This window comes from Dipodomys spectabilis, unplaced genomic scaffold, assembly GCF_019054845.1.
Source record: "Dipodomys spectabilis isolate Male_0828 unplaced genomic scaffold, ASM1905484v1 ptg000483l, whole genome shotgun sequence".
Lineage (NCBI taxonomy): Eukaryota > Metazoa > Chordata > Mammalia > Rodentia > Heteromyidae > Dipodomys > Dipodomys spectabilis.
In genome coordinates, this window is record NW_024871160.1 from 2,722,913 (window position 1) to 2,795,001 (window position 72,089).

The window sequence follows — 72,089 nt, forward strand, 5'->3', positions numbered from 1 at the left end:
TATATTATACCTGACCAGGAAATCAATTATTCAAACAGTTTTTTTTTTTTATCAAAAATGCCTATAACGAAATAAAGAGGTAAATCCAAATTATGTATATTTGAAGACAATATTTGCTTAGTCCTCTTCTCACATTCTTCATTCCTTTCTTGAGAATAATACACATTGTAAAGGAATGCCTAACATGTTTTAGAGAAATAGGTTGACTTTAGTCGAATGAGTTGCTCTATGCTGCATTTTGGTTTACTTTATATCCAGAAGAGCTAAATTCTTACCTTATGATTTTCCTTAGACTTTATACTCAGGTTTAACATCTGATGGGTGACAGAGAAAGGTATAAACATTTTTTAAAAGTGGCTAAATTTAGGGTGAGGAATCTAGGTAGAACTTTACTCATGCAGATAGATCTCATCAGTCATGAGACAACGATATCAAAATGTTAACCTATGCTTCCTGAAATCATGCCTATGAGATTTTGTGTATTATAAACAGTGGTTATTAGAATTTGTTTTGTAAACAACATCATCTCATGGGTTAGGAACTGAAGTGAGATATTATACACAGAACAAAATTTAAGGAGGTATCCAAAATTAGTTACCAAGATATAAATCATTTAACACAATGTTTTAAAAATGCAAGACAAAAGAAATAATTTATGAAAAAAAACCAACATTTAAAATAAATACAGAATCAGTATGACTGATTTTTCTTTTTATCCCAGTTACAATACGGATTGCCTGATAACTTTTCTAGTTATATGTTTAGTTAGGTCTTGATATTTAGTTGGAGAATTTATGTCCTTTCATATATTCATTTGTCAGAACAAAGAGGAAATGAATTCCATGCCAGAGTCAACATCCATAATAATGTTAGAGTGTATTCTATTAAATTGCCAACGTTTCAAATCAGCTCGAGTAACTTGGGTCTTCTTTGGATCTAACTAATTTGGTATACAGTTTGTTCAGTACTAGATTTTGACCACCATTTATTAAAATATTATTTTTCAGAAACTACTACTATTCTCTCTTTTCATGAGATTTTTAATTTAATTTATAAAACGTACTGATGTTTTCCTTTAGATAACCCACATTCAGTCTTCTAAAAACAGTATAATTTGGAGTATTTTTAAATTATGTACACCCGTGTACACTGCTCAGATTCTATTATTTGCACATTTTGTTCTTGTTAATTCAGTAGTGTTTAGTTCTCCTTATGGATATTTTGGAATAACTAATTGCATTTCTGAATTTTTAAGAATATTATGATTTTTGTGATTTAATACTGTAGCATTTTTTCTTTTAAATATATGCAGATCTTACTTTACATACAGTTACAGTTGTTTTAAACAATTTGATCCATTCAAGGGATTTTCTATATTAGGTTGATCCAGATGAATTTAATTACAAATTAACACAACTTTATTTCTGAGAGACATTTATACTTATAGCTCTACTTAAATTAACATGTTTGAAGGTTTTGTAGTTTAAAAAAGTAAGCTGTGCACAACATGGTTTTGTTCCTGGGGAAGATCCAATTTGTTGGTTGTTTGTCCAACTGTGATGACTTCAACGTATGTGTGCTTTTTATTTCAGTTGTTTTGTGCCTATATTTTGTTTCATATAACAGAAAATACAAAAAGAATCAGTGATTTAGAACTTTGCCAAATAGAATTCTAAGAGAGACACTTGAAATTTCCCAGACAACTGGGAAAAGGGACGTCTTCTTAATGGAGGAGTTAGCAGAATAACAGAGACATTGTTTGATGAGATTTGAATTCTGCCACTTCCTGCCTCAATATTTCCAATGGTATGACTTCAACGTATTTAGTGGAAAGAAAATAATTTTGTCTGTATGAATTCACAATTTTTGGTTTAATTAGGCCACACTACACATTCATATTTGATTTTACCTATAAAGTCTTTTCTCCTTAGTTTAAAACCACAGATGTGAATTTATAATGTAAAATAGCACCTAGAATTTATATGAAATGGTCCAAACTATTTAGAATGTAATAATTATAGTGTGTGAGATAGTATGTAATAATTGATTTTGGGGAAAGTCAATTACAGTGGATTTTTGGGAAATACTGAGTAATAGAATTATATTTGATTCTATAAAAAATTCACGGTTACATCTAAAAATAACTCAGTTATAAGTTAATTCTGAAAAAATAAGATTGTTTACAGGAAAAAGCTAGAAGATTCAATAAGCTTACTTTTAAAAAATTGGCTTGGATTTTGGTAGCTCATGCCTGTAATCCTCACTACTCAGGAGTCTGAGATCTGAGAATAGTGGTTGCAAGCCAGCCTGGGCAGAAAAGTCTGTGAGACTCTTATCTCCAATAAACAACCTTAAAACCAGAAATGTCACTGTGGCTCAAGTGGTACAGTGGTAGCTTTGAGCTGAAGAGCTGAGGGACAGTGCCCAGGCCCAGAGATCAAGGCCCACAACCAACAAAAAATAGTTGACATGGAGTTTTACTATATTATATCATGATTTTTTATGCATGGTTGTTCAGTGAAATTATCATTGGTTTTTATATTTTGTGTTGGCATAAAATGAACCTACTATTGTCTTAAATTAATAAAAAAAATTGTATTCAATGACTGCATAAATTTTTTGTGTAAACTTTAAAACCAAGTTGCCTTTTTGAAATAAAATATTTATATCACCCCCCAAAAAAGTGGAACAAAATAAAATATATGCCAGAAACTTACTTTGTAAATCTTCATGGACTAATAGCCTGTCAGTTTGTTTTAACTTTTAATCAAAAATTAAAGTAATACTGGGTAATATGAACCCATTTAAATTTCTTCATCCTTGTCATTTAAGATTCACTTTAAAAAGAACTTCAACAGGTGTTTTTTCCTTACTTTTCCAAAGAGATGATCATTTCATCATTATAGTGTATAGCACAGTTTACCCAGAAAGCATTTCTTAAGGAAAAAGATTTTTTCCCATTCTTTGGTTTGCTTCAGTCTATATTTAAACTGCCTACAACAACTTACCCACCCTTTTGTCTGTCTTTTCATTTCAAACATTTCAAAAGTTTTCCTTCCTTGGTGTGTCAGCCAGCAAAGTTTTACAAAACAGCATGCTTTCATTCATTGTGCTTTCCAAAATATATCTCACAAATGCCTAACAATGAAACACAGTCTTAAACATACGTGGACTTTTCCACTTTTAGTGGAAAAATCACTTTCCATACCCCTTAGAACCAGCTGTTTACAGGCATTAATTGCTTTGTCAGTTCCATGCTTTAGAACAGCTGCATTTGACAATGGGGTACTTGCTAATTTGCTTAACACATCTGGTTTGTTTTCAGGAAGGACTGTGTTCATGGAAGATGGTAATAGGTGAGTTTCGCAATTATGTATTTTAATAGAGCTCTGAGTTGTGGATATAGAACATCCATTTCAGTGACTAAATATTTAAATTAAATCCCATAAAGTATATTCCTTCAATTTTCTAGGTAAAGTGTTCTACAATCTAGGTATATTAAGAAATATTATATGTTGTTTCCTTGGTGACAACGTAATTGGAGGACTTAAAATTTTATATACCCTGGCCATCTTAAATGAGGTAGATTTACTTGGGTTGGCATGCAAAACTTTTGGTAAGTAAGGTAAGTGCTCTACCACTGAGCCACCTTCCCAGCCCTTCAGGCATGCAAAACTTTTGGGACAGCATTAATGTTTGAATCTTGGATAGGATTTGATTGGGAATTGTGGCAGACTTTCATGGTATAAGAAGAAAAACGAAAGGCCATACTAATGTTTTTTTGGGGGGGTCCAGTTGTGGGGTCTGAACTCTGGGCCTGGGTGTTGTCGCTCACCTATTCAGCTCAAGATCAGCGCTCTACCAGTTGAGCCACAGCGCCTCTTATGGCTTTTTTCTTTTTGTTTATGTGGTGTTGAGGAATCGAACGAAGGGCCTCATGCATGCAAGGCAAGAGCTCCTTGCTCCTAAGCCACCTTCCCAATCCCACTAATACTTTTCTCTGCTACATTGTTATATTAGTTTATTCAAACACACAAATACACACATACAAACATACAGATACACACATTTGTAGTGTAAAGACCCACTCCGTCTGCAAGGAAATATTTTAATAGGAATTCCATAAAATATTTAGTATGCTGAGTTCTGATTAGAATTTACAGAAGTATCTACTTGCTTCTTACCCTGGACAAGTCATTATCATTTGTGAAGGTGTTGCCAATTGAATTTAGAATGCCCCAGAAAGATCTACGTGTTAAAGACAAATGACTTTCTATTTCCTCCCAGACTGTGGAGAATATCTGAATAGTTCTGGAGATTAAGTTCTTCAGCGTGAAAGCTATGAGAACATAGACTCTCAACTACTTTCTTATTTTATCTTTTAATCAGTCTAGGTCAAAAACTTTTCTCTTTGACATACTCCCCACTTTGCCATTGTCTTGTCACAGGCTGCCAAAGCAATAAAACCAACTGAACATACACTGAAACCTTCAAACTTGTAAAACTGAATAAGCATTTCTGTTTGATAAATTGACAACATCACTTATTATGATAGGTTATAAAGCTAACACGGAAGTCTAGTCTTTATAACAATGTAGAGTATATTAAATTATGCTTCATTATAAAATATCTAACTCCATGTTTTATTTTATATTTTTGTTTCTGTTGATCCCAGGGCCTGGATGGTGTTTTTGTGCTCTAAGTCAATGCTCGACATACAATCTGAACCGGAACTCCTAGCCTCTTAACTAGCTAAGATTACATCCTTGAGCCACCAGTGGCTACCCATGTTGCATATTTTGTGTAATTCAAATTTTCAGCATTGTATAGATGCTCCTACTACAACATAAAAAAAAAAAACTTAACCTATTTTTCACTGTATTTGATGTTGGTATAATTTGTGGAGGGTAAGGGAAAAACCAAATTGTTTAAATAGGGATAAGGTGCACCCAGTGCAAAAATGAGATGTAAAAGATGTGATGTAGAAAAACGAAATGTACAACTTTTGCTCAAGATGGGAGAGAGGGTCGGGAAGGGGAGATGGAAAGAGATGATAAAGGGATAGAAAGGAGGAGGTAACAATGCTTGATAAGAAATGTACTCATTACATTGTGCCTGTAATTGTAATGCCTCTGTATGGTATTTTCACAAAAAAAACTTAAAACATAATAAGGATATTTGTAAAGTATATAATGAAGGAAGAATTTTCATCCTTTGCAAAATCTATGCTAAACTATGTATATTTTACTGTATCTTTCCTGCAACCAGTTTGATATAGTTTAATACCTGTCACGCAGTTTCTCTATATTCTGCTGGAGATTTAATTTTTCAAGTATGTATGTATATGTATATTTATATGTATATATCTATCTGTATATATCCCAATGTAGATCATCAAACTTGAAACTTTGCATTTTTTGCTGTTCAGCAGTTAACCTGGTCAGCTCAATCTGTGACAATATCTGTGCTCATTCTGATCATTCCTTTATTTACCACACCATCAGCCTTTTAAAATCAGCCTTATTTCCAGAGATGATTACCAATAAGTCCAACCAGTATACACCCAGAGGATTTTAATAAAACAAGCTTTAAGGAAGGAAGATAACATGAAGTGACAACTAAAAAAATTTCTACGGAGACCTGACATCTTTCAAATTTCTGCCTTCCTCCTGATACTTAAGCAAGCATTGACTAACACTATAAATAATACTGCAATTATAACTTAAAGATCAGTGTTTTTGCAACCTGAAGGCTTCTTTCCATGATTTTTGACATAAACTTTCATGAGACTTTTTTGATTGTGATGGGATTCCATCCAAAACAAAGCCAATTATATCAAGAAAGCCAAAGAGGGAGAAAATTAAGGTTAGCTATATATGTTAAGCACAAATATAGGCAATATCAAGATATTTTGTAATTGTATACTTTTACTGGATAAAGTGGCTCAAATCTATAATATTACCTACTTGGAAAACAGAGTTTAGATAATTCTAGTTCCAAGCAAAATGTTTTATGCTTGTGTTAGGAGGACCTCAGTCCAAGCAGGCCCAGGCATAGTGATACTACCTCAAAATAAGCACTCAAATTATAATCTGCAGGTATGGTAGTAGTAGAATGCTGTTTCACAAGTATAGGTTTTGAGTTCAATCCTTGAGTAGCGCTGGGAATTTAAATGTGGCATGTCTGAGGTCAAGACCTCATACTTTTCTTATAAGCTCTAATAAAACCTTTACCTCTTTTGCTATTTTTAAAAGTATAACCATAACTTACATGCCCCAAACAAATAATTTCTTATTAGAGATTTTCTTCTATCTGTTAAGTAATATGTTATGTCCCACTGAAATCAGACTAACGATAAAAAACCCATTGTCTTAAAAAGTGACAGCATATGGAAACATAATCTCAAAGGTAGCATTTAAGTTGAAGTCTACTCCAAGAGAAACAGAATACCTTGAATATGCCAAGTAAAGAGGAATCAGAAGCCAACTCTAATCTTGGAGTTCTAAATCCACCAACTCAGAGACAATGTATTTACAATGTTAATGCTACCCAATCTGTGGTAGTTTATTATTGCAATTCCTAGCAAACATGTGGAAGCTATAAGACACGAAAAGTCATTGACTCTTCGGATCCAAGACTCATCTCTATAATCCTAGTGATTAAGAAGTACGAGACTTGGGGGATAATGGTTTTCAGGCTGGAAGGAAAGTTCATCAGGTTCTATCTCCAATTAACTACAAAAATTTCTAGGCTGGGACATGGTTCAAATAGTAGACTGACTACTGTTAGCAAAAAAAAACAAAACTGAGAGCATGATGTATGTTCAAGCCCCAAACTGGCAGAAAGAAAGAGTCCTTAGAAGAATACTATGAGAAGCAGAATTATAAATAGGAAAGCAGAAACAAAACAAATAAACTTATTGATATAGACAAAGCTTCTCAATGTGAAATATGGCACAAACTGTCATATTTAGGGTTTTCCTTCCTATACAGTAAAAATAAATGGCATTTTTACTTGACGAAACTAAAATATAAAACTGTATGCAATAAATAATCACATTTCTTTTATGTTTCCATAATTTAACTTGTTTTCCTAAATATTTCTCGAATAGTGTAGCTTTTGAAAATCAATAAATGTTGCATTTTCATATATGATTACATATCCTTCCAAGTGTTGTCGACAATTGATCAACAATGAAATGATTGCCATTGACATCTTTCTCAAGATATTTATACTTTAAGCTGAACTTCCACAAAACTCATACCCAAAATATAACTTTTAGTTTCTTCATGCAAACATAGGAACATAAACATATGTCTCAAAAGGTTAATTGTTTTTACCTGCTGTCATTAATGAAGTATAACTAATAGAATTAAGTATATACCCTGAGGGAAATAAGATACGATCTTCTAAATACAGACTTGCAGGCACACACACAATCACACACACACATATATAGTTACCACTCTGACTCAGGTTAGATTCCGGACATTGAGTGTCAGCAGTGATCTAATAGTCAAATTTTCCTGCCAGACATAAAATACATTCATAATTCCACAAGACAAAACACCAGATCACTCAAAATAATGAGAATATTTAACAGAACCAACCAGCACTTGAGCCATCTACTCCCTGATTTCATTCATGATGATGCATTTTTCATATCATAATTAAAAATATTTTTGTCTCTGATTAGCAGAAAATCATGCTATCATATAATAGAAATTGTAGGTAAAATTACTTGTAATCTTTAATGTATCTTATCAGAGACTTCTGTTTCCTTCTTGCAGAGTTTTTCTGGCATTTTGCCCTAATGTATATAATTAAATTACAAAGGACATGCCATATACCTTAATTCATTTTTCCTAAAGGTTATGCTATGGAGTTGAATCTGATTTGTTTGATTATTCTAAATTAAATATTCTCAACAATTTGAATTATTGCTTATGTTACTCCTAATCCATTTGAAATATCAAATAGAACTGGAAATTCCCCTCGGCAATGATTTGTGAATGTCATTAATGGTTGTGGAGGGATGAAGGATTTGGATTATCTAGATTGCATTAAAAATGGCACTGTTATTCAAAGGGCTGATCATTTAGGCAGGTTTTAAAGTGTGGTCTTCTTATTTCATCTAAGAAGATAACAATATGCTTTTCATCACATTCTTGCCTGCAGTAGAATTATTTCCTTTGTACAGTTGATGTCCAGCTGCGACTTTAGTGAAACCAACAAACAACTGCATAGGTGTATTAGCTGCTCTAGATTTTGAAATTTTCTTCCTGTAGCCCTTGTGATTTGAGCCCAGATTCATGGGATAGTCACATAATCCACAATAACAAAGCACCACAAAGACCATGTGCAAAATGAGGTTGAATTTTTCTTTGTTGTTTCCTTTTTTATTGTCTTTTAAGGAGCTATGGGTGTTTATTTCTCATTATCTTTGATGTGACTTAAATAAATTTTCCAGATTTTTCAAATAAAATAAAGATATATAAAAGAGACCTATTTAGTTAAATACAGCTAACCATTTACGTGATTTTTTAAATTCTAATGCTGTTCTCATTTATCTTCAAATATCGTTGAGATGAGCCTAGCATATGTGTAAATTGACATGTATAAATCACACAGAATTCTGGAATCTTTAAACTGTGATTTCTATATAACTTCATTTAGAAAAGAAAATTTTCACTTGCTTCATGTCTTAAGTAATCTACTTAAAACAAGTTTTATTAATTTTATTAATAGATGTCATAATCTATGGTACTGATGCATTGCATAAGTATTTGATTCCTTATGTCCACTGAATTAACATTACATTTATTTTATTTTTTTACACATGAAATGATGACATTCTTGAGGATAAAACAGCCTCTTTTTCATTTTGGTTGCCATAAAGGAATTATTAGACATTTGGAACATTTAAATCTGAACTTTCAAATTTTACTAGGACTTGAATTGTGTTACAACTTTAATATTAAAATAAAAAGCATCATTAAATAGAAAGCAAAATTATGTTATCAAACATTAATCCCTGAATTGACTTCATGATAAAAAACAATTAGATTTATATGACAAGATATACATACTCAAATGAAATATGAGATACGGAAAGAGAAAACTTCTTTTTTGTTTTGTGTTTGTTGTTGTTTATAGTTTGTGATAATTCTGTCTTTTTTACCATATGCCTGGTATATTCATTGTATGTCTTCAGGAAGGTGAGGGGTGGGCACAAATCTTTAGGGAAAAGAGTGAAAAATTGCAGCAGTGGAGTTCATTGAGCATTGATGAAAGTGAAATATTTAACACATGGGTGGCGACAGGAGGGTGGGACTGGGAACAAGTGAGGGCCCTGAAGACATTTCACAAAAGGAAATGTACCCATTACCTAACCCTTGTAATTGTAGTCCATCTATAAATCACCTTAATAAGAACAATAGAATAAATTTCTGTTAAAAAGGGAAACAAAGTGTTTCTTAGGATCCTAGAAGTTTGTTTGGTTCACTGGTTTTAGCTGGTTGAGTCTACCTCTGAAAACAGCTACATTGAGATTCATTGGGCGAATTTTTGAGCTACTAGTAGATAAAAGTCAATTATGATTGTATGCTTTTTGAGACTGATTCATTTATTTCTTTAATCTAATTTGTATTATTTCTGTCTACTGGTTTTTGGTTTTGTTTTTCCTGCTTTGTCAAAGACTTAGTGATGCATCATTAGTGCTGATTTAAGATTGTTCTAATTTGTTGATGTACATACTCAAAGCTATAAATATTCCTCTGAGTATTGTCTGTGCTGCTGCTGTGTCCCAGAGGAGGAAGTATTTTGTGTGGTCACTTCCACTGAATTCCATAAACGTTGGAACTTCCCTCCATATCTCTTCAGTGACTCACTAATGATTTAGCAATGTGTTATTCAGTCTCTGTGAGTTTCAGAATGTTATGTGATGCCTTTTGATGTCGAGATCCAATTTGGTTCCATCATGGTCTGACAGGATACAAAGAGCAATTTCTTTGAATTTTGAAAGATTTTCCTTGTGATCTAAGATATGATCTACTTTGGAGAATATTCCATGGGCTTCTGAGTGGAATATATATTGTGACACTGGTAGGTGAAATGCTCTGTATTTATCTGTTAGGTATAGCTTGTCAATACAGTTATTTAGCTCTAAAGATTTTTGCTAAGTTCACCTGGATGGCCTGTCCAGAGGTAAGAATGATTTGTTCAAGCAAACAACAATTAATTTGGATGTATGCATGTTTTTAGGGTAAGTAGTATTTCTCTGATGAATTTGTGAGCTCTAGGATTCAGGACATTTATATTTAGAATTGTTATATCTCTCTGATGGAGAGTTTTCTTTGTCAATATTTAATGTCCTTCTTTGTCTCTTTTTACTTTCATACCACTTTTATTTTAAAGCCAATTTTATCTAATATTAGTATAGCTACTCTAGCCTGTTTATGAGGTGCATTTTTAATTTGTAAAGATTATGTACAGAAGGGTTACAATTACATAAGTCAGATAATGAGCACATTTCCTTTTGAACAGTGTCACATCTTCACTCATGTTCTCCCAGTTTTTTTCTTTCAACCTCCCTCTCGCATAAGTTGTATAGTTCATTTACAATGTAGTGTCTATTGAGTAGCACTGCTGCATTTTAGCATTTGTCCCCCCATTTCTGTATTCCCCCTTGTCCTATCCAAACGTACATATAAAACCAAAGGTGCAGAAATTTAAAAAAAAAAAAAAAACGGCATCAGAACACTGAAGAAAAAAGCAAAATCATAAACAAACTCTCATAATCATGTCTTCGAGATCATTTTAATGAACATTATTTTATATGATAATATTCATACATCTATTGATCCTTTGTGATCCTCTCCAAAGGGCATCCTCCTTTGATCTCACTGTATTAATGTTTAGAATCCCATAAAATTTATCATGTCCAAGTGTAATGTTTTCTCTTTTACCATCCAACTGTGTTTACTTGAAGAATTAGAGGTACATTCTACTACAACAAATGAGGGAAATTAGGCAAGGTATATTTCTTTGAGTCTGTCTTTCTTCATTTAATGTAAGTTTGTTCCAAGTCTTTCCATTTCCTTATGAATGTCATAATATCATTCTTTCTGGATCAATAGAATCGCCTCATACTGAAGAGTTTCTACATGGCAACGGAAAAAGTTAGCAGGATATATAGAAAAAGAACAGAATGGAAGAAGATTTTTACTAGCTAAGCATTAGACAAGTGTTTTCATAACTAACCCATATTTAGAGATCAAAAAGTTAAACCCAACAAAAATAAACCCTCAAATAAACAAGAACCCAATTAATATATGGGATAAAGACTTAAAGATAAATTCTTAGAAGAAGAAGTTAGAATGACAAATAGACGCATCTTTCTCCATAAAAGAAATACAAATCCAAACAACACTGAGATTCATCTCACCCCTCTTACAAGGTCATTATGAACAAATGAACAATCACAGATACTGATAGGGATGTGGCCCAAAGGAAACTCTATTACATTGTTGGGGGGAATGTAATCTTGTTCAATCACTTTGGAAAACACTATGGAAATTGCTCACAGAAGTGAATAGAGAGCTACCTACCTATGATCCAGCAATTCCACTTATGGTCATTTATCCAATAGAGCAGAAACAAGGCCACACTGAAGCTACCAGCATAATCATGTTGATTATTGCATTATTTTCTGTAGCCAACATATGGAATCAGCCCAGATGCCTCTCATTTTAAAAAGAGATCAATAATTTTATTGGTCCCAATTTGCAAGTATATATGTATGTATATAAATGTATGTATACAAACATACATACATATATATTCAAACATATAAATACATACATAATGGAATTCTGTTCATCCATCAGAAAGAATAATATTGCACCATTCTAAAGGAAAAATGAAACACTTAGAAATAATTTTAAGTGAAATAAAGCAGACCCAGAGAAACTTAGTTTGCATGACTTTCCTCACTTGTGGTAGATAGGAGTGTCCATAAATGTAAAAGTAAACACACTGGATGGTGTGCAAGGAGGTACAAAGGAATTATCTGAAATGTCAGAATCCATGGAGAGTGAAAATACTATAATTCTCTTAAAAGGCTAAGTCAAAGCCCAACAAAATAAATACCAGTAAATGTGTAGTGCAAGAGAGGATAGTGGGAGGCAATGTAAGAGGGGTTGGAAATTGAAGGGGAAAAGGATAGAATACATGCAAGAATCCATTTGATACTTCCCAGAATTGAAATATACAAAGCAATGGGTAGTGTGAAATGGGGTTGAAGATGTTGAAGTGGTAACACGATTCCAGGTGCATTGTACACAGAAACTGCTTTGTTAAATGGCAAGAAATTTCATAACATATTATTGAGATACATAAGGATTGGGGTTGATTGGTAGGGGCGGATGAGAGTGTTCAAAGGAGTGACATTGATCAAGATGCACTGTATCCATACACTGTTTCAGTGAATGGCAACTCCTTTGTACAATTAAAGATAATAAAAATATTTAAAAAATTAATTATGATAGTTGAATAGAGTTGAAACTTCAATTCAATTCCCATTTAAAAATATTTTTAACGGGGGCTGGGAAGGTGGCTCAGTGGTAGAGCGCTTGCCTTGCATGCCTGAGGCCCTGGGTCTGATTCCTCAGCACCACATAAGCAAAAAGAAAAAAGCCAGAAGTGGCCCTCTGGCTCAAATGGTAGAGCACTAGCCTTGAGCTGAGGAGCTGAGGGACAGTGCCCAGTCCCAGAGTTCAGGCCCTACGACCGGACCCCCCCAAAAAATATTTTAAACCAGGAGACTTGGAGAATAAAATTAAAATAATAAAACCTTATGAATCTTTTTTATCAGAATTTGTGAAATATAAATCAAAACTTTGCTTTTTGTCAGCCATTGGGCTGTTAAAATATTTCAAAGTAAGTGGCTTAAAAACATCAGGAGTATATTATCCATACTCTAGAAGCTTAAACATTGATTTTAAAAATGGTTATTCAAAGCAATTCTTTGTCTTATAGGGTTCTACTTTGTGATTCATTATAATCTATTTGTTCATATGGCAGAGTAATTATATTGGGCTTCTTTCGCCAGGATCATTATTGCAGGGTCATCTCTGAAAGGTTGATTCTAATATCACCAGACAGGAGAATAGAATTTTAACATGTGTATCTGGAAGGAGTTACATCGTCCAAAACACTTTGCTACTTTTGCTTTAACTCAGTGTGGTGTACATTTGGATATTATTTCATAGAACATAATAACTTAAGGACAAGATTATATCAGGTAATTATGTGAATGATTCTTCTTACAATGGGAATAATTATAGTGATGGCAAAGTGAAGTATGATTGTTTAGTGGCTCTTGAATCACATCATAGGTAAACATGTTAACGTGGTGCAGCCTTTCTAAGGCCCTTCTGATATATTTGAACAATCTCCAATGACTTAATTGCTTTCAGAAATATTTGTTTGTGCCAACAAGTACAGATCTCCTTTCATTTTAATTACTGTCCACTATTAGGACTCCCACAAACACCAAAATCAGAATATGCTAATTTCTCTGATAAAATACATCATAAAATTGTTACAATTAATATAACATAAAGACTAATATTAATAGCATTATAATTACTAGTATTCACATTACATAATATTTTGATATCCCTTGGTTACCTCACTTTTTAGAATATTTATAACTAAATGTAAATTGTTTGCAAATAAGTATTTGATGATGTATGGAAAATGAGAAAAAGAATTGCATACATATTTACTACAGATGCAAACATATTCACCTGATTATTTCTGAACCTTCATTTGTTGGTTTCATTCATGCATGTGGAACATGCAGAGAAATGAAAATTGAAAACTTGCATTTACTAAAGGGTTAATTACAAGTTTATGTTGGGCTAAATAGCACATTTTATAAATTAAATTGTTTTTTCCTTCCTTCCTTCCTTCCTTCGTTTCTTCGTTCCTTCATTCCTTAATTCCTTCTTTTTTTCCTTCCTTCCTTCTTTTCTTCTTTCCTTCCTCCCTTTTGCTCTCCATCCCTACCCCTCTCTCTTTCTCTCTTCCTTCCTTTTCTTTCCTTCTTTCTTTCGTTCTTTTTCTTCCTTTCTTCCTTTCTTTCTTTTACTCAGACTATTTCTTATGGCTACAGAAAAAATTCCAACTGTTATACTCCAAGGTGCTATGTGTAATTATAAATATACTATATTCATATTAATTTTAATAACCTATGTTATATCTTAAGACAAACTGTAATAAAAACAACTTCACAAAATTTCAGGATAAATAACAAATATTACTTTCCATGATATTGTTTATTTCTTCAAACTAAAATGAGAATTTATACATAATATTGTGTGTGTGTTGTTCTAGTGATTTGAACTCCAGACCTATCCCTTGATTTTTTTTCCCATCAAGGACATTGCTCTAACATTTGAGCCACAACTCCACTTCTGGCTTTGTGTGTGTGTGTGTGTGTGTGTGTGTGTGTTGTGATGTGTGTGTGTGAGATTAATTGAGGCGCGACTCACAAAGTCTTGCCAAGTCTGGCTTTTTAAATTTATTTTTATTTTTTTTATTGTGAAAATACCGCACAGAGGGGTTATAATTACATGGGCAAGGTAATGAGTACATTTCTTAACAAGCATTGTTGCCTCCTCCTTTGTTTCCCCTTCCCGACCCTTCCCATCTACCTCCCCCCCTCGGCCCCTCACCTGGCCAAAGTTGTAAAGTTCGTTTTTCATCATAACAAGTTTTACACCTCATAGTTGCAATGGATCCACCTCTATCCTTATTTAAACCATTTGATTTTTTCCCTTCCCCTCCACAAATTATACCAACATCAAATACAATGAAAGCACTGGGGGAAGGGACATGTCTAAGACAAGCAGCAAAGGTCAGATAAGTTGATGTTAGGTGAAATGGACCCCAAAATAAGTATTCAAAAGTTTTTTTCTTGTAATTGTTTCTAACATATTTATAAGATGATTTCTTTGTTGTCAAGGCTGGCTTTGAACTCCAGCTTCCTGAGTAGTGAGGATTACAAGCTTGAGATACCCATATTCAGCACTGATACAATATATGTAAGAATAAAATAAATTTCTTATTTGAATTCCATTTAGATATTTATTTAGTTATTGAATCTGAATCTGCAGTGTGAAAAAATGTTTTCATTTTTATGAAAAAATATACACTCAAAGGTTTAAATTACAGAAACTTTGTACAAATTGAAATACTCAAATATTCAAAAGCAATGAAGGGATCGTTAATCAAATTTCTAATTTAAGCTAAAACAATAGGCTCTGTCAGGGTGAATGAATTAATTTTTCATTAAATTAAATATTATCTACTGTGGTCACAGGATTTTCTCTTCTTTTAAACCTAAACCTTTTTGACATAAAATATAGATTCATATATTTTTTGAGTATATAAAAATCTTAATTACTGTTCATTTATTTCTGAGGTTTGAGTAAGGAGACATTTCAGAGAAACACTTAATTTCATGTATTTTATGTCAACAGTCATTTTTAGAAATTGAATCATTCTCCATATGAGATAAAACAAGATACTCCAGGACTTATGCAATTATTCCTATAGACTTGAATATAACATTTTTGAATGGTATGAAATTCATATTATTCCTACTCTATAGAATAATTAAGAAATAAATGATTGTGATAGTATTCATTTTTCCTTCAACTAGAAAGAGAGAACCTAACTATAGATGACAAAACTTGAATAGAAATGTCATAAAATTATGAAAAATTAAAGTCATTATGAGTTAGATGAAATAGTCATTTTTGAAGGTCACAAAATGAAATCTCTGAAGCTTCCTTATGTGTTAAATAAAATGTATTTGCACTCAAAATATTTCTCCAGCAATGGTATAACTAAACCGCCTCCATGCCAAATAGCCTCTCTGATTAATTCAAGTAAATATTTAGGAACAGAAGTTATCACAATGTATAGAAATATCTACCCACCATTCTAGAAATTAAATCTGAAATCATAAAGAATTGAGGTTAATAATTAGCTTTCACTAAGTTGCCATAAAGAGGAGAATCCTTTCATGTGGGCATAGTTGTAGACATTTGGTCACTGAGAACTTGTGATCAAATGTGTTAAGATGAAAGTCCTTTCCTCCTCTTCCTTCTTTTTCTTCTCTGTCTCCTTCTTCTTTTCCTTCTCCCTCTCTCTCTTTCCTCCTACTCCTTCTCCCTCTCCCACTCCTATTCCTCTTCTTCTTTACTTCCTGGCTTTCATAAATACACATTTCCCAACACATATTCCTGACATGGGGTACTGTGCCACCACCAACCCAGTCAATGAGGATAAGAAACATAATCTGAAATGTGTAAAATCAGAAGTCAAGTTTAATCTTTCCCCCTTTTAAGTTAATTTTATAAAGTATTTTTTCATATTAATAGGAGACTGTCACAGCATGCTCTCATTTATTATAGGGGATAAGATTTACTGGAAAAAATCTAACCAACATCACCCTAATGAAATGATTGATTAAATTAATATTATATTAGGACAAATCTACTTTAAAATATCAGATATAGTTCAATACATGGCAAAAAAAAATCACCTCTATGATTTCGTATAAAAGACAGCAGACTACAATCTGTTCCTCAAGGAAATTGACCTATAATTGGCAGTATTGTCAATTTCATAAATGATGTAAGAAGACTATAGAACAAATTTCAACTCAAACTGCATGATATAACATTTACTTTGTCCCGTGTATACTATCTTTGTCTGGTTCCCAAAATTACTTGTATTTAATCATATTTTTAATTAACTTTAAGTAGTTGTGTGGGACTTGCTGTTTGACAAAGCAGTATATCAACAGTGTATAGTGAGGTTTTTTTTTTTTTCTTTTTCCTCTCCTGAGTTTTGAACTCTGGGTCTGGGGGCTGTTCCTGAGCTCCTTTGGATGAATGCTAGAACTCTATCACTTGAGGCACAGCAGCACTTTCTGATTTTACTGAGATTTAATTGGAGATAAGAATATCACAGATTTTCTTGGCTGGGCTGGCTTCAAACCTCAATTTTCTGCCTCCTGATTATCTAGGATTACAGCCGTGAGCCCTCAGTGCCTGGCTTAATAAAATGCATCTTTTTTTGCCTAGTCCTGGGGCTTGAATTCATGCCTTGGCAATGTCCTTGAGCTTCTTTTTCTCATGCTAGTACTCTATGACTTGTGTCATAGTGCCAATTCCTGCTTTTTTCTTTATGTAGTACTGAGAAATCAAACCCAGGGCTTCACACATGTAAGGCAAGCATCTACCACTAAGCCACATTCCATGGCCAATACAATGCATCTTGATTATACTTATCCCTCATCCTTCTTAATCCTATCTCATAGCTCAATATACATGAATTTGTAGAATATTCACTGGCTCAGAGGATATATCACAGATCATATTTTCTTGATAGTCTTATTCATCAACATACTAAAGTTGTGCATTATAGAATTCTGTGAGTATAAATTATAATTTATCACTCAGATTCACCCACTACTATTCTAAAAATTTTCCTAAGGTTAATGCAAATGCAATCTGTAATTCTTCGATAAAGTACAATGATTCTTAGAATGTTAAAGAGTTGGAGTAAGAACATCACCTTCAGTTCAGGAACATTTTATCATTACTACCCTCTCAAAATACTCAAAAATTTATTAATAGTCATTTCCTGTCATCATTTCAACCTACTCTCCTCTACAGATTCTACCTCTACAGATGTGCCAATTTTAAAAACATCATATAATTAGAAAATGTAGTCTATTTTATCCATTTCTCCCATGAAATATCACTGTTTCCAAAGTAAGTCCATGTAAATTTTTCTCATGGATAGAGCATATTGTTTTATATGCATGTGTATATTGAAATAACATCCTCAATGGGCAATCCAATGTTTTATTATATGTTATTATAAAAGGTTTCGCTATGTATATTCTTGTAGATGTGTCTCATTGGACACATATTGAAATCTATTTTGTATATAAAATTGTAATTCAAAATGCTGGATCATAGAGGCAATTCTATGTGTAATGTCTTAAAGATTTCCAGTATGTTTAAGAAACTGACTATATCATTTTAAGTGCCACGCACCAATGTATAAGGATTGCAATTGCTACATAATGGTTGTTCAGGGCTATCTTATTGGTTCTATTTCCAGTAATCTCTATATGTATGCAATGTCTAGGTATGTTATGATCTTTCCATATGTTCCTTGATTGTTGTTATATTATTATAGAGATATGTATTTGGATTTTATTCAGGATGATTAAAGTATTTCATTGGCATTAATATGCTCAATATATTTCTGATTCAAGTCTATTTAAATAAATGTATACGTGTACACACTACATGTACATATGCATATATTCATACTTATATGTGTATATATTCAAATACCTATATATGTATACATATATAAGAATATACAGATGTGCACATACATGTATATTTACATATACGTATATTATTATTTTCATTTGTCTGTATGTTATCGTTTTACTTTATTTGCCAAACATGCCCTTTATTGATTTTACTTTATTTTATTTTATGTTTAAGATGTTGCAAAGAGGAGCCAGTCGCTGGTGGCTCACGCCTGTAATCCTAGGCACTCAAGAGGCTGAGATCTGAGGATTATGGTTCAAAGCCAGCCTGTGCAGGAAAAGTCCATGAGATTCTTATCTCCAATTAACCACCAGAAAGCCGGAGGTGGTACTATGGCTCAAGTGGTAGAGCTCTAGCCTTGAGTTGAAGAGCTGAGAGACAGCACCCAGGCCCAGGGTTCAAGGCCCAGAACCACCACCATAACCAGCAACAAGAAAAAGAATACTGATTCAAAAAGCAATAGTATTAAGCAGTCTTAAAGATAGGATCAAGTCTAATATTTTAGAATTATCTTAGATACTAGCAACCTTCGAGTTCAATGAGCCATGAGCCCTCAGAATGTTGACTGAATTTTTTAGTTTATTTACACAATCATTATAAGTATGCATTTCCTCATCAATCTTTCTTTCATTTGACCACAGCATGTGTATTTATCCTTTATATCATACTTGAATACCAAAGTCTTTGGAAGATAGTTATTAATTGGTGTATATTAATTATATGAAGATATCTTATTGAAATATCTTACACTCTCACATATTGATGAAGGGCCTGATAAACCCGTTTCTGGCTTTCTCCATTCCCATTGCCCTTTATATTTCAACTGTATTCTGTGAATTTATTTGTGCTATCTTCACACATTGTCAAAATGTATTAAAGTACTATTTACTCACAGTTATTGAAATTTATACAATGCTGAATATAAAAGCAAAAATCTAAATAAATGGAGACATAATTTTTGTGGATTGGAGGATACAATTGAGAAAAAATATAAATTGACTCTTCCCCTTTTTTGGTCATTCATGGGGTTTGAAATCTGGTCCTGGTGCTGTCCTTCTGTTTTTCAGTTCAAAGTGAATGCTCTACTCATTGAGCAACTGTGCCACTTCTGGTTTTCTGGTGGTTAATTGGACATAAGAATCTTACAGACATTCCCATTCCAGCTAGATTTCAACCACAATCCTCAGATCTCAACCTTCTATGCAGCTAGGATTATAAGCATGAGCCAACAGCGTTCAGCTGCACAGTTTTATTTATGTTTATGACAATTTCTAAAAACACTCTTTGAGTCATTGACAAAGAAAAATAAACTGCAATATATTTCTGTCCATTATTGAAGCTATTAGTGTAAAATTGTTATATTTGTATAGGAAAGATTGTACATCTCAATGGGTCTGTAGGGCACAAGATTAGGTCCACACAAATATTATCAAGGAATATTTAATAATGGGTAAAACCAAACATTTGTGGAATGACGTTTTGTTTAATAAGAGGTGTTAGGAAAAGGCAGTATTAGGGAAAATTAAAAAGTGAACATTGACTTAAACATAACAATTTATTACAATGTTAACTTCAAGCAGGATTAAAACGTGGTTTATAAAACAAAAAGAAAGATGGAAATGTAAAGCAAAGGAAGATGTTTTGACAATTTTGAGATGAAGCAGTCTTAAATTTGGCAATAAAATTATTGGAAAGGAAAATGAAAGAGTTGAACTGAATAAAAGTGTAAAACAATTTCGTCTATGAAAGCTCATATACAAGTGGTGAATAGAAGTTGAGAGCAGGTGGCTCATGTATGTCAACCTAGCTACTTGGGAGGCTGTGATTTGAGTATTGCTGTTTGAAGGCAGCCCACAAAATAAACTTCCTGTAATCTTATCTCTGATTATTTAGCAAAAAAGCCAGAAATGAGGCATGACTGAAATGGTAAATTGTTAAAAAAATTGCAACAAATCTCAGGGACCCTGAGTTCAAGCCCCAGGACCAAACAAGTTTGAATCAACTTGATATAATGTAACTGTTGTAATTTTTTAACATTTAAATCAATGAATATTATACATTCCCACAGAAATATAATTGGAAACAAAAGGCATAATTGTTTTCTTAAAATAAGTAATGGAACCATGAATTTCTTTCACTTTACACTTTACATGTTTTATGTAACTTTAATTAGCAGACTTCCAGGACTAAAAGTAAATATATTAATTGTATACCACAAGAAGCAAAGTTATTATAGTTAAGAATAGGTATTTCATCCTAGCCAGAAGATGTTTTTGAGCATTCTCACTAAAAAGAAATGTTACATGTAGATGGATATGATGTAGCTTTATCATTACACAACATAAAAATGAATGGGATTATCAAACAATATTTCATAGCTATGTAAAAAATAATTGTGTAGCTAGGAGCCAGTGGCTCATGCTTATAACCCTAGCTACTAAGAAGGCTGAGAGCTGAGACTCATGGTTCAAAGCCAGCCTAGGCAGGAAAGCCCGTGAGACTCTTATTTCCAATGAGCCACCAGAAAACTGGCAGAGGCTCAAGTGGTAGAGCACTAGTCTTGAGCTGAAGAGCTGAGGGACAGTGTCCAGGCCCAGATTTCAAGCTCCACGACCAACAAAAATTAAAAAATAAACAGTTACAAATAAACAAATGTTTTGACATAAATGTTAAAAAATATATTCTAACAATTTTTAAATCCTTACTAGGTATACTAGTTTATAATATAGAGAATTGCTTTCTGGATTAGTTGTCATTGAATCAATTTTGTAAATCACACATTTGTCATTCAATTCATATTTGTATATTTCTATACTTATATAACTTAAGTATAATTAAGTGATACATGAAAGGCAATACTGTTTTAGGAATCTCCCTTGGCTTTCTATAATTAACCCTCCTACCGTAAAATCAATATGCCATCCAACATAGTCAGACGTTTCATCTCATTGGAGCAGAAAAGTATAAGACATAATCATTGTTGGAACAAGTAACATTTCACATGTATTTCACTTAGTTTAAGAACCAAAACATTCAAATCATCTTAACAATGCCAATAATAGCAAAATGTCTTCTGAGATTTTCAGTCTTTAAGGAGATCAAAATCTTTAATTATACATCTATTTTTTTCTACCTAACATCCTATATCTTAGGAAGATAGTTTTAGGTAACCCTCTGTTCCTGATTAGAAGACCAGAATAAAGGCGATAATGAAAATAGCCAAGGAAAATACTTGAAAACTTTTAAAAAAGCAATCACAGACACTCCTGTTATCATCAATTTCAATGAGAATGTACGTTAAAGTATCCTGTTAATTAGCAGTGAAGAAGGGAACAGAAAACTTTTTTGGAAGACAGCTTGACTTTGAACAATTCAATACAAGCATAATGTATTTATCTTTTTTTCTATGCAGTTGCCAAAATAATAGAGAACAACACCCAAAGGCAGGAAAACACCTAAGTCAAAGCAGTAAACTTTTGTCTATAAAATAATTTTGAGGGTCTGACTCTATCAAAGTCAGGCTTGCAAAGAGGAAAGTGTATTTGCTTTGGTGTGAACAATAAAAAATATAAAAATACTCTATTAATGTTTATCACATTTTGACTATGACTTCTCGTGTTGGAGAAGAGTAAAGGCATGAAAAAATTCAAGATTATTGGACTATTCCCCAATATCATTCTTATTTATCAGCTATAGCTATGGAAGTAGCCTTGATTACTCTTAATATCATTCTTCTTTACATTTAGAAGCATTGTTTGTTTCTGGGTTATAAGCTGCAAACACTTGAGTATTAATAAAGGGTCATTTCCTAAGAGTGGAAAGATGCTGTGTAAACAAACCTAAAATATCAAAGACTTAGAATAGTGGAAACTATATTCTAGCTATATCACAATCTGTAGATGTAGATTTTGTTTCCCATTGTTCCAGGGGAACCATTTTTGTTATCTTCTTTTTCACCATCTAGTGATCCTATACCATCCTATACCATTCCGGGATGGCTGTACATTTACTGGATTCTCTAATTGCTGTTGGAAAGTTAGGAAGGATAGAAAATTGAGTTTTTGTATCTGTTTTACATTATTTTTTTATTACTTTAGAAACTGTAACTTAAAATTACAAAAATTATCTTTATAATATTAGGAGACAGATTTCATTTCCATATGCTTAGCCTTCTACATAATTTTGGTTTATAGTGATCCCCAAACGTGAAAATAAAGATAGGAAACCTCTTATTTAAATATTATTTAGCATTTCAAGACTTCTTTATGTAAGGCCCGTAAGTATTATGCACATCATACATGTGTCCAAAGCCAGTGGCAACATTTTCTTATTCTCAAAAACTAGGAAATGTGGTGTCCCTATAGTTGCCTCAGGATAAGGCTGTAGTTGAATTAGTTTACTAATCTAAATCTGCTGTTAAACATTTCTACACGTTAGGTGGCTTGAATAACCCGTATTTATCATTTTGCAGTTCTAAAGGACAGAAATTTAAAAGAAGTCATACTAGAATAAAATCGAGCTACCTACAGAGCTAAAATATTTTTCAAATGATTCTAGTGGAAAAAGAATTTACTTGCTCTTCTGCTCTCCAGAATTTCAGAATCTGGGTTGTTTTATTTTTTTTCTTTATTTTCTAATGTAGCATCTTTACATGTCTCTGATAGTTCTAACCTCATCATGTCCTTATGAACTACACCTGAGACTTTAAAGTACCCATTTGAATATATTTAACCCATCTGATAATTCTTCATTTTTGTTTCCTTGGATTATGAAGGGTGATAATTTTACCAACTTATATACATATAATGCAAATGTACATTTGAGAGATTAGTTATTTGGGGAAGACAGATATTATGGAAAGGTATTTTGCTATGTAAAATGAGTGTGTAGCATACTTTTTACAATAAACTGTTATCTTTTCATTCATTTTGAACAACATATTTCTTCAATGAAATATAACTAAAAAAAATTAGTCCCTGAAAGCAATTAATATTGATTAAATCATTGTGATGTACTAGAAATCCTAAATGCCAGAGAGCAGCTCCTGAAGTAGTTGTGGCACTATCAATTTTTGTATATTCTGTTTACAATCTTCTCTTTTCAAGAGCATTTGATTGTTATTATTTTGAAATTATGGTTAATATTTATTTGACTGCTATTTTTAAAGAATGCATTACCCAATACAGGTTCTATTTTTCTAACTTTTTTTGGTCTATTCTATTTCGGAAAGAAACACAGCCATTTGAATTACATTAACTGCTTATTGAAGTTGAATCAGCGTGGAGAGGAAAAGAAGAAAAAATATGTCTCTGTGGGTATGTCAAGGAAAAATATATCTACAAGCTATTTATCTTAAAATCATCTATTTTTCATTATGTTTAGATTCTGATAAAAATTTAGCCTCTTAACTCACACAATGTTAATGCAGCCTTATTTCATGCCACCCAAAAGCAAATAACAAATTACTATTTATTTTTAAATTATTTTTAATTTTTTAAATTATCATTTATTTTTAAAACTATATTTTTACAAAGTGGGCTGGGATGTAGATCAGTGGCAAAGCACTTGCCTAGCAAGTGCAACGTCCTGGGTTCGATCCCCAGTACCAAAAAAGAAAAGACAAAAAAAAAAAAAGTTAGCCAAGGCAAATTGTTCACTAGCTATTTAGAGTCATGTTCAGAGTCTATGGTGAAATCCAGAAAGGGAAAAATATCATGTTTTTATTCTTCCTTGAGCCACTCTGATTTACATCATCTATTTCTGAAAGACTAAAATTCTGGCTTTGAAGCATTTTGCTTCATATCCACAATGTGTCATTCTTCCTTTATTAATAGGAGAATTTGGAGAAAAGATGAGAATCCACACTAGAAAAAGGAGAAGAGGAAAAGAGAAGGAGAAAACTAGATATTATTTTCTTCCTCATCTCAATCACAAGGTCTGGATAATGATTGTGGATAATAGATACAGTGCTCTAGAGTGTTTAATCACAACTATAGAAACAGATAATCCCACAAGTGATCACATGGAGAATGCTTATTTATTAAAAATTGTAATATCTTCCAATAGGAAATGTTATCAATTTGTTTAGTTCTTGCTTAGGATTTGTTAAATGCTGGTGTGCTATAGTCAACTATCATAAAGGTATAAAAGAATGATAAGAAACTAGCATCTTAATATCATATTCAAATATTAGCTTAGTTCTGCCTGTATTATATGTATGAGGCTGTATTTGAGTTTTGACTCAATTTCACATGCTATAATCTTCCAACATATAAGTTGAAAGAAGACTCCCTCTGGAAATATGCTATTTTTATAGCTAAGGGGGGGAAAAAACACAGATAATGAAATAGAAATCTTCCCCTATAAATAGCCTTTCACCACTTCTGGATCACTTTTGTAAGCTGAAGTAAGTCACATGACCCACCCTGACGCTGCAGAGTAGAGGTAAATCTCACCTAGAGGAAGCTGATTCAGGACATTGAGTAATATGCCAAGATATGCAACACTTGAAATAAAGAGGAAAAAAAGAGAACCATAATACAATCAATCATATTTGCCATCACATGTGTCTGCAGGAAGGATGCTATCACGTTCCTTATTTTCTAAAACTACTGATACCTTCAAATCATGTCTTTTATGTTTGGAAGTTTCAGAAATTAGAAAACATTTTGATACTGAGACAACATAAAATCTCAAAGAACGTTGGAGTAATCATTTCAATACTACTTTTTGTTCTCCAAAAAAACAAACCATTTTATAGACAATAATTTATAATTTCATGCCTAGTATCTTATTTTTCCAGAAATGGATTTTGTTAATATATGTGACTATCCACCAGAATAAATGTCTTCATTTATCTGCATCTTGTGCAAACAGCAAGTCAATTAGATGTAAGTGGGAGTTCATCAGTAGCACTTTCTTAAAATGCAAAAAATGTGGCCAGGGAGCCAATATACATATTTTTCCACCATCACCTACTACATCCTCCTTCTTCTTTCCTAGGAAACACACCCAATCAAGAAAAAGGCGTAGATATTTGGTTCTTGACCTGGAAAGTAGAAACAGAATGTTATGGATGTCGAGGATGACAGTTAATAGTGTTTTTTCTAATAATGTCACATACAACAGCCCTAAGAGTACTGCAGATCTTAACACTACTTCCTTAGTGATGTGATTGGAATGTCAGCCTTACTGGACTTAGTATTGTTTTCCACTTCCTTTTCTACCACCTGGCCTAAATTGTAATACATATTAACGGAATGAAAAAGCAATGCCATCTTAAGAAATTCCCATTGCAACAAGACATTATGTCGAAAAAAGAACTTTACAACTTTGGCCGTGGGCGGGGATTGGTGGGCAGGGATGGTAAGGGGAAACAAATTAGGAGGCCAAAATGCTTGATAAGAAATGTACTCATTACCTTGCTCATGTAATTATAACCCCTCTGTACTGTATTTTCACACAAAAAACTTATTATAAAAAACTTATATAAAAAAGAAAGTCATTTAGGGCTCTGGGAATGTGGTTTCATGGAACAGTTATTGCTTAGCATGCATGAAAGCCTGGGTTCAATTACTCAGTACCACATAAACAGAAAAAGAAACACTGGAAGTGGTGTTTTGCCTCAAGTTATAGAGTGCTAGCCTTCATCAAAAAAAAAAAAAAAAAAAGAAGCTCAGGAACAGTTCCCTGGCCTTGAGTTCAAGCCCTAGTCCTGGCAAAAGAGTCATTTAACTAGGAAAAGCAAAATAAAGAACCCATGCTTGGAATATATAATTGCTCCTTCCAAATGATACCTATCAATAGTCCTTAATTCATGTACTTTACCTATATTAGAATACTGTGCTGAACAAAAAAACGTTGTGTTAATAGGTCATGGCAATTAATACCAGGGCTGTGCTTAGATATCAGTGAAGATTAATCCTGGAAATTCAAAGATTCCAGGCTCGTGAGTGGCCACTGCTAATCACAATCAGAAGGGTAGTATAAGTGAGATTTGAAAATCTTTTTGGTAAGCTATGGCACCAAAAAGGCAGAGGTTAATAGTTTTGACAGAAGGAATAATTCCAGATGGAAGGAATAAATGATAATAATAACTAAGTTATACCATAAACTGTTCTAGAGAACCATTTTTTGTTATTGAAGAACAAGTTATCAACTAGGCTCATGCCTCATTGCCCTTAGCATTCTAATAACTTAAGATAGATCGTAATCTCTGTGTGATAAGTTGTATATCCTTCTATGCTGCTCTTTAATACCTGATCTCCTTTGCTTTCTACAAATCTGTCTTTCTCTATTTCTCTATGAACAATTTCTGATACTAAGTCCACATACGCAGACAACAGAGGATGCTAATGTAAGAGTCCCATGGCTCATCAATCATTAATGTAAGAACATGGAAAAGGAGGACATATTTATTGCTACCTCCATTTTATTGAAAAGCTGCAATGTCACATCATTTGATTCAAATTTCCATTCTTTGTCAACATAATGTCATTAAGTGCACATAAATGCAAATATGAGCTGGGTGCTGGTGACTCACATTTGTACTACTAGCTACTCAGGAGGTTGAAACCAGAGGATTGTGGTTCAAAGCCAGCCTGGTCAGGAAAATCCATGAGAAACTTATCTTCAATTACCACCAGAAATCCGGAAGTGGTGCTGTAGCTAAAGTGGTAGAGCACTCAACTTGAGCTGAAGAGCTGAGGGTCAGCGCCCAGGATCAGAGTTCAAGCCCCATGACCAACAGAAAAAGTTCCTCAAAAGGAACTACGAAGTCAATAGTAATCTTCCCAAGCAGAGAACATAATTCCAAAATAATTCAGTGCACCTACTTTTGCTGAGTTAAGTTATGGTTTCTTTGCTGAACATATTCTCTTCTTTTAAAAATGGTCAAATTATAGCTTTATAATAAACTTCATCTAACATGTCTTGGTTCAAAAGAGAAGTCCATACAGCTGATGTCACGTGGATTTATTACAATCTCAAAGCCAACAGGCAGGGGAATCTGTCAAACTCTTATCTGTAATTAAACACCAAAAAAGCCAGAAGTGGAGTTTTGGCTCAAGCAGTAGAGTACTACCTATGGTGGCAGGAGGGCAAGAAAGACAACGGTTCAGGGACAGGGTCCAGACTCTGAGTTCAATCCCCCGAACCAGCACAAACTAAACAAACAAGCAAGCAAAAAAACCCCACATATTTCTTAAAGCACTGGTTTGAAAAGTGGCTCCTTTTGCTGATCATACTCACTGGATCCTGCTTTTTTGAATCCTTATTGCTATGGTGAACTCAGTACCAGAATAAAGGAATGGATAACTGACTCTTGCAACAAGGCAATCATGTCAGGAGTGAAATATCTAGGCATAAGGTACCTTTAAAACTACATGTCTTTGTTTCTTTGCAGTAGAACACTTTTAAAACAACGTTATTTCCTTTTATCTATGTTGGCCTTCAAATGGCATATTGTTTCCTTTTGTAATACTCTCAACTAGAAATTTACAGACAAGTTTTATGTGAGTAAAGAACACACTCGAAAAAGTCAGGGACAGAGTTTCCTTCAAGTTTTGAATTTTTTTCTTGTACATTAAAACGAGAGCACAAATTAATTTGAACTTGTCATTCCTCTATGTTCAATTCCTCCCTTGGAACCAGTTTCCACTTCCAGTAACAGTTCCTTTTAATTACTTCAAGTAACAATCTATTGTACTGCTCCAGGTAAAATGAACGTTTTGTGGCTTCATTGAAATAGCACAAGTCCATCTTTGTACATGAGGTAACATGTGTTTCAGTAACAACGTAGTCATGAGAAAATACGGAATTTAAATCACTTATAAAACATTATACATGGGCTGGGAAGGTGGCTCAGTGGCAGAGCACTTGCCTTGCATGCCTAAGGCCCTGGGTTCAATTCCTCAGCACCACATAAGCAAAAAAAGAAAAAAAGCCAGAAGTGGCACTGTGGCTCAAGTGGTAGAGTGCTAGCCTTGAGCTGAAGAGCTGAGGTACAGCGCCCAGGGCCAGAGTTCAAGCCCCACGACTGGACCCCCCCCCCAAAAAAAACATTATACATGTACATATGGCCACAAAAAATGATGTTAAGTGAAATGGACACCAAGATAGGACACAACCTGATTTTTCTTTATTGTTACCTAACAGGTACTATGTGATTTTTTTTGTTTCTCTTCTATTTTCAACCTCCACCGTATAACCACTGTTTTTACTGTATTTTATGTCAGTGATCTTCATCTTGCATATACCTTTTTCTAATGTGGGGAGGGGAAGGGAAATAACAAAATGCTGAAACAAGGATACAGTATGACCCATTGTAACAATGAGTTCTACAGGACCTCAAGCTGACCAGAGACTCCAACTCTGGTTACAGACAAAAGGGAGATACAGGACTCTTCCCAACCCTCCCAAAAAAAAAAAAAAATCAAAGAACTTTTTTTTTCTTCTTCTTCTTTTCTTTTTTTTGTTTTGTTTTTTTTTTTCATTTTTTGTTACCTTATATATATATAAAAATTTTTTTGCTTTTCTAAAACTTTTATTAATCTTTAATTTTTGCCTCTTCTGAAAAAATAATTGTTTTCCATTAACTTTTTTTTCTCCTCTTATAATTTTTATTTTAGGAATACGTGAATGTGTGTTTTCCTTTCTTTTCTTGTCTTCTTTCTCTTTTTCTTTCATTCTTAATTATCTTTTTGTTTTTTGTCTAGCTCTACTGAACTTCTGATCTTTTCTTCTCACTTTCCTATCCTTTCCATCTTTTCCTCTTTGTTCTTCTTTATGTGACTTAACTCTTGTCCTGCACATCCTCAGATAAACCCGTAGTTAACCAGTAGACCCTATCCCCCATTGTGTACACACTTAATCCACAAAATTATTACTCAATTCAAAACCTCTGAGACTTAAATTCATTAATAGCAGTACTACCTCTTTATACCTATATAATATTTTAAGCATTTTTTTTAAAGTTTTTCACATCTCCTCTATGTCCCTCCCTTTCTCTCAACATATTCATATTCCTCTATAAATAGATGGTCTTTTAATCTCTAAAATAACATTAATTTTTACGTTTCTTTTTTTTTTCTGGTCTCTTTTCATTCCCCTTTCCCTTTTTTCTTTTTCTCTCTCTCTCTACTTGCATCCTACCCAACCTATTTCCTGCATTGTGATTAGGACATAGTTAACTCTCCCTGTGCCTCCCCACACCAATCTATTCCTATTTTTTACCCACATCTCTCCCTAACCCTAATAATCTCTGGTTTTCCAAATTCCTCTCTGCGGTTTGATGCCCTTTAACATATAGTTGTTTGATGTCGAATAGATGTATCTGTTGAACTAGATTGTATCTGTAGACTATTGACTGTACAAATGCAAACTTTGGTTGATGGTTGCCTTAAGATAGTGTTCTAGCACAAAACTGGTGCTATCTTCATCTCAAATGGGCAGAGTAAGCCGGAAAAACACAAGAAAAATAGCAAATTGGGGTATCTCAATTCCCAATCTTGATAATCAGGGGTTAGAACAGATAATGAATAATCCAGAGGAGAGTTCCCAAATAGCTCTACAAACACTGCTGGCAAACATGATAAATGAAAAGTTTGACAACGTACAAAGGACTCTGTATGAGCGTGATAGGGAGAGAGAGGAGGCATCCCAGAAGTTTATACAGGAATATCATAAGCGTGAGGAAGCTACTCAAAAACTGATACAGGATTTGCATGAACAACTTGAGAATACTCAAAGAGAAAGGGAGGAATGGCGTGAGCAGGCTGAGAACACTCAAAGAGATCTGCAGGAATCCCACGAACGGGAGGAAGCTAATCAAAGAGTAATACAGGAATTGAGAAACCAGGTAGAGAACACACAAAGATCACTAAAGGCATTCATGGAATCCATTAACAAAGAGCTGAAGGAAGTCAGGGAGACCACAAAGGGAATGCTGAATGGAACCCAACAGAAGGAATGGGAGCCCAAAGAAACCATAACCAATCAACTAAGTGATTTGAGGACAAACACTGAACACCAAATTAAGGAAGTAAAGAAATTCATACAAGACCTAAAACAGAGCTTCAACAAAGAACTTGAAGCCATCAAAGCTGACCAACTAGAAGGAAAAGAGATAAAAAACAAAGTAGAGAGTCTTGACAGCAGGTTAGACCATGCAGAAGATCGAATCTCAGGGATTGAAGACAGCCTAGATTATAGAGAAAGAACATACAACCATCCAAGACAAGTCCAAGAAATATGATAGTTCTATCCAACACCTGGAAGACACCATCAGAAGGCCTAATCTAAGGATAATGGGTGTAGAGGAGCACCTAGAAACAGAAGTTAATGGTCTAGGCAATTTGTTTAACAGGATCCTGGCAGAGAACTTCCCAAACATGCAAAAAGATAGGCCTGTCCAGATACAAGAAACCTTTAGAACCCCAAATAGGCCAGACCAGAATAGGACATCCCACCGCCACATTATAATCCACACAGGATCAACTCAGGACAAGGAAAAGATCCTTAAAGCTGTCAGAGAGAAAAGGGTAATCACTTATAAAGGGAAACCAATTAGAATCACCTCAGATTTCTCAGCAGAGACAATCAAAGCAAGAAGAGCCTGGAATGATGTATGCCATGCCCTAAAAACAAACAATTATCAACCAAGAATACTGTACCCAGCTAAACTCTCCTTCATAACTGAAGGCCAAATAAAAACCTTCCATACCAAAGAAAAATTGAAACAATACATCTCCACCAAATAAGCCCTACAAAAGATTCTTAAAGATGTCCTACACATAGAAAACCAACAAGACCACAATAAAGGCCATGAAACTGCACCCAAACTGAGAATCCAAGAACCATAGGAAGAACCCAGTTTTCGCAGCCCCCAAGAAGGTAGATAACATGGCAGGAACTCCCAAATACCTCTCAGTCCTATGTCATAATGTTAACGGACTGAACTCTATAATTAAGCGACATAGACTGTCTAGTTGGATTAAAAAACAAGACCCTTCTATCTGCTGCCTGCAGAAGTCACATCTTGCCCGTAAAAACAAACACATTTTCAATGTTAAAGGCTGGAACAAAATCTACCAAGCAAACGGACCGCATAAACAGGCGGGAGTTGCAATCCTAATATCAGATAAAATAGACTTCAAATTAAAATTCGTGAGAAGAGATAAAGAAGGTTGCTACATACTAATTAAAGGATCTCTCCTTCAGGAGGATATTACAATTCTAAATATCTATTCGCCAAACAATGGAGCACCCAAATTTATCAAAGAAACACTACTTTCCCTCAAATCCCATATAGATCCAAAGACATTAATTGTTGGGGATTTTAACACAGCACTCTCCCCACTAGATAGATCAACTCGGCAAAAACTCAACAGAGAAACCGCAGATCTAAACAGCTGCATAGATCAACTAGACTTAACAGACATTTACCGAACATTTCACCCAGCAGCATCGGAATACACGTTTTTCTCAGCAGCACATGGAACGTTTTCTAAAATAGACCACATTTTAGGCCACAAAGCAAACTTGTCTAAATTCAGAAACATTGAAGTTATACCTTGCATTCTCTCTGACCACAAGGGAATAAAATTAGAACTCAACACCAAAAGCCACCAAAGAAAGTCCGGTATTACATGGAGGCTGAACAACACACTGCTGAATCATGAGTGGATCATGGAAGAGATTAGAAAGGAAATTCAAATGTTCATGCTATTCAACAAAAGTGAACACACAAAATACCAGCTCCTCTGGGACACAGCAAAGGCAGTACTCAGAGGCAAGTATATAGCTCTGAGCTCCTACATCAACAAATTGGAGAGATCTGAAACTAACAATTTAATGACACATCTAAACCTCCTTGAAAAAGAGCAGCAAGATAAACCCCAATCCAGTAGACGGAAAGAAATAATCAAAATTAAATCAGAATTAAATGAATTAGAATCCAAAAAAACTATAGAAAGAATCAACAAAACAATGAGTTGGTTCTTCGAAAAAATTAACAAAATTGACAGACCCTTAGCAAATCTTATCAGAAAAAGAAGAGAACACACCCAAATTAATAAACTCAGAGATGAGAATGGAAACATCACCCCGGAAACAAGCAAGATTCAGAACATTATAAGGGAATACTTCTCAAAACTTTATGCTAATAAGTTTGAGAACTTGACAGAAATGGACCTCTTCCTAGCAAATATTGACATGCCAAAACTAAACCAAGATGAGTTAAACTATCTTAACAGGCCCATATCAAGCATTGAAATAGAAACAGCAATAAGAGACCTCCCAGCTAAGAAAAGTCCAGGACCAGATGGTTTCACAGCGGAATTTTACAAGGCCTTCAAAGCAGAGCTCACACCAATTCTCCTCCAACTCTTCAATGAAATTGAAAGAGAAAGCTCACTACCGAACACATTCTATGAAGCCATTATAACCCTCATCCCAAAACCAGGCAGGGACTCATCAAAGAAAGAGAACTATAGACGCAATTCTTTGATGAACATTGATGCAAAACTTCTCAACAAAACTTTGGCCAACCGACTTCAACAATTCATCCAAAAAATCATACACCACGATCAAACAGGATTCATTTCAGGGATGCAAAGCTGGTTCAATATACGCAAATCAATTAATATTATTCATCACATCAACAGGAGCAAGAATAAAAAACACATGGTTATCTCAATAGACGCAGAGAAAGCATTCGACAAGCTCCAACACCCCTTCCTGATGAAGGTTTTGGAAAAATTAGGAATCCATGGAACATTCCTCAATACAATAAAGGTTGTATATGACAAACCTACAGCCAGCATTATACTCAATGGTGAAAAACTAAAGCCATTTCCTCTTAACTCAGGAACAAGACAAGGATGCCCACTCTCTCCACTTCTCTTCAATCTAGTATTAGAATGCCTAGCTACAGCAATAAGACAAGATGCAGACATAAAGGGGATCCAAATAGGGAAAGAAGAAATAAAACTCTCCCTCTTTGCAGATGACATGATCTTGTATTTAAAGAATCCCATAGACTCCACTCCCAAATTACTCAAGCTGATTCAAAACTTTGGCAAAGTAGCAGGTTATAAAATTAACCCCCCAAAATCAATGGCTTTTCTGTATGCCAACAATGCGAAAAGTGTGGCTGAAATTAGGAAAGCAACTCCATTTGTAATAGCCCCACAAAAAATAAAATACCTAGGAATTAACTAAAGAAGTGAAGGACCTCTACGATGAAAACTTTAAAATCCTGAAAAAGGAAATCAACACAGAACTTAAAAAATGGCAAAGCCTCCCATGCTCCTGGATTGGAAAGATTAACATCGTGAAAATGGCAATACTTCCCAAGGCTATCTACAAATTCAACGCAATACCTATCAAAATTCCACCCTCATTCTTCAAGGAAATAGAAGAGGCAATCCAAAAATTCATATGGAACAATAAAAGACCCCGAATAGCAAAAACGCTCCTCAATGGAAAGAACACTGCTGGAGGAATATCAATACCAAATTTCAAACTCTACTATAAAGCCATAGTAATCAAAACAGCTTGGTATTGGCATAAGAACAGACCTCAGGACCAATGGAATAGAATTGAAATCCCAGAAATGAACCTACAGACCTATAGCCATCTAATCTTCGATAAGGGAGCTAAAACAATAGAATGGAAGACAGACAGCCTCTTCAGTAAATGGTGCTTGCAAAACTGGTTAACTACATGTAGAAAACTAAAGCTAGATCCTTATATATCACCCTGCACCAGAATCAACTCCAAATGGATCAAAGACCTTGAAATCAAACAGACACTCTGAAAACATTACAGGATGGAATAGGAGAAACCCTGGGTCTCCTTGGCTCAGGCCGAAATTTTCTGAATAGAGACCCGGAAACACAACAAATCAAAGAAAGGTTGGACAAATGGGATTGTATAAGGTTGCAGAGCTTCTGCAGGGCAAATAACATAGCTAGCAAGATCAATAGAAAGCCCACGGACTGGGAGAAGATCTTTATGAGCCATACAACGGACAAGGGTCTCATATCTAAAATATACTTGGAACTCAAAAAATTAAACCACCCAACAGCAAATCCTCAAAGAAACAACTGCCCAATAAGTAAGTGGGCGAAAGACTTAAAGAGAAGCTTCTCTGAAGAAGAAAGAAGGATGGCCAATAGACACATGAAGAAATGTTCAACATCCCTAGCCATAAAAGAAATGCAAATCAAAACAACATTGAGATATCACCTCACTCCAGTTAGAACAGCAAAAATCAAGAACTCTAACAACAACAGATGCTGGAGGGGATGTGGACAGAAAGGAACCTTACTTCATTGTTGGTGGGAATGTAAACTTGTTCAACCACTTTGGAAAGCAGTAGTATGGAGGTTCCTCAAAAGACTCCACATAGAGCTCCCCAATGACCCAGCAATCCCACTTTTGGGCATTTACCCAAATGATCACAAACAAGGCCACACTAAAGCTACCAGCACAATTATGTTTATTGCAGCATTATTTACCATAGCTAAGATATGGTACCAACCCAGATGCCCCTCAGTGGATGAATGGATCAAGAAGATGTGGTATATATACACAATGGAATTCTATGCCTCCATCAGAAAGAATGACATTTCCCCATTTGTTAGGAAATGGAAAGTCTTGGAAAAAATTATATTAAGTGAAGTAAGCCAGGCCCAAAGAAACATAGGTCCCATGGTTTCCCTTATTTGCAATATCTAGCATAGGTATGAGTCAAGCGGAAAAAGTCAGAGAATGTGATGTTAGGAAAACGAACCCTCAAATATGTATTTTAATGTTTCTGTTTCTTTCATGCATGTGTTTCTAATGCATTTATAAGATTATTTCTTTGTTGCTTTGTATGTCCCTCCCCCACAGTGAAACCCCCGCTTTCACTATATTTGATGTCAGTATAACATGTGGAGGAGACGGGGACAAACAAGTCGTTTAAGGATTCAGGTGGACCTGTTGCAACAATGAGAAGTACAAAATGTCATGTCAAAACCAGCTTTACAACGTTGTTGGGGGGGGGAGGGATGGTATGATTGGGTGGGGGGGAGGGGGGATGCTGGGAAGGGAGGTGAAGGGTAAACAAAGGAGGAGGCTGCAATGCTTGGTAAGAAATGTATGCATTATCCTGCCCATGTAATTGTAACCCCTCTGTACAGTACGTTCTCAAATAAAATAAAATTAAATTAAAAAAAAAAACAACAAAAGAAGAGATAACAATGCTTGATAGATTATGTACTAATTAACTTACACATATAACTCTAACCCCTCTGTACAACATTTCTACAATAAAAAAACATGAAAAATCCATTATCCTGGAGTACATTAAGTTCAAATTTCCTACGTGCTCTATAAATTAAGACCAATTTTAAGTGAGAAGAAGGTTCTCAGAAATATTTGTGTGTGTGTTGTGCATTATTTCACAAGTGTACATACGTTAACAGTAGGAGAAACAATATGAATAATAGGAGAAAAAGAAGTTCTGTGTTTAAGTATGGTTGTTCAATACAGTATAGAAGACTCTACAAATAAGACAAATTTGAAACAATAAAGCCAAGGCCAGTATGTAGATCTACGGGAGTGATATAGAGAAAACATTACTACTAAATGGAACATGAAGGATAATGCCACTCTGTTTCTTCTACTAACTCTAAATCATGGCCACTAATCATGCCAATTTGTAAAAAGTAGAATGGAAGACTAATTCTAGTTTCAAACCAAGTCAGATATAAGAGCATAGACTTAACTAGAAAAAAAAAAGCCATGTTGAGAGAGCAGGAATTATTCTAGCAATGAACTGTTGGCTAAGTTCACATATCTTTTTTTATTTCTTTCCTTTTCTTTTCTTTTTTCTTTGGTATTTGTGGGGCTTGAAGTCTGGGCCTGGGAACTCTTCCTCTACTCTTCAGCTTAAGGCTAGCAGTCTACCACTTGATCCACAGTGCCACTTCCAGTTTTCTGGTTGTTAATTGGAGATAAGTGTTTCAGAAACTTTCCTACTTGTGCGGGATTTGAACTGCAATCCTCAGATCTCAGCCTCCTGAGTAGCTAGGATTATAGGTGTGAGCCACTGTCACTCGGCTTAAGATCACATTTTTAACAGTGTACACTCAATATACGTAATGTGTGTGTTCATCTATCTTTATATGAATTCTTAAGTTAATAATCTGGGCTACACTCACAAAACTGTTTCAAGTTTAAAAGTTGATACTCCTGGAAAGATAAAATCTAAGATAAAATCTAAGGATTCTGGGAAGTTCAGTTAGCATCCAGCCTGGGAAAAAAAAGTATTTGCGACAATACCTAAACTTAACCAGCCTAAACCTGCATTGAGAGAATGACAGAAGTGATGGAATACTAGGTAAGAGCAAGACTGCTGAATAAGAGCTTGAGTTTTGGCATACATACACGCAAGCAAGCACATACAAACAGAGGCACTTATATGTGTAAACATACATATGAAACAACTCTCAGAATGTGTAGAAAAAGTTAGGAAATAATAGAAAATATGTCTTGAGTAAGACTAGAACAAGTGAAATTTTTAATATTAGAAAGTCCTCAAGTGAACTTTCCCCAAAAAAGCTTGAGAATATTACAAAGGTAGGAACCAGAGATATTAAGAAATTCAAGTAATCATTATTAAAGGGATCAGATCCATGGAGGAATGAATCAGAGAACCCTGCAGGTGCATCTGAAAATGTTCATATCCTGTGTCAAATGTTAGAACATCTTTGAAAATTGTGCATAAACAGTCAGAGCTGTCAGTCTAGTGGATAAATCATCGGAGAAGTTCAGAATTGCTAGCCTGTTTCTAGATTAAATAAACCAACAAACTATGGCAGGGAAATGTAATACAAGCCTGGAATTCTAGCACTCAGACTAAGACAGGAGATTAGAGAGTGGAATTACATAACGATACCTTTCCTGGACCAGGTAGTATAATTTTGTCTGAATAAAACAAGCCACACAACAAGAAAGGAATACACAGTTGGAAGTTTGGGCTAATTTTTTCAATATGTTTTGGTAAGTCAAGTTTCCTATTGAAATGCAGCTCATATATAATCTTCACTTGTGTTTTACATGCTCTCTTCATTACAGAACATTGCTAGATGCAAAATAGCTCATGATTCCCAATCAAAAATTTGAAAAAGTTAGCATCATTCTGTTGGATTCCAAAGAAATGATGAAGGATTACAAAAGCTTAAGCCTGGAAAAATAGCAAAGTTCATCTAATGTGGAACTTTGGAGACCTGCCTGCATTAGAATTTAGATTTGAAATAAATGTTTTTGTTTGTAATTTCATATTCTCTAGGATACTACAAAATTTTTTTCAAGTAGAAGATTTAATTTAGAAATTCACAAATGATTCTGGTATTCTATTTGCCTAGAATATTCTTTCAAGTGAGGTATAATTAGAAATTAGTTAATATAAAATTCCAATAGTTCATGTGTAAGATGATAATGTGAATAATCTACACAAAGTTGCCAACAAATGGATGCTATTAATTTATAAATTTAGAAAAATAGCAATTTTTTGAGACTTTGGTGTAACATGGTATGAAGAGAATAATTGTATGACATCTCTTTTCTTCTACCTATATATAACACAGGTATAAATTTCCTTATGTACCTCTTAATTACTCATACAATGAGGGAAAAAAGCTAGGTTTAGTGTTTGTTTTTATTTTGTTTTTGTTGTTTAGTTTATGCTAGGGCTTGTCCTCTGGGTCTGGGCACTGTCCCTGAGCCTGTTTTTGCTCAAGGCTACTGCTCTACCACTTGAACCTCAGTGCCACTTGTGTCTGGCTATTCCTTATTAGTTTTTGGAAATAAGAATCTAAGTAACCTTGCTACCTAGGTGGGTTTGAACCATAATCTTCAGATCTTAATATTCAGATATTCAGATCTCCTGAATATCTATGATAGATAAAATAATATATAATAAAATTAATATAAAATAATAATATAAATACTATTTGCAAGTGTTCTGATCTCAAGAATACAACTGGAGGGAAAATGATGCAGAAAAGTTTAGTGTAGTGTTCTTTGCACAATTGGGAGGGAATCACAGCAGAAGTGTAGTATTTTTTTTAACAATAGTGATAAGCTAGTCATGATGTGAATTCAGGCAATTTTAAGGTGAACCTTAAAAGTTGCAAACCATTGGGCTAGGATGACTTTACAGCATAAAAACTTGGGATTGATTGTCATAGAAATAATAGCTTACTCTGATGAAACAAATGTTTAGTCTTCAGGAATTAATTATTATAGATAGGTCATAGTTTTATCTTCTACCAGAATGTGGCTATTTTTTCTATTGACTTTTAAATATGTAACATCTCATTGGAAATTTCATCTATTGCAGAATTAATTAAAATGCAAACAGATACTGTTTTAAATGTCTCTGGTATGGCATGATCAGAATTTGAAAATGATTAGTTAGTAGTCATCTGAATTTTGGAGAATACATATATTCTGTCCTCTTAACAATTATTCAGTATTAAAAGTTAGGAGTTTCCGTAGAATTAAACTGTTTTGTTTTAGTATGAGATAATGGTTTTTTCAACATAAAGGCAAGTATATTGTGAAGATATTGTATACTTTGGTAACATTCAAGTTGATGACCCTCTGATAAACAAAGGGGGAATAGAATGGTACTTACTATATCAATACAGTGAAATTATATTTTATGTAAGTTATTTTTTAATTTAATTTTATTGTCAAGGTGATATATAGAAGGGGTTGCCGAAATTGTAAGATGGTGAATACATAACATGTCGAACTTTTTTCCCACTACCTCACTTTTCTCACAGTTTTCCTTCATCCCAATACCCTTCACAAGTTGTAATGTAAATTTCCATCATGTTGTCTTGTGAGCATTGGTATTACAGTGGTTTGTTCTTTGTCCTTTGTTGTGCCATGTTGTTGTTCCTCTTCCCTTCTCTAACTAAGATAAATATATATACAATGACACATGATACTGAAATCAAATACGACAGCGGACAAACCATAGGGGAAAACACAAAAAAAAAAAGAATCACAGAGTACATTAAAAACAACCACCACAAAGAAAACCTTTGTTTTCACATATAGTTCATTTTGTTCATCATCATAGTATACATAGCTACTGAGCCATTCTGCTCATCTGCTAGGACTATCCTAGATATTTCCTACTTGATTCAAATTAGGGAAACCATGGAATCATTTTCTTTGTGTCTTGTTTATTTTACTTAGTAAGATTTTTCCATTTCCATATGAATTGGAAGTATAGAATTCCACAGTGGGTATATATATATATCACATCTTGTCAATTAGTTCATCTACTGAGAGGCATATTGATTTAAAACACGATTGCATGTAAGTATGACTTAGGGTCGTTCAAAAATGACAGATGCCACCTCCCCAGATATTCTAAAATCATGATTTATATGAAGATAGGATTTCATGGTGGACCAAGTGTTGAGATATCTGGATGAGTCTAATGTATATCTTGCACTGAATTATGCAGGAAGGTATCCAATATCATATGGGTTAAAATGGTTGTGACAAAATATTCCCTTGGAAAAGATATAGGCTGCCAGAAGTATGAAGTAGTTCAGATAATTTTGAAGGATTTAGAAATGCAACTCAAGTATGTCTCTTTAAATAATAATTATTAAATTGGAATGACAAAAGATGGGAAGGGGGAAGAAAATGCCTGAGAGCAGATCATTGTCCCAAGTTAGAGTATAAAAAGGTAATCTACAACTTCCCAGTTAAAAAGAGAGTAATATATTATGTCCCACTTAATTTAGGTACATGCAATTTACTTGGATTTTTCCTACTTTAACCCTCCAAAATAAGTGAAGTCTTATAAGAAAAATTATGTTATTTCCATTGCTTCAACCTGAACACTAACTGTAATGAGCCCTCTTTTTCTCACTTTGCACTTAGAAAATAGTCCCTAAGATGATGATGATGTGGCTGATTAGAGTCAGAGTTAGGGGCATCTACTTGTACAATTATCCCAGAAGAGTTTAAAGCAGTTTTTCCCCAAGATATACAACTACATTTTCTTAAGCTGTACTTTGAACACACCCTCACACCTGAGCACATAATTTGAAATTATACTTCAGCATTTCCTTGGCACATTCTACTTTATGCCTTTCGCTTTTTTGCACATTCCTTTTGAGTTCATAGTTGCTCTATTTCCATTTCATCTGTACAAACTGCTAAGCACATTGTTCAACTACCACTTCTTGTTTGTACAAGACCAGTCTATGTATGAAAGTACTTTGTCCATATTAAGCAACAGGGTAGTACGCACTCTTTGAGGAGAAAAGTTCCACAGTGTGACCCTATGCCCACATTACAGGAAGCTCATTAGTTTACTCAGGAGAAATATAAATATATACAAAATTTGGAGCTAATTAGTAAGTATCCGAACTAACATTAGATCCTAGATGTTGTGTTAATACAAGTCACGATTGTATTATTGTTACATCTGAAACCTTCACAACTTGACAATGTGTATGAGAAAATGAAAGAAAGGCATTAAAGCAAAATGTCTTATCATTTTAGGCATTCAGTCCTACTGGTGAGGGTAAAGTCTGAACTCTTCCATTCAATAAAAGCTTGAAGTTTATAAAAGCATTCCCTACATATAAGAATTTGTGTCAGGTTGATTGACAGGGTTATTTCACCATGGAGATATCCCTAACAAGAACTAGAGTTAAATAGAGTATATGGCAGTTATGATGTGTCAATGGATATTGGGGCATTTTCTATTCTAAAAAACAATCAATTCGAGGAGTCTTCAGTCACATCAGTAATGCTGTATGCTCAACCTAATACTTGGTGTTACATGTCCTACATTTATAATGAATTGGCTGATAAGACATCCAAACCTATCTAAAGATATTTCAATATAATCCCAAACTGATGTGGATACATGGGCCACACATTGGAAATGTAGGACAAATTAGGCTTTTTTGTGCTGTAGTTCAATCTTTAAACTCCTGACTAAACAAAGTCCTTAAAAATATTCACAGAATGCCTCTAAGTAAAGTTCATGACAGTTATATATGTATAATTCTTCTAAGGTCAGGATAAATCATTTGTTCCCAACATTTAAAATCAACAGGATCTGTTGAATTTATGGATCCAGAATTTTATGGCTTCATATTCATATCCCAAAATTTTATCAATATGACTTTCACTAAAACAGTTTTCTTATTGAACTTTATGTCCTTTTACTTTTCAAATCTAAATAGCATATTTCTTTCAATATCTTCTTGCAAATTCCTTCCTTTACTTCTATAAACCTGTGCTTATTACTTTTTTATTTCCTTATTTATCTCTTTCTTCCAATCTTGTCTACAGTGGTGCCCACATTGCTCACACCTGTGTCAGAAATTTCCTTTTTTTTCCCCTTCAATAAGGCCCCCAATTTTATTATTCTTTTTCATATTCATGGTCGTAGATATTTTGATGATTTCTAAACAGACCCATCTTTGCATGAAAACTTTAGAACTATCAGATATTTTCCCCTAAATCCATCATTTCCACCTGTGGTCCTTATTACTAAGAGTAGCACTAACACATTTGCCAGCCAAACGTGTGGAAGTATATTAGATTTCTTTGTTCCCTTCTGCTCCCTCCCATTATATAAGATGAATGATCAAGATTTTCTCAGTTTCTGTCCCTCAAATGATTTCTATTTTTTCGGTGGGTCCGGTCGTGGGGCCTGAACTTTGGGCCAGGGCGCTGTCCCTCAGTTCTTCAGCTCAAGACTAGCACTCTACCACTTGAGCCACAGCACCACTTCCGGCTTTTTTCTCTGTTTATGTGTTTCTGAGAAATCAAACCCAAGGCCTCATGCATGCAAGGCAAGCGCTCTACCACTGAGCCACCTTCCAAGCCCCCACTCAAATGATTTCTATATACTAATTTTTAGGCCCCTGACACCAGCCTGTTTCTTTTACTCAACACTGTTACCTAGTCCTAAAACAACCATTTCAAAAGTATACTTTTTCCCCATAGTCTTTTCATATTGGTTCTCTCCATCACCAAATTACTCTCTTTGTAAGCACACAGAGTGAAGAGCTCAGACACAAATTCTAATATCATTATTTACTCACTACATTGACTGTTGGCCTTACATTTCTCATATACAAATGGATATAATCTACCAGAAATAATGAAGAATATATGTGTTGACTTCTAGAGCAAGAAAAAAGAAAAGTGAAGAGTCCTTATATTTTCCACCTTACCTTACAAATAAGGAAAGAGTCAAATTCAGTTTGTTGGTCTAAAGTCACAAATTGTTTCCTGCAGAAATAAAAATACATTTCACCTGCTGGCTCTAAGGTCTATGTCCTTTTAAGGTAACTACAGATACTATGTAAATAGTGGTTCTATGTAAATAGTGTCATGTTTTGTCAGATTTATTGAAGAACATTCCCTTAATATATCATTGGAAACATTGGTTATTGAATAGTATCTATATGAGAATGTTTTTGAACTAATCTCACTAAGCTGACATTTTAGTCCATCAAAATGTGGAAATCAATAATTTTATTTATAAGAAAATAAGACCACCAAGAAAAGTGTGTATACATTAGAGAGACTGCAGGAATAACATTAGGGTTTTTACTGTTGCTACCTCTTTATGTGATAGTATTTCTTGTTATGGAAACTCTCCTCTTATTATTCTTATTGTATGTAATCCAACGCTATTCATTACTATATATTCAATGTGGGAAATATAGCTTCAAAAATGTGTAAAGTTTTTCCTTTTCAATCACAATATTGTCATTATCAGGGTACACTGTGGTCATCATCATTCTCATCAAAATTATCATTAGCATCATAAGTGCTAACTATTGAAACTCTGATATGTATCTATGATTTTGCGATCATTTGTCTTTTGATTAATAATTTTAATGTTCCCACGGTGCATGCAACCATATTAAAATTTTGAACAAATAAACAAAAAAAATTAAACTGTAACAGATAGCTTGACTATGTGCTTATAACAAATTATAGAACAGATTTTTGAAGTACTGCAATTTCCTAACCAGTATGAATTAACTTCCTCTCCCCCCACCACTACACACAAATATTTAAGAGTTTGAACAGAATTATTTCAAGTAATATACTATAAATATTACTACAAAATCATGTGCAAATCTAAAATTCCCTTAAAATTAATAAATGCTACATTCTATTGAAATATTAGTTATTTTATTCTAGGAAACCTTTGGAAAAATAGACTGTATATCTTTGAAATAAAAAGGTAAAAAAATAGTAGCATAAAAAGTTTTAGAGGGAGTCTGTCTTCAGAAATATATTCGTATACATATATATATATTATGTGTAGAAAGACATACATTTTTAAAGATTATTTGTCATCAGAAATACATACATATACGGAAATTTATGTTTAGAACTATGTACATTATAGTGAAACAAAAAACTTGAAATACAATGAAAATTAAAAAAAATACATTAAACCAAGTGCCAGTGACTCACACCTATAATTCGAGCTATTCTGGGTAATGAGGTCTTAGAATTGTGTTCGAAACTAGCCCAGACAGAAAAGTACTTGTTAGATTCTTATCTCCAATTAACCACTAAAAACAGGAATTAGCTCTATGCTTCAAGTTGTAGAGTGCTGGCTTTGATCACAAAATTCCTTAGGGACAATGCCTAACCTTGCAAACAACATCAAGAACAACAACAATATATATCACATTAATTTCACAGAAGCATCTTTTTCCTGCTGTGAACATTTCTTAGAAACATGAATACATGCCCATGGAAAATGTTAGGTAAAAAGTATAGAATATTTACGTCTATGTTAAAGACATGACTATTTAGATTGTTTAAGATATTTAGGTAATGATTCGAAATTAAGAATAATGATAATATATTGGGACTGTCTTTTATTCTATTTTTTGATAGTAATAAAATGATATTTGTAATTATTCTGTAAAATTACTCTTGTGTGGTATTTGAATTATAAGTGATAAATATTTTTAAATGATTTCCATAGGAAAGGATAATTTTAATGGTATTAATTCTTTTGTAATTTCAAAACAATTAAGAAAATTATTCCAAGGCTGGTTTGCTCTAAGACTATATTTGTTTTCTTGTTTTAGTTTTCATATGTTCGTAGAAATTAAAATTCCAAAAATTCAATGGATGTTGGCATTCAGGATCATCTTCCTAGATACTAATAATGGAGTCGCTTAAGTGAAATTGTTTTATTTCATTTGCTTTTGTCACAAATAAATCAAGATGATTGTGTATTTTGTTTCTTTTCTCGTTATTGACTCTTATCCTGAGAATACTTTTTTTTTTGGGGGGGGGGGTCCGGGCGTGGGGCCTGAACTCTGGGTCTGGACACTGTCCCTCAGCTCTTCAGCTCAAGTTTAGTGCTGTACCACTTGAGCCACAGTGCCACTTCCAGCTTTTTTCTTTTTGCTTATGTGGTGCTGAGGAATCGAGCCCAGGGCCTCGAGCATGCAACGCAAGCACTCTAACACTGAGCCACCTTCCCAGCCCGTGAGAATACTTTTTTTCTAGAAAAGTAGAGAAAAGCAATTGGATTGAGCAAGTAACATATGGCTATCATAAAATGCAGATAAATAGATTTGTGTTTCCTATCATTTGCTAAAAGTTTCTTCCAGAAAAGGTTATCAATTACGTATAAGTGATGTAAAATTCCTAGATATTCCAGTTATCACATACATTTTTTGATTGTGTTATCTCTGCATAAACTCAAAAAACAGACAAAAAAACTCAAAATAAAGGGAAATCACATCTTTGTTTTAGAAGCTGTAGTTTACAAAGAATTTTTAGCCAACACCAAAAACATCTTTTTATGTGTTTTGCATTTTAAGTGAAGATTTTTTTTTTTTGAGTCCGGTCGTGGGGCCTGAACTCTGGGCCTGGGCGCTGTCCCTCAGCTATTCAGCTCAAGACTAGCGCTCTACCACTTGTGCCACAGCGCCACTTCCAGCTTTTACTTTTTGCTTATGTCGTGCTGAGGAATCGAACCCAGGGCCTCTGTCATACAAAGCAAGCGCTTTACCACTGAGCCAACTTAGCCCCAGTGTTTGAAGAATTTTTATCTATAGTTTTATTTTTTGGCTGACATGAAATTCACATGCAATATATTATCTCCTTTCATTGTATACATTTTAGTGCTTTGGAAGTGAATTGTACGATCATAGGTTTTCCAAGCCTAATTTTCACAAACTTGCATTTCTTCAAATAGAAATGCCTTAAATTTTAGAACAGATATTAAAATAGTTATAAAATTGAGTTACAGGAATTTGTCCTGCATACATCTTCTATAGGGTGTCTTTTCAAAATTTGTTTTGGGGAATTATTTCCAGGTTCTCACTCATACTGTCCAAGTGCACTGTCAATGAACTACATTCCCGATCCATACAAGTTTTTTACTTCTCTTTAATACATACATAGAAGTGTAATGGCTAGAACATATACAATTCTCTTTGACCTTTTGAAGACTTGAAAACTTGCTTGCTAAAATGATTGCAGTATTACACAAATCATTCTGCTATGCGGAGTATATCAATGTCTCCACAAATGCATTACTATATTTTGTGTCATCTTTTTATATTATGGTCATACTAGTGAGTTTTCTTTTTCTTTTTTCTTGGATACTAAAGGGGAGCTTAATTCGTATGCCCCTCCTATTGACTATTAATTTACATATGTTCTTTATAGAAATATTGTGTTCGGGAAAAATTCATACAGAATTAGAAGATATAAAAGAACTTAAGATTCATGATCATTGTAGCATTATGATTGTAGCATTAACAAATATGTGCCCTCTATCTGTTGGAAATGTTTTCACTACTTTCATAGAATTAAGAAAGGTTATCAGTTGGTATTAGTTTATTCTTGCTTTTCTTTAACCACTAATGCTTTCCATGTCAAATTTTTGGAAACCTTTACGATCCATTGTCATGAAATTTTACAGTTATGTTTTGTATGTTTTTACAACTCACATTTAGTTTGATAATCATTTTTAATTTTAATTTTTATTTTTATGAACATACTGTACAGAGGGGTTACAATTACATGGGCAAGAAAATGAGTACATTTCTTATCAAGCATTGCAGGCTCCTCCTTTGTTTACGGTTCACATCCCTTCCCAGCCTCCCCCTGCCCCCACCAAATCTTCCCACACACACACCAAAGTTGTAAAGTTCGTTTTCGACATGACAACTTGTACTTCTCATTGTTGCAATGGGTCCACCTGTATCCTTAAACGATTTGTTTCCCCCATCTCCTCCACAAATTATACCGACATCAAATATAGTGAAAGCAGGACTTATACTGTGGGGGAGGGACATACAAAGCAACAAAGAAATAATCTTATAAATGTGGTAGAAACAAATGCATGAAAGAAAAAAAACATTTAAATACATATCTAAGGGTTCATTTTCCTAACATCACATTATCTGAACTTTTCTGCTTGACTCATACATATACTAGATATTGCAAATAAGGGAAAACATGGGACCTATGTTTCTTTGGGCTTGGCTTACTTCACTTAATATAATTTTTTCCAAGCCTTTCTATTTCCTACCAAATGGGGCAATGCCATTCATTCTGATGAAGGCATAGAATTCCATTGTGTATATATACCATATTTTCTTGATCCATTCATTTACTAAGGGGCATCTGGGTTGGTACCATATCTTAGCTATGGTAAATAATGCTGCAATAAACATAGTTGTGCTGGTAGCTTTAGTGTGGGCTTGTTTGTAAACATTTGGGTAAATGCCCAAAAGTGGGATTGCTGGGTCATAGGGGAGCTCTATGTGAAGTCTTTCAGGAACTTCCATACTGCTATCCAAAGTGGTTGAACAAGTTTACACTCCCACCAAAACTGAAGTAAGGTTCCCTTCTGTCCACATCCCCTCCAGCAACTGTTGTTGTTAGAGTTCTTGATTACAGCCATTCTTACTGGGGTGAGGTGATATCTCAATGTTGTTTTGATTTGCATTTCTTTTATGGCTAGGGAGGTTGAGCATTTCTTCATGTGTCTATTGGCCATCCTTCTTTCTTCTTCAGAGAAATTTCTCTTCAAGTCTTTAGCCCACTTATTTATTGGGCAGTTGTTTCTTTGAGGATTTGTTGTTGGGGGATTTAATTATTTGAGTTCCAAGCATATTTTAGATATGAGACCCTTTTCCGTTGAATGGCTAGTGAAGATCTTCTCCCAATCCGTGGGCTTTCTGTTGATCTTGCTAGCTATGTCCTTTGCCATGCAGATGCTCTGCAACATCATGCAATCCCATTTGTCCAACCTTTTTTTGATTTGTTGTGTTTACTGGTCTCTATTAAAAAAATTTCGGCTTGAGCCAAGGAGACCTAGTGTTTCTACTATTCCATCCTGTACTGTTTTCAGAGTGTCTGCTTTGACTCCGAGGTCTTTGATCCATTTGGAGTTGATTAGGGTGCAGGGTGATATATAAGGATCTAGCTTTAGTTTTCTACAAGTAATTAACCAATTTTGCCAGCACCATTTACTAGAGAGGTTGTCTTTCTTCGATTCTATTATTTTAGCTCCCTTTTCGAAGATTAGTTGGCTATAGGTCGGTAGGTTAATTTATGGGTTTTCAATTCTATTACTTTGGTCCTGAGGTCTGTTCTTATGCCACTACCAAGCTGATTTGATTACTATGGCTTTATAGTAGAGTTTGAAATTTGGTATTTATATTCCATCAGCAGAATTCTTCCGTTGAGGAGCGTTTTTTTATTCAGGGTCATTGTTTTTCCATATGAATTTTTGGATTGCCTCTTCTATTTCCTTGAAGAATGAAGTTGGAATTTTGATAGGTATCACGTTGAATTTGTAGATAGCCTCGGGAAATATTGCCATTTTCATGATGATAATCTTTCCAATCCGGGAGCATGGGAGGCTTTGCCATTTTCTAAGTTCTGTTTTGATTTCCTTTTTTAAGATTTTAAGGTTTTCAATATAGAGGTCCTTCACTTCTTTGGTTAAGTTAATTCTTAGGTATTTTATTTTTTGAAGGGCTATTATTAATGGAGTTACTTTCCTAATTTCTGCCACACTTTTCTTATTGTTGTCATACAGAAAAGCCATTGATTTGTGGGGGTTAATTTTATACCCTGCTACTTTGCCAAAATTTTGAATCAGCTTGAGTAATTTGGGAGTGGAGTCTATGGGATTCTTTAAATACAAGATCATGTCATCTGTAAAAAGGGAGAGTTTTAGTTCTTCTTTCCCTATTTGTATCAACCTTATGTTTGCATCTTGTCTTATTGCTGTAGCTAGGCATTCTAATACTAGATTGAAGAAAAGTGGAGAGTGGACATCCTTGCCTTGTTCCGGGGTTAAGAGGAAATGGCTTTTGTTTTCCACCATTAAGTATAATGGTGGCTGTAGGTTTGTCATATACAGCCTTTATTGTATATAGGAATGTTCCATGGATTCTTAATTTTTCCAAATCGTTCATCATAAAGGGGTATTTGATCTTGTCGAATGCTTTTTCTGCATCTATTGAGATAACCATGTGGTTCTTTTTTTATTTTTATTTTATTTTATTTGTGAACATACTGTACAGAAGGGTTACAATTACATGGGCAGGATAATGAGTACATTTCTTACCAAGCATTGCAGCCTCCACCTTTGGTTTACCCTTCACATCACTTCCCAGCCTCCCCCCTCCCCCCCAATCCCAATCCTTCTCCTACCCCTCCCTTCCCTCCCGCCCCAGCACTAACATTGTAAAGCTCGTTTTGGACATGACAACTTGTACTTCTCATTGTTGCAACAGGTCCACCTGTATCCTTAAACAACTGGTTTTTCCCCATCTCCTCCACAAATTATATTGAACATCCAATATAGTGAAAGCAGGGGTTATACTGTTGGGGAGGGACATACAAAGCAACAAATAGATAATCTTACAAGTGCATTAGAAACACATGCATGAAAGAAAAAAAAACATTAAAATACATATCTAAGGGTTCATTTTCCTGACATCACATTATCTGACCTTTTCCGCTTGACTCGTACATATACTAGATATTGCAAATAAGGGAAACCATGGGACCTATGTTTCTTTGGGCCTGGCTTACTTCACTTAATAAAATTTTTTCCAAGTTTTTCCATTTCCTAACAAATGGGGCAATGTCATTCTTTCTGATGGAGGCATAGAATTCCATTGTGTATATATACCACATTTTCTTGATCCATTCATCTACTGAGGGGCATCTGGGTTGGTTCCAGATCTTAGCTATGGTAAATAATGCTGCAATAAACATTGTTGTGCTGGTAGCTTTAGTGTGGTCTTGTTTGTAAACATTTGGGTAAATGCCCAAAAGTGGGATTGCTGGGTCATAGGGGAGTTCTATGTGAAGTCTTTTGAGGAACCTCCATACTGCTTTCCAAAGTGGTTGAAGAAGTTTACATTCCCACCAACAATGAAGTAAGGTTCCCTTCTGTCCACATCCCCTCCAGCATCTGTTGTTGTTAGAGTTCTTGGTTTTTGCCGTCCTAAATGGGGTGAGGTGATATCTCAATATTGTTTTGATTTGCATTTCTTTTATGGCTAGGGATGTTGAACATTTCTTCATGTGTCTTTTGGTCATCCTTCTTTCTTCTTCAGAGAAGTTTCTCTTTAAGTCTTTCACCCACTTATTTATTGGGCAGTTGTTTCTTTGAGGATTTGTTGTTGGGGGGTTTAATTTTTTGAGTTCCAAGTATATTTTAGATATGGGACCCTTGTGCGTTGAATGGCTCGTAAAGATCTTCTCCCAATCCGTGGGCTTTCTATTGATCTTGCTAGCTATGTGATTTCCCCTGCAGAAGCTCTGCAACTATATGCAATCCCATTTGTCCAACCTTTCTTTGATTTGTTGTGTTTCCGGGTCTCTATTCAGAAAATTTCGGCCCTAGCCAAGGAGACCTAGGGTTTCTCCTATTCCATCCTGCAATGTTTTCAGAGTGTCTGCTTTGACTACAAGTTCTTTGATCCATTTGCAGTTGATTCTGGTGCAGTGTGATATATAAGGAACTAGCTTTAGTTTTCTACATGTAGTTAACCAATTTTGCCAGCACCATTTACTGAAGAGGCTATCTTTCTTCCATTCTATTGTTTTAGCTCCCTTATCAAAGATTAGATGGCTATAGGTCTGTAGGTTCATTTCTGGGTTTTCAATTCTATTCCATTGGTCCTGAGGTCTGTTCTTATGCCAATACCAAGCTGTTTTGATTACTATGGCTTTATAGTAGAGTTTGAAATTTGGTATTGATATTCCTCCAGCAGTGTTCTTTCCATTGAGGAGCGTTTTTGCTATTCGGGGTCTTTTATTGTTCCATATGAATTTTTGGATTGCCTCTTCTATTTCCTTGAAGAATGAGGGTGGAATTTTGATAGGTATTGCGATGAATTTGTAGATGGCCTTGGGAAGTCTTGCCATTTTCACGATGTTAATCTTTCCAATCCAGGAGCATGGGAGGCTTTGCCATTTTTTAAGTTCTGTGTTGATTTCCTTTTTCAAGATTTTAAAGTTTTCATCATAGAGGTCCTTCACTTCTTTAGTTAAGTTAATTCCTAGGTATTTTATTTTTTGTGGGGCTATTACAAATGGAGTTGCTTTCCTAATTTCAGCCACACTTTTCGCATTGTTGGCATACAGAAAAGCCATTGATTTTTGGGTGTTAATTTTATAACCTGCTACTTTGCCAAAGTTTTGAATCAGCTTGAGTAATTTGGGTGTGGAGTCTATGGGATTCTTTAAATACAAGATCATGTCATCTGCAAAGAGGGAGAGTTTTATTTCTTCTTTCCCTATTTGGATCCCCTTTATGTCTGCATCTTGTCTTATTGCTGTAGCTAGGCATTCTAATACTAGATTGAAGAGAAGTGGAGAGAGTGGGCATCCTTTTCTTTTTCTTGAGTTAAGAGGAAATGGCTTTAGTTTTTCACCATTGAGTATAATGCTGGCTGTAGGTTTGTCATATACAGCCTTTATTGTATTGAGGAATGTTCCATGGATTCCTAATTTTTCCAAAACCTTCATCCTGAAGGGGTGTTGGTTCTTGTCGAATGCTTTTTCTGCATCTATTGAAATAACCATGTGGTTCTTATTCTTGCTCCTGTTGATGTGGTGAATAATATTAATTGATTTGCATATATTCAACCAGCTTTGCATCCCTGAAATGAATCCTGTTTGATCGTGGTGTATGATTTTTTGGATGAATTGTTGAAATCAATTGGCCAAAATTTTGTTGAGAAGTTTTGCATCAATATTCATCAAAGAAATGGGTCTATAGTACTCTTTCTTTGATGAGTCCCTGCCTGGTTTTGGGATGAGGGTTCAGATGGCTTCATAGAATGTGTTCGGTAGTGAACATTCTCTTTCAATTTCATTGAAGAGTTGGAGGACTATTGGTGTGAGCTCTGCTTTGAAGGCCTTGTAAAATTCCGCTGTAAAACCATCTGGTTCTGGACTTTTCTTAGCTGGGAGATCTTTTATTTCTGTTTCTATTTCAATGCTTGATATGGGCCTGTTAAGATGGTTTAACTCATGCATGGCAACATTTGCTAGAAAAGGTCCATTTCTGTCAAGTTCTCAAACTTGTTAGTATAATGTTTTGAGAAGTAGTCCCTTATAATGTTCTGAATCATGGTTGTTTCTGTGTTGATGTTTCCATTCTCATCTCTGAGTTTATTAATTTCGATGTGTTCTCTTCTTTTTCTGATAAGATTTGCTAAGGGTCTGTCAATTTTGTTAATTTTTTCTAAGAACCAACTCTTTGTTTTGTTGATTCTTTCTATAGTTTTTTTGGATTCTAACTCATTTAATTCTGATTTAATTTTGATTATTTCTTTCCGTCTACTGGATTGGGGTTTATCTTGTTGCTCTTTTTCAAGGAGGTTTAGATGTGTCATTAAATTGTTGGTTTCAGATCTCTCCAATTTGTTGATGTAAGAGCTCAGAGCTATAAACTTGCCTCTGAGCACTGCCTTTGTTGTGTCCCAGAGGAGCTGGTAATTTGTGTGCTAATTTTTGTTGAATAGCATGAACATTTGATTTTCGTTTCTAATCTCTTCCATTACCCACTCGTGATTCAGGAGTGTGTTGTTCAGCCTCTATGTGTTATCGGACTTTCTTTGGTGGCTTTTGGTGTTGAGTTCTAATTTTATTCCCTTGTTGTCAGAAAGAATGCAAGGTATAACTTCAATATTTCTGAATTTGGACAAGTTTGCTTTGTGGCCTAAAATGTGGTCTATTTTAGAAAATGTTCCATGTGCTCCTGAGAAAAACGTGTATTCTGATGCTGCTGGGTGAAATATTCGGTAGATGTCTGTTAAATCTAGTTGATCTATGCAGCTGTTTAGATATACGGTTTCTCTGTTGAGTTTTTGCCGAGTTGATATATTTAGTGGGGAAAGTAGTGTTTCTTGGATAAATTTGTGTGCTCTGTTGTTTGACAAATAGATATTTAGAATTGTAATATCTTCCGGAAGGAGAGATCCCTTAATTTGTATGTAGCGACGTTCTTTATCTCTTCTCACAAATTTTAATTTGAAGTCTATTTTATCTGATATTAGAATTGCAACTCCCGCTTGTTTATGGGGGCTGTTTGCTTGGTAGATTTTGTTCCAACCTTTAACATTGAAAATGTGTTTGTTTTTACCTGCAAGATGTGACTCCTGAAGGCAGAAGATAGAAGGATCTTGTTTTTTAATCCAACTAGATAGTCTATGTCGCTTAATTGGCGAGTTAAATCCATTAATGTTAAGAGATAGGACTGAGAGGTATTTGGGAGTTCCTGCCATGTTATCCACCTTCTTGGGGGTTATGAAAATTGGGTTCTTCCTATGGAACTTGCATTCTCACTTTGGGTACAGTTAATTTGCCTTTGTTGTGGTCTTGTTGGATTTCTTTGTGTAGGACATCTTCAACAATCTTTTGTAGGGCTGGTTTGGTAGAGATGTATTGTTTCCATTTTTCTTTGCTATGGAAGGTTTTTATTTGGCCTTCAGTTATGAAGGAGAGTTTAGCTGGGTACAGTATTTTTGGTTGATAGTTGTTTGTTTTTAGGGTTTGGCATACATCATTCCAGGCTCTTCTTCCTTTGATTTTCTCTGCTAAGAAAACCTGAGGTGATTCTAATTGGTTTCCCTTTATAGGTGATTAATCTTTTCTCCTTGACAGCTTTAAGGATCTTTTCCTTGGTCTGAGTTGATCCTGTTTGGATTATAATGTGATGGTGGGATGTCCTATTCTGATGTGGTTTATTTGGAGTTCTAAAATCTTCTTGTATCTGAACAGGCCTATCTTTTTGCATGTTTGGGAAGTTCTCTGATAGGATCCTGTTAAACAAATTTCCTAGACCATTAACTTGTGTTTCGAGGTGCTCCTCTACACCCATTATCCTTATATTAGGCCTTCTGATGGTGTCTTCCAAGTGTGGGATAGATCTATCATATTTCTTGGACTTGTCTTGGATGGTTGTATATTCTTTTTCTGTAATATATAAGCTGTCTTCAATCCCCGAGATTCGATCTTCTGCATTTTCTAACCTGCTGTCAAGACTTTCTCCTTTGTTTTTTATTTCTTTTCCTTCTAATTGGTCAGCTTTGATGGCTTCAAATTCTTTGTTGAAGCTTTGTTTTAGATCTTGTATGAACTTCTTTACTTCCTTAATTTGGTGTTCAGTGGTTATTCTCAAATCACTTAATTGATTGTTTATGGTTTCCTTGGACTTCCGTTCCTTCAGTTGGGTTCCATTCAGCATTCCCTTTGTGGTCTCCCAGACTTCCTTCAGCTCTTTGTTAATGGATTCCATGAATGCCTTTAGTGATCTTTGTGTATTCCCCTCCTGCTCTCTCAATTCCTGTATTACTCTTTGCTTAGCTTCCTCCCGTTCATGCCATTCCTGTAGTTTTCTTTGAGTGTTCTCAGCCTGCTCACGCCATTCCTACATTTCTCTTTGAGTGTTCTCAAGCTGCTCATGCAAATCTTGTATCAGTTTTTGAGTAGCTTCCTCATGCTCATGATATTCTGTATAAACCTTTGGATTGCCTCCTCTCCCTATCACATTCATACAGAGTCCTTTGTAGGTTTTCAACCTTTTCCTGCATTAACCTTTTGTTTGCCTCCTCTCTCTCCCTATCACGCTCATACAGAGATCTTTGTATGTTTTCAATGTTTTCATTTATCATGTTTACCAGCATTGTTTCTAGAGCTATTTGGGAACTCTCCTCTGGATTATTCATTATCTGTTCTGTCCCCTGATTATCATGAGTGGTAGTGGAGATACCCGGACTTGCCATTTTTCTTGTGGTTTTGCAGCTTACTCTGCCCATTTGGGATGAAAATAACTCCAGTTTTGTGCTAAAACACTAGCTTAAGGTAAGCATCAACCAAAGTCTGAATTTGCACAGTCAATAGTCTGCAGATACAATCTAGTCCAACAGATACCTCTATTCAACATCAAACAACTATATATTAATTGGCTAAGAACCCCAAAGAAGAATTTGGTAAACCAGAGATTATTAGGTTTAGGGAGAGATGTGGGTAAAAAATAGGAATATAGGGTTGTGGGAAGGTACAGGGAGAGTTAACTTAACTAAGTCCTAATCTCAAAACAGGAAGTAGGTTGGATAGGATGAAAGTAGAGAAAGAAAAAACAAGAAGAGAAAAAAAAGAGACCAGAAAAAATAGAAAAATAAACATTAAAAATATGCAGTTTCGAGAACAAACTATTCAAAGAACGTGAGTATAATGAGAGAAGGGGAGGGATATAAAGGAGATGTGAAAAACTTAAAAACAAAAATACTTAAAATATTATATAGGTATACAGAGGAAGTACTGCTATTAAGGAATTTAATTTTCAGAGGTTTTGAATTGAGTAATAAATTTATGGATTAAGTGTGTACACAATGGGGAATAGGGTCTAATAGTCAACTACTGGTTTATCTCAGGATGTGCAGAACAACAATTAAGTCCCATAAAGAAGAACAAATGAGAAGAAAAGGTGAGAAGGATAAGGAAGAAAGAAAAAAAGATCAGAAATTCAGTCGAGCTAAGCAAAAAAACAAAAAGAATTTTTTTAAAAAAAAAGCAAAGAAAAGAAAGAAAAACGTACACATGCATGTATCCCTAAAATAAAGATTATAAGGGGAAAAAAAGTTACTAGAAATCAATTTTTTTCAAAAAAGGTAAAAATTAAAAATTAAAAAAAGTTTTAGAAAAGAAAATTTTTTTATAAAAGGTACAAAAAGTAGAAGAAGAAGAAGAAAAAATTCTTTGATTTTTTTGGGAGGGTTGGGAAAAATCCTGTATCTCCCTTGTGTCTGTAATCAGCCTCTGGTTGTTGTCTCTGATCAGCTTGTGGTCCTGTGGTTTGGTTGGTTTCTTAAGTCAGTTTGTTTGGACAGGCAGAAAAATGCTCTGCTTTACCCAGGATTTTGCAATCCTCCTCCCAAGTTAGTTCAATGGGAGGGGGTCTGCTTTGAGTATCACAAAAGAGGGAGATTACTTTTTCCTCAAGTTTGGAGATGCTGTGATGAAGCTATGTTCTGGGTAGAGTTGAGGCCTTTCAGCAAAGAGTAGCTTTTCCCGGTGGCTGGTTTGTGAGAAACTCACAGAGCCCAGCTTGAAGCCACTCTCAGGGTTTCTGTTTACTGATTTTCAATTGATTGTCAAGGCTGCTAAAGGGAGGGGCAGCGTCTGGCTCTGAATACCCAGTGAAGAAAGCCACTCCTAGGGCTGGCCCCCGAGCTGGGTGACTTTTCCCTGGGTAGAGCTGAGTCTGGCAGGTCACGCTGTTAAGTTCTTGTGACCTGATAAATGACTCCTTTTATTCCAAGGCCTGAGTTGGAGCTAGAAGCTCCACCGAGCTTTGTGGGTATCCAAGATGGAGATCTCTGGTACTGGGGAAGGGAGTGGTGGCCTTCCCTCCTCTGCTCCCTGAGAAGGAGTGAGGAGGTCAGGCTTCTACTCACGCTGAGTCTTGGTTCCTGGGTCGTCTCTGGTCTGCAAACTGCAGGATGAAGATGTCTGCTCCTTGTCGGTTCTTGCTGGTGTTGAGTAGAATGCGCTTGCCCGCCACGTCTCTCTGTTTCAGGTATGGCAGTAAGACTGCCGCTGCCGCTGCTGCCATCGCAGTGGCAGCTGCTGGCAAGAGCTCAGATCTGTCTCCTTGCCTGGATTTTCCCTCTCTGGCCTTACTCTTTGTCCTGTGATGGCACACTTGGTGTGATTCTCTGGCTTAGGACTGTTCACTGGAACTCAAAACTGCTCTCTATTCGAGAGCTTATTTAGCCTCCAGCTTCTCTTCCTCCATCTTCCCCGAACTCCTGATAAACATTTTTTTTCTTTTAAATTTTTGTATAAGGTTTGAGGTAGTAGTCTAAGATCATTCTTTAAAACTAGAGAGGCAATAGTGCCAAACACCCATTTAAGATTCTATTTTTATTTCTTTAAGTCATGGCATCCTTTTCAAAATCTATTTACAATAAAACTAAAAATTCATTTTTGATAATTATTTTACATTCTTATATGTGTCGGTTCTTTCACTAATAAACATGGTAACATGATTCAAATCTAGTATGAGGGCTCAAGCTCCACCATTTTACGAGATTGTTCTAACTGACCTGTATTCCTTGAGTTTGCATACAAGTTTATTGAGCAGGTGGACCAATATACTACAGATATCTAGATGTTTGATAGTCACTCATATTTTGCACCTTGTGAAAACACAAGACCCCAGATATTATATAGGGAAAAATGTCTTTAGAGAATGCTTAAAACAACTAAAATTAATTTAGGAATGAGTTAAGATTTAGATAACACTACAGCATAATAAAGTTGAATGATAACTACTTGATCTGTACTACAGAGGAGAGCGAGAGGGGATAGAATGATGGACCACCTAGGAGCCGTATGTCATTGTTATTGTGTTTCAAAAACAGAAAGACTTCAGAGAAGAGAACCAGGAAAATAATCAAAGTGTCCTTAATCAAGTTTCTTTTTAACCGACCTAATAGTGTGGACTGAGAGTCAGAGAAGATGGGAAAAATAAAGTATAAAATAAAGCATTGTATAGAGCTCTTACAATGTAAATAAATTGTAATAGGAATATGATTATTAATTTCCAAAGAAATAAAGGAAATAAACTCTAAAGGCAAAAAGAATGAAGATAGAAAAGAAGCAAAGTAAAACCTTTATCAATAACAAACCCAAGAATTTGGAAGTGAAAAAGCAGTGGAAATCTTCTAAATAACAATAAAAATTGCTAATATGGATAGAAAATGGATCACATTGTATCATATATAATTTTGAAAAAAACATACTAGGAATGAAAATTTGAGAGTCATAATTTAAAACACTATTTCCATTATAACTACACAGTATAGTTCAGTGGTAAAATCTTGACATAGCATATGTGAAATAATGGTGTGATCTCCCAAGAATTACAAAGTACACACAAAGCACACACACACGCAAACCACATAAACATGCACACACACACACACACACACACACACACACACACACACACACACACACACACACACACCACATACACACATTTGTAATATTGATATCATAATATTAAATAGAGGAAATTATCACAAATAATAAAAATAAGTTAATATATGAAATCATTATATTGCTCGTACTATTTAAACGTTTAGTAGAAATCAAATAGTCACAATATACTTGGATTCTTATAGACTAAGTAATGTGAAAATTAAGAAATAGAAGACATGAGAACCTTTGCAAATATGTTTTAAATAATAAACATTTTGAAAAATGTATCCTTTTATTTTGACAAAAGATTAATGTTACAGGTGTTTTAACCTCAAGATTTACAATATGGTAACCAGGTGCTCTACATCTCGCTACGGGTGGCTATATCTCTAAACATTTCACTCTGGATATTGTTATGATAAGGTCTCATAGTTTCTCAGGGTCTCCCGAATTACAAACCCTATTTTCGCTTCCTACCATAGGTAGAAAATGGAAGCCACAAATCACCATGACAAGCTCAAACTTTTTTTTAATTCAAGTACAAATATTTACAAAAAAGTGACCCAGAAATGAAGCCTTCCTTAATATAGTATGTGCTTCTTGAAAATACAGTAATTATTTGTTACCTGGAAAAATATGTTTAGAACTATAAGAAAATCAATTTATTTAAATTCATCAACCATATAAAAATTAAGAAAATAATTTTAAATATTCACATGTTAAATATTTTAAAAGCAACATTTATATGCCTGAATAACTTACATGTATAAAAATCATGCAAAATTAAATTAATCCTACAACTCTGAAAAAAGAATTATCCTAAGGAAACAAGAAAATAAGTAATCAAGATCAAAATTTGAAATATAGAAAATAAAATGAAGTGTACTCTTTAGTTGACTTAAATAACTGTAAGCCCTTTTTATATCAATTTTATAATAAAAATGCATGAACAAAGAAAGCAAAAATACATTTGATAAATAGCAACAGCAAAAGCATCAGTAATTGTTTGAGTATATAAAAAAAATCGATTGAGGGGATAACAATGTTCCTTCCAAAAGAAATGTACACATTACCTTATTTATGTAACTGTAACCCCTCTGTACATTACCTTTACAATAAAATTATATTGAAATTAAAAATAAAACAAATAATAGAGCAATTAAGAATTCTTAGAAGCCATTAGTTAAAAACTTTATAAAAAAACTGCCCCAAGTACCCAAGGAATATACTTTGATGATACTATTTAAGTACTTAAACTTCAACAGAAAAGCAAAATGTTTAACAACTGTTACAAATAAAGTAATAAATCAGAATACATTACTATAATAATCATTGAATGGATTTTTAGTGACAGTCAAATATGTAAGAAATGAGGTAATATGCCATTCGTTTGTACTTAATAAGTGAGAAAGAATGTTCTAGGTCTTTTAAAATATATCATAAGTTTAATGAAGAAACTAGTTTGTCACGACATATGATAAACAGATAAAGATGATATTAGAGCAAAGAATAGATTGTACTAAGTTTTGGGATGTTAATGTATGTACTTATTTTGGTTTGGGAAAATTGTGAGGATTTCAAATTGGGATATTGTTCTTGCTAGGCTGGCATTAATTCAGTGGTTAATTTTAGGATAGGGTTCCCTTTCCACAAGAATATGTACCTGATCTGTCCTTTTATCTTTCCCATCATCAATGGCATAAGAGTTGCACACCAACTTGTCTAGCTTCCTGTTTCCTGCAGTCCTTCCAACCTTAGTCTCTAGATAGTGCAGGATGGTGGAAATGATCCAGTGCACCCAACTATAGATTGAGAAGGAACTCCACTAAAATTTGTCCTAGTTTCTGTTCTCAAGCCTCCCAAGTAATTAAGAGTACAGATTGGAGCCCCTGGTGCCAAACAGTAACAGTATTTTCAAAGCAATTAGACATTTATATAACAGGCTTGTGATTATCTCAGGAAAAGAATAAAAGAGCAGTGAAGCATAGAGGACAGACAGAATTTTAGCTAGCTACACAGAGAGTGAATCAGTTTAGCTAGCTACTCGGGAGGCAGAGATCTTAAGACCACTGTTCAAAGCCAGTCCAATCATGAAAAAACATGTGATTATCTCGAAAAAAACCAGAAGTGCAGCAGTGGCTCAAGTGGTAGACCACTACCTTGGGCATAGATGCTTAGAGCAGGAATGATGAATGCATGCATGAGCACATGAACATACACGTGTGTGTACAGGCACGTGTGTGCACACACACAAATGAGTATTTCAATGCAGAGTTCTTCATTTTTTTACCTTGCTGTACTTTATTTCCCTGTATTAGTTCACAAATTAACAAAATCAGCTAAGCACCTATTTACATACAATTCATCATGTTTCTCTCGTCTACTCTCTTTTTGGCAACTTGCTCTTATTTGACCCAAAAGTAAATTATTCAAGAGATCAATTCATCCCCCTCAACTCTGTAATGTTAGATGATTGTTTAAGTTCTTCCTAGCAATGTAATTTTGTGAAATCATGCATCAAGCAGCATATTTCTTTCATGAAATGGGAAACCTCTGGAAAAAAATAAACTATAAGTTTTACTCCTCCTGGCAAGCATCTGGAAATTTATTATCTTCATATAATCCATGATATGTCTGTGTATGCCAAAAACAGCTGTGAAAATAAAAAGACCCTTCTAAGCACATAGAATTCATATACCATTAATAGGTATGAAGATTTTTTTTTATTATTCTAAAAATACCATACAGAGGAGTTACAATTACATGGGCAAAATAATGAGTACATCTCTTATCAAGCATTGTTGCCTCCTCCTTTGTTTCCCCTTCCTATCCCTTTCCATCTCACCCCTCCTGCTCCCCCCCCCTTTATGCCCTGCTTTGCGAAAATTTTAAAGTTCATTTTTCGACATAACGTCATGTACATCTCATTGTTACAGTGGGTCCAACTCTATCCCTGTTTAAACAATTTGTTTTTTCCCTTCCCCTCAACAAATTATACCAACATAAAATACAATGAAAATAGGAGTTATATTGTGGAGGAGGGATATACAAAGCAACAAAATTTCGTCTTATAAATATGTTAGAAACAATCGCATGAAAGAAAAAATATTTGAGTGCTTTTCTTGGGTTACATTTCACCTAACGTCAATGAATCTTACCTTTTCTGCTTGTCTCAGACATATACTATTTATTACCAATAAGGGAAACCATGGGGCCTATGTGTACTTGGGCCTGGCTTTCTTCACTTAATATTATTTTTTCCAAGACTTTCATATTCCTAACAATGGAGCAATGTCATTCTTTCTGATGGAGGCAAAGAATTCCATTGTGTATATATACCACAATTTCTTGATCCATTCATCTACTCAGGGGCATCTGGGTTGGTTCCAAACTTAGCTATGATAAATAATGTTGCCATAAACATAGTTGTGCTGGGAGGTTTAGTATGGTCTTCTTTGTGATCATTTGTGTAAATGCCCATAAGTGGGATTGCTGGGTCATAGGGGAGCTCTATGTGAAGTCTTTTGTGGAACCTCCATACCACTTTCCAAAGTTTTTGAACAAGTTTACACTACCACCAACAATGCAGTAGGGTTCCCCTATCCACATCTCCTCCTGCATCTGTTGTTGTTAGAGTTCTTGATTATAGCCATTCTAACTGGGGTGAGGTGGTATCTCAATGTTGTTTTGATTTGCATTCTTTAAAGCTAGGGAGGTTGAGCATTTCTTCATGTGTCTATTGGCAATCTTTCTTTCCTCTTCAGAGAAGTTTCTCTGAGACTTTAGCCCACTTATTTATTGGGCAGTTGATTCTTTCAGGATTTGTAGTTGGGGGATTTAATTTTTTGGAGTTCCAGATATATTTTAGACATGAAACCCTTGTCCATTGTATTGCTAGTGAAGATCTTCTCCCAATTTGTGGACTTTCTATGGATCTTGCTAGCTATGTCCTTTGCCATGTAGAAGCTCTGCAATTTCATGTAATTCCATTTGTCAACCTTTTTATGATTTGTTGTGTTTCTGGGTCTCGATTAAGAAAGTTTCGGCCTGTACCAAGGAGATCTAGGGTTTCTCCTATTCCATCCTGTAAGGTTTTCAGAGTGTCTTCATGACTCCGAGGTTTTTGATCCATTTGGAGTTGATTCTGGTGCAGGGTGATATATAAGGATCTAGCTTTAGTTTTCTACAAGTAGTTAACCAATTTTGAGAGCACCATTTATGGAAGAGGCTGTCTTTCTTCCATTCTATTTTTTTTTTTTAGCTCCCTTATCAAAGATTAGATGGCTGTAGGTCTTTAGGTTCATTTCTGGGTTTTCAATTCAATTCCATTTGTCCTGAATACTGTTCTCTTGCCAGTACCAAGCTGTTTTGATTACTATGGCTTTGTAGAAGAGTTTGAAATTTGGTACTGATTTTCCTCCATCACTGTTCTTTCTGTTAAGGATCGTTTTTGCTATTCAGGGTCTTTTATTGTTCCATATGAATTTTTGGTTTGCCTTTCCTATTTCCTTGAAGAACGAGGTTGGAATATTGATAGGTATCACATTCAATTTGTAGATAGCGTTGGGAAATATTGCCATTATCACGATTTGATCTTTCCAATCTAGGAACAGGTTAGTTTTTGCCACTTTCTAAGTTTGTTTTGTTTTCGTTTTTCAGTTATTTAAAGTTTTCATCATAGAGGTCCTTCACTCCTTTGGTTAAGTTCATTCCCAGGTATTTTATTTTTTGTGGGGCTATTACAAATGGAGTTGCTTTCCTAATTTCAGCCACAATTTACTCATTGTTGGCATACAGAAAAGCCATTGATTTTTGAGGCTTAATTTCATACCCTGCTATTTTGCCCAACTTTTGAGTCACCTTGAGTAGCTTGGGAGCAAAGTCTTTAAATACAAGATCATGTCATCTACAAAGAGGGAAAGTTTTACTTCTTCTTTCCCTATTGGGTTCCTCTTTATGTTTGCATCTTGTCTTATTGCTGTAGATAGGCATTCTAATACTAGATTGAAGTGCAGTAGAGAGAGTGGGCATCCTTGTCTCATTCCAAAGTTTAGAGGAAATAGCTTTAGTTTTTCACCATTGAGTACAATGCTTTCTGTAGTTTTGTCATACACAGCCTTTATTGTATTGAGGAATGTTCCATAGATTCCTAATTTTTCCGGGACCTTCACCATAAAGAGGTGTTGGATCTTGTCAAAGGCTTTTTCTGCATCTATTGTGATAACCATGTGGTTCTTATCCTTGCTCTTGTTGATGTGAGGAATTATGTTAATTGATTTTCGCATATTGAAGCAGCTTCGCATCCCTGAAATGAATCCTGTTTGCTCATGGTGTATGATTTTTTGGATGAATTGTAGAGATTGATTAGCCAAAATTTTGTTGAGAGGCTTTGCATCAATGTTCATCAAAGAAATTTGTCTATAGTGCTCTTTCTTTGATGAGGGTTTTGGGATGAGGGTTATGATGGCTTCATAGAATGTGTTCGGTAGTGAACTTTCTCTTTCAATTTCATTGAAGAGTTGGAGGATTATTGGTATGAGCTCTGCTTTGAAGGCCTTGTAGAATTCTGCTGTAAAACCATCTGTTCCTGGGCTTTTCTTAGATGGGAGGTCTCTTACTGCTGTTTCTATTTCAATGCTTGATATGGGCCTGTTAAGATGGTTTAACTCATCTTGGTTTAGTTTCGGCATGTCAATATTTGCCAGGAAAAAAATAGGTCCATTTCTGCCAAGTTCTCAAACATATTAGCATAATGATTTGAGCAGTATTCCTTTATAATGTTCTGAATCTTGGTTGGTTCTGTAGTGATGTTTCCATTCTCATCTCTGAGTTTATTAATTTTGGTGTGTTCTCTTCTTTTTCTGATAAGATTTGCTAAGGGTCTGTCAATTTTTTCGAAGAACCAACTCTTTGTTTTGTTGATTCTTTCTATAGTTTTTTTGGATTCTAATTCATTTAATTCTGATTTAATTTTAATTATTTCTTTCCATCAATTGGATTCGGGTTTATCTTGATGCACTTTTCCAAGGAGTGTCAGATCTCATTAAATTGTTGGTTTCAGGTCTCTCCAATTTGTTAATATAGGAACTGAAAGCTATAAACTTGCCTCTGAATCATGCCTTTGCTTTGTCCCAGAGGAGCTGACAATCTCTGTGCTAGTTTTTGTTGAATATCATGAACATTTGAACGTTGTTTCTAAGCTCTTCCATGACCCACTGGTGTTTCAACACTGTGTTTTTTAGCCTCCATGTGTTACTGGACTTTCTTTGGTAGTTTTTTGTGTTGAGTTCTAATTTTATTCCGTTTTGGTCTGAGAGAATGCAAGATATGAATTTAATGTTACTGAATTTGGCAAGTTTGATTTGTGACCTAAAATGAGGTGTATTTTGGAAAATGTTCTATGTGCTGCTGAGTAAAAAGTATACTCTGATGTTGCTGGATGAATATTCGTGGATGTCTGCTAAATCAGTTGATATATGCACTTGTTTAGATCGGTGGTTTCTCTGTTGAGTTTTTGCCGAGTTGATCTATTTATTGGGGATTGTGGTGTGTTAAAGTCCCCAACAATTAATGTCTTTGGATCTATGTGAGATTTAAAGTGGTATTTCTTGGATAAATTTAGGTGCACAATTGTTTGGCAAATATTTAGAATTTTAATATCCTCCTGAAAGAGAGATCCCTTAATTAGTACGTAGTAACCTTCTTTATCTCTTCTCAATAATGTTAATTTGAAGTCTATTTTATCTGATTTTTAGGATTGCAACTCCTGCCTGTTCATGGGGACCGTTTGCTTGGTAGATTTTGTTCCAGCCTTTCACTTTCAAAATGAGGTTGATTTTTATGGGCAAGTTGTGATCCCTGAAGGCAGCAGATAGAAGAATCTTGCATTTAAAACCAACTGGACAGTCTATGCGGCTTAATTGGAGAATTACATCCCTTAATATTGAGAGAGAGGACTGAGAGGTATTTGGGTGTTCCTACCATTTTATCCACCTTCTTGGGTGTTACACTTACTGGATTCTTCCTATGCTTCTTGGATTCTGTTTGGGTGTGTTTTCTTGGCCTTTATTGTGGTCTTGTTGGTTTTCTATGTTTAGGACATCTTTAAGTATCTTTTGTAGAGCTGATTTGGTGGAGATATATTGTTTGTTTTTCTTTGCTATGGAAGATTTTTATTTGACCTTCAATTATGAAGGAGAGTTTAGCTGGGTACACTATTCTTGGTTGATAGTTGTCTTTAGGGCATGGCATACATCATTCCAGGCTGTTCTTGTTTTAATTGTCTCTGTTGAGAAATCTGAGGTGATTCTACTTGGTTTTCCTTTATAGGTGACTGAACTTTTCTCCTTGACAGCTTTAAGGATCTTTTCCTTGTTCTGAATTGATCTTTTGCGGATTATAATTGGAAGATGGGATGTCCTGTTCCTGCCTGGTCTTTTTGGAGTTCTAAAAGCTTCTTATATCTGAATATGCCTATCTTTTTGCGTGTTGGGAAGTTCTCTGCTGGGATCTTGTTGAACTAATTTTCTAGACCATTAACTTCTGTCTCTATGTGCTCCTCTACACCCATTTCCCTCAAATAAGGCCTTCAGATGGTGTCTTCCAATTGTTGAATAGATCCATCATATTTCTTGAATTTGTCTTGGATAGTTGTATGTTCTTTCTCTATAATACCTAGGCTGTCTGCAAAGACAGAGATTCAATCTTCTGCATAGTCTAACCTACTGTCAAGACTTTCTACTTTATTTTTCATTTCTTTTCCTTCTAATTAGTCAGTTGTTATGGCTTCAAATTCTTTGTTGGAGCTTTGTTTTAGATCTTGTATGAAATTCTTTACTTCCTTAATTTGGTGTTCAGTGTTTATTCTCAAATCACTTTGTTGATTGGTTATGGTTTCCTTAGACTCCCATTCCTTCTGTTGGGCTCCATTCATCATCCCCTTTGTGGTCTCCCTGACTCCTTTCAGTTGTCTGTTTATGGATTCCATGAATGCCTCTATTGATCTTTGTCTATGCTCATCCCACCCTTGCAATTCTTGTATTACTCTTTGGATTTCTCACGTTCATGCAACTTCTGTAGTTCTCTTTGACTGATCTCAGCCTGCTCACACAATTCCTTTATTTCTCTTTGAGTGTTCTCAACCTGTGCACACAATTCCAGTATCAATCTTTGAGTAGTTTTCTCAAGCCCATGAGCTTCCTGTTTTGATCTTTGGTTTGCCTCCTCTCTCTCCCTATCACGCTCACACTGAGTCCTTTGCAGGGTTTCAATCTTTTCATTCATCATTTTTACCAGTAGTGTTTGTAGAACTTTTTGGGAACTCTCCTCTGGATTATTCATCTGTTCTATCACCTGATTATCTTGAGTGGGAATTGAGATACCTGGACTTGCCATTTTTCTTGTGCTTTTCTTTCTTATTCTGCCCATTTGGGATGAAAGTAATTCCAGTTTTGTGCTAGAACACCATTTTAAGGCAAGCATCAACCAAAGTCCTGTAATTGCATAGTCAAATGTCTGCAGATACAATCTAGTTCAACAGATACAGTCTATTCAACATTAAACAACTATGTATTAATGGGCTAAGAATACCAAAGAAGAATTTGACAAGCCAGAAATTATTATGTTTAGGGAGAAAGGTGGGGAAAATAGGGTTAGAGGGATGTGGAAAGGTAAAAGGAGAGTGAAATTAACCAAGTCCTAATCTCGCAGAGGGAAATGGATTGGAAAGAATGATAGGAGAGTGAGAAGAAAACAAAATTTAAAAAAAGAGACAAGAAAAAAATGGAAAGACAAATATTTAAATTTAAAAAGTGAAACTCTTAAAAGTAATGAAAATTTAAAGAAGTAATATTGAGAGAAAATGGAAAAACAAAAATTTATATTTAAAAAGTGAAACACTTATGAATTATGTAAGTTTATAGATGAGATTGAGAGAAGAAAATGATAAGATGAGAGGAAGGGAGGGATACAAAGGAGATCTGAAAAACTAAAAAATAAAAATACTTCAAATATTTTATAGGTATAAATTGATAATACTGCTATTAAGGAATTGAATCCTAAGAGGTTTTGAATTGAGTAATACATTTTTGGAATAAGTATGTACACAATGGGGGATAAGGTGTTATAATCAATGACAGATATATATGAGGATGAACAGAAAAACAAATAATTCATGCAGAAAGAACAAAAGATGAAAAAGTAAAACTAATGTGAAAGAAAAAACAAAAAACACCAACAGGTCAGTAGAGATTTTAAAAAAAAAAAAAACAAGCCCACACACACACACATATACACCTAAAATAAAAGTTATAAGAGGAAGAAAAATGATTAATAAAAACAATTTTTATAATTCAAAAGTAAAAATTTTTAAATGATACAAAAAAAGACTTCTTTGATTTTGTTTTTGGGGGGTTGATGGGAAGATCCTGTATCTCCCTTGTGTCAGTAACAAGTCTCTTGGTGGAGTCTCTGGTTTGCTTGTGGTGTTTGGTTTTCTGTGGCTTGATTGGTTTTTTAAGTCAGTTTTTTTGGACAGGCAGAAAAAATTCTGTTGGTTTACCCAGAAGTTTGTGATAGTCCTCCCAGGCTACTTCAGTGGGAGTGAGATCTGCTTTGAGAATCACAAAAGAGGGAGATGGCTGTTTCCTCTAGTTTGGAGTTGCTGTGAAAAGGCTGGGTTCTGGGTAAAGTTGAGGCTTTTCAGCAAACAGTAGCTTTTCCCTGTGGGGCTAGCTTCTGAGACATTCACAGAGTCCAGCCTGGAGCCATTCTCAGGGCTTATGTTTACTGAGTTTCAATTGATTGTCAGGGCTGCTGTAGGTAGGGTCAGCCTCTAGTTCTGTTTACCCAGTGAAGAAAACCACACCTTCCTTGGTGTAGCTTTCTCTGCCTCTTTGTGGTGACTTTCCCATAGGTGGCATTGAGAATGGCAGGTCAGGGTAGTCACTTGTGACTCGCTAAATGACTCTTTTGTTTTCATCAAAGGACTGAGTTGGAGCTAGCTGCTTAGCCAGGTCTTTGTCTACATCAAAGATGGATATCTGAGATGTTGGGGGAGGGGTGGCCTTCCCTCCTCTGCTCCCTTTGAGAAGGAGTGAGGATGTCAGTTTTGTACTCAAGCTGGAGTGTTGGTTCCAGGGTAGCCTCTGGTCTGCTATCTGCAGGGTAAAGCTATCTGCTACTTGTCAGTTCTTGCTGGTGTTGAGTAAAATCTGCTCGCCCGCTGCATCTGGCACATTTGTCCCAGACTCTCTGGGTTGTCGGTATGGCGGCTATGGATGCCACCACAGCCGCCACAGCTGCCTCAGCCATGGCTGGTGGAAAATGCTCAGATCTGTCTCCTCCTTACCTGGATTTTCCCTCTCTGGCCAAACTCTCTGTACTGAGATGGCACACTTGGTGTGACTAGTACTGTTCACTGGAACACTAGAACTGCTTTCTATGCGAGAGCTTGTTTAGTCACCAGATTCTCCTCTGCCATCTTCTCGAAATTCCTGAAGGTGTGTAAATATTACTGGAATTGTTTTGGAATAAATAATGTTCACCTTGACTATCTTGAGAAAGAAGAATTGGTTTCTCAGCACTATAGGTAAGAACTTGAGTGAAAGAAACAAAAGGAAAAATGAGGAACAACTCAACACATACATTAAAAAGAACCAAAACAACCCAAGAAAACACAAATTAACCCAGTGCTCAAGAACCTGAAGGAAATGCAATGATTTTTTTAAAAAAAGCTATGATAAGCTTATGAAAATCCTGACTACATGGGAGTCTACTGTTGTGAGGATAGTGCTTAAAGCTCAGACTGGACAGAAATATCTGTACACAATGCCAGGCACTTGTTATTCTAAATTCCAGGAAGAATAACATGAAGAAGACTGAGCCCACGATCATACACAAGTAGGAAGCAAGATTCTATCTAAAAGTTAATCAGGATAATTTAGGGCTGGGGACATGCCAAAGTGGTAAGAACATCCATTTAGGAGACACAAGACACTCAATTCAAATTCTAATAATTTGGGTATTAAAGAAAAAAAGCTATGACTTTAAATAATGGGAATAATTGCAAGATTTGAATATTTGAGTGGAGAAAAATCCATTTGAGTAGAGATAGAGTTTACCCATGTTGCAATGCTTTCTACTTAAGTGATAATATTATGTGGTACTTCAGACATAACAGAGTTACCTTGCAAATGAGCATGGATGTGCATTTGGGTGAAGGAAATACTCTACTTACACAGGTGTAAATTAAATACTTTTTGGGGGTAGATTTTAGTTCTTGTACTAAGAGCCTGGGTGATATCTCTGAGTCTTTTCTCTCAAGACTATCACTCTACTACTTTGAGCCACAGTTCCAATTCTGATTTTCTGTTGGTTGTTTGGAGATAAGAGGCTCATGGACATTCCTGCCCAGGATGGCTTCAAACCATGATCGTCAGATCTCAGCCTCCTGAGTAACCAGGATTCCAGGGCCTGAGTCGTCCATGTTTTTAATAATTTAGTAAGTTGTACAGTTATAGAAGTTATAATTTATCATTATAACCTTCATAATATATGTGTGTATATTTATATCAATGAATACATATATAAATATTTTAACATATTTTTGTATCTATAGTAGATTTATGAAATCATCCTTCATTATAAAATAACATGGAAACAAGTTTAATGAGGAGCAAAGCAAAAGGAATTGTCACGTTTCTTGTTGTTGAATGAAATATGAATTGTGAAAATCAGTTTGAGAAAACCATTTAACAAAATGGATAATGGCTATTTATTCAAATCCCTTTATTTGCCCATATTGTGCATCCTCACACATGAGTGTCAAAGTCAAACCACACTTTTTTGCCTTTGTATTTAAATCACATGTTATAATTTAGTGGATAGATGAAGTAATCAAATAAAGATTAAAATAATAGTAAGTGAGGCTATGAGTTAGAGCTGAAAATTATTTTAAATATGATAATAGGTAATTAAATTCCAGAACTCTTACTTTTAATCTATTGTCATATACTTCATTCCCACATTAGGGAAGTACATAGAAGGTTCTCACTAAATTATGTATAAAATTATGAAAAAATGTATTAAAAGAATATGGGCATATTGGGGCTGGGAAAGTGGCTCAGTGGTAGAGCTTTTGCCTTGCATGCATTAGGCCCTGGGTTTGATTCTTCAGCACCACATAAGCAAAAAGAAGAAAGCCAGAAGTGGCGCTGTGGTAGAATGCTAGCCTTGAGCAGAAAAGCTGAGGGACAGTGCCAGAGGGGCCCAGAGTTCAGGCCCCTCGACCGGAGAGAAACAACAACAACAACAACAAAGAATAAGGGCACAGTGTGGTTTTAGCTGATTGAGACCTGTAGGGGGTAGCGTGTTTTTGAGGACTTGAAAAACGTTGTGATGGAGATGAAGGAAGGGATGTGCTTATTCTGGAAAATTGGCTATAGGATTGCTCCCAGAAAAATAGTGATGAATTCTTCCAAAAGGTTAGAGTAAAATCACTCTCACAATCATGTTCACTACTGCACTATTCACTGTAGAGAATTTATGGAAACAGCCAAGATGCACTTTAGCAGAGGGATGGTTGGAGAAAGTGTTGCACATATACACAATTGGATTGCACATATCCATTATAAAGACTGTTACAGCATTTGCAAAGAAATGGATAGATCTAAAATTATATTAAGTAAACAAAGTCACAGCCAGACACAAAAAGGACCCATACCAGCCAGAATTTTATGCTAGTTAAACAACAATATTAATCGAAGCTTGCTATTTGGGAAGGAGTATTTAACAGGTGAAATTTCTTATAAAATTGAACTTTTAATCCAACAAAATGAATACCAATAGACTATCACTTGGAAAATGTGAGGGGAAGTCAAAGGGAAGAAATAAAGAGACTTATGGAAGTAGAGAGTGAAGTCATAATATTCAATGCAGATAGTATAAAACTAGAAAAAAGGAAAGTGGGTTGAGGTTTGGAAGGATGTTAGAAAATTATGTAAAGATCCATTGTACTTACAAATTGATTCGTTAAATGGAAAACCATTCGTACAACTATTTAATAAAAATATAATTAAAAACAATGGAGACATCTGATCTTAAACCATCAGTCAATATGATAATTCTTCTCAGAAATTTTCTTTGCAGGTATTTTCCTCATAATGACAGAAAAGTGAACAGCGCAATGAATATCAATACATCATTTTGTATATCCTAAATAGACACAATATAAAAATCACAGTAAAAATATTAGAATATACACATGATAAAATAACAGGTAGAAAGTGTCACGACCACCTCGACCAGCAAGGAAGCCGCAACACCGACCTCTTCTCTCTGCAGTTTGTTCAGGACCTTTGAGCAATCTTCTGACTGACCCCGGGGAGAATCCCACACAGCCTTAAGTACCCGCTGGGTAGCCAACCCTGATATGCCACGTGAGAGCCATCAATAGGTCCAGGTGCACGGAAGCAAGCCAGATTCTATGCCTTAGCCATATAAGGAGTTGTTTACCACAGAGAGCACTCGCCATCTGGAAGGCGGAGGGCGGAAGCCGACACCATCTTCAAGGTGCGGCTGCACGCAGCTCTCTACAGTTCCCCCTTTTTTATTTTGCAACAGGCAAGAGTAGAGGTCTGATCTCTGTAGAAGAAATTTGGGACATTGTACTGATCCTCACTCAGGTGTTATCCACCCGATGATTACCAGACCCGTCCGATACCTTTTTCACAGAGGTGGGAGTTAGGGTATCAACCCACATGCAATCAGACATGCTCTTCTTGGGGCCCACGACCTCGGTGGACCTCAAGTGCAGTGCTCAAGCCTCACATCCTGTGCTCAAAAAGGGCTAGTAGCAAGCCATACATGGGGGGACTGTCCTGCTTCAATGGCTGTAAAGGCTTGGATAATCATGGCTGCACTGCAACACTGAGAACCTCTAATTTGGCAAATGCACCACAGACATACCAAGGAGGCTAATACCAGGAGGCCTTTCAGGGCTCCCACACCCGCCCACTCCTTAAGATGATTCATGGCAGCGGAGATCCATGAAGATAACCCCTCCGCCAATCTGGCATCCAATCGGGT